The following is a 72,089-nucleotide window of genomic DNA, read 5'->3' as shown; positions in this document are numbered from 1 at the left end:
AAAAAATCCTAAATTATCCTTAAACACGAAAAGTTTAGAACGAAAAAGAAAAGAAAACTCTAATGACGGGTTGCCTCCCGCAAGCGCTTCTTTTTGTGCGAGTCTTGAGCTGGACTCCCAACTTAATAAACTTCCAATAAACTCAATTCCAATCCATCCGTTGCATTGAATATTCTCTTTGGACCAATTTGTAAAATTCGACTTTGTGCTTCAAAAATTGGCCAAACGAGCTTCAATTCATATAACCCAAGAATATTAACAAAGGTTGGAACCGGTTGGATACTAATCAGAAATGGATCGTGCTTCAGAACTTTCTCCAAAGTTGGAGTCGTCACCCCATGCTTTGAAACACAAACTGAAAATACAGGGGGCCATGTCATGGTAATGGTCAAACCACAACTTGGTTCCTGCAATTCAGCTTGTTCTTGTTCTTCGTCTGACCTCTCTGCTAACAACCTTTCCAACTCCTCCAAATCTCTTTGTGGATTAAATTCTTCATCATGTAACTTTAGCTCTTGTGACTCATATTGTTCTTGATCATTAGACAAGATGTTATCTAACCATCTATCAAATTTCTTCAAATCTTCATCCGAGTCATACTCCTCATCTTCTTGCTCAATTTCCTGCACTACTTCCTCAAGAAAAGCATCAAAAGCATCGAGATTTGGAAAATACATAATAAAATTAAAAAAAAATAAAAATAAAAATTAAACTATATAAAAAAATAATCAATAATATAAAAATGATAACAATTAGCAAATAAAATTAACTATTTGAACCGTTCCCCGGCAACGGCGCCAAAAACTTGATGTGTGTAAAACCAACTAGTTTTAATCCTACTAACTTAGACACAAAATAAACACACGAAAGGCAGTGTACCTATCGATTAGTAATATAGTTCAAGCAAGTAGGGTATCGAACACAGGGAACGGTAAAAAATTAAAATAAATGCTAATATTATCTAAATAAAACAAATAACAAAAAGGGGGTTTTCTCTAGTTTTACAAGACTAGAAACTTAATTAGAATAACTAGCAACTAAAACAATTAATTACCAACTAAATTCAATAGTAAAGAGGACTTCTGTTTAGGTACGACTCATTTGTTCCCATGGATGATTTTAATGTATCAGATTAATTCTTCATTGGCTACCGATTAAGATAATTAGGTTCACGTTCGCTATTCCTAATTCTTAGAAAACAAATTAACTCAAGAAATGGCCAGTTGTCTAAATTAACGGGTTTCCTAGATTATTGATTCGGGTTAAGTAAGACTTGTAGTGTTTAACTAAATTGGCCCTTCAATTAACCTCTTGTCGATGTTCATCCAACAAGCTTACACATTAACTTACCTATCTTCTAGTTAATTCTAGTTTCACGTTCGTTATTCCTAGACATATAACTATGTGGTCACAATAAATCATATGAAATTAATAACTAAGAGATGTTCATACAACTTAATTACTGATTTATTAACAAAAGAATAGTTATTGTTAACACATAAGGTTCTTTAACAAGCTTAATAAAACATAATCACCAATTAAAATTAATCCTAATCAAATAATCAATCCATGTTCACAAATTCATCTACCTAAACAGAAGTTATGAGTTTTAGCTCATGATTACAGCAGAAACAAGCTCAAAAACGAAATCAATTGGTAAAAACATAGTTCAAACAAGAGATTAGGTAAAGAGTAAACTTGATTTTGCCTTGATTCTCCTTAAAATTGAATGTAGGGTTGATTCCCTTGCTTCCCACGCTCTAGCAGCACCTTTAGTCGACAATTGGCCTCCTAGGGTTTCTCTCCATACTCTGATATCGATCTGAAAGTCCCTTTATATAGATTTTCACAAAACAGAGGCTACTCGGCGAGTCCAGTGACCTACTCGGCGAGTCCGTCACTTAAAACCCGTGCACGGCAAGCCAGCGCGTCCAGAATCGCGAAACTTCTGACCAACTCGGCGAGTAATCGACCCTACTCGCCGAGTACGTTTCGAATCAGCATTTTCTCAAAACACAAAAGTCGTCCGAAATTGTGTCTACTTTTCAGAACATTTTGAATCTCGTCAATCGGAGTTACGGTTTATGAGATATGGCCAAAACACTGACGAGGGGTCAAGCTGTCCAGCAACGTCCTTCTTTCTTCAAAATCCAAGATCCAAGCGTCCAATCGCTAGTTCCGTTTCCTTTTCCATCTGAGCATGTCATTGTTGCTGAAAATGAAATTATAAACTAATTAAGCACCTTTTGTTCATTAAATGAGATAAAATCAACGTAAAGTATTAAGATAATGCATGAATTTTATAACTAAATATGCCCATATCAAAATACCCCACACTTGACTTTTGCTTGCCCCCAAGCAAAACTGAATTTTAGTACACTAATATTACGTAAGAAAATCCCAATCGAACCCAGCCATTATGCCAAGACCGCAACGCATGCATTTGTGTCTAAAATTTTCCTAATAACCCCCCATACTCCAAATACTCACAATCCTCATAAACATTCGCCCACTTTTTCCGAACAATGCTCATTTTATGCATCCCTCCGAATCCATCCTCAGAAAACCTCTTAACCTTAAGGTATTTTTGGTTGAGCAACCCAAGCATACATAATCTAGAATTACAACTTTTCGATACCACTATGGAGCCCTTTTGAATTCTTCACTTCCTTGATAATTTGATCTTTGATCTCTTTGAATTCACCACCTTTATTGTTTGATTTTTGGTATCTTCAACTTTTTGAATCTTCGGAATTTTGATCTTTTGATCTTCACTTTAATTGCTCCAAAATTCTTACAACTTTTCTTGCAATTCTCTTTTTTTTTACATGTACCTCACTTTTTTTTCACTCAAATCCTACATGCTTAAGCAGGGGCGCTCAAATTCAACCTTTATTGGCTAATGATAACAATTTTCCTGGATACATTTCAGGTTTAGGCTGCTAAACATATTGCATCCCTCAGGCTGAGCGAGGTCGTGTTTTTGTCCCATGATTTCACTGGAATAAGGAAGCCACAAATGCACTAGAACGTATATAGGCTCAACTAAACATTTGGGTCTTCATAGAATCATCAAATATAATACTAGCATGATCCCTAATTGCTTTACCAAAATTTTCTAAATTAATCCTAGCAATTTTAATGCAAAAATTTCAAAATTAACTAAAATTTCAAGATTTTCGAAATTTAACTAAAATTTTAACTAATTTAACCAACCCGCTACCCCACACTTAATTTATGCAATGTCCCCATTGCATATTATGCATGATAAAGAACAATAAAATAAAGAGGGAATTGGAACAAACTCCCCTGGGATAGCAATTGCAAGGTTGAACTTCTTCATTTAAAGCTCCATCTTCAGCTGACTTTAGACATGGGAACAGCTCATCCATGCCTTGGGTGTCATTCGTCTTGTGCGGTACAATCTTTATAAAAGCAACAAATATAAGAAAAAAACTTTTGGAAATACTTGGAAAAGGATCTTCAAAGAATAGAACCAATGCCCATATCAAATGTCATCAAATCTTCAGCTCAAAAGTAAGAAGAATGAGCGACTCGTCGAGTAAGTATGTAGACTCGCCGAGTTGAAGCGTAAATGGCAGAAGAATCGTGAATTTTCACATGGACTCGGCGAGTCCATAAGATGCACTCGGCGAGTAGACCGCTGTGTGACAAAAATTTTATTCTGCCCAAGTCCGTTTCTGATGTATGGGGGTTATATAAACTAATAATTTCCCTCATTTTTCTTCAGCAAATAAACACTCTATAACCCTTCTATCAATTGGACTCATAACTTGACTCAAAACTTCGTTTCCTCTCTTGCCTAGACTCGATTTCTCGCTTCGTCAGCCTTGACTCTAGACCCTCACATGCATCCTTACACTCAAACTGAAAAGATCAAAAACAAAAACCAAGTAATAAAAAAAATTAAAATAAAAAAAATCCTAAATTATCCTTAAACACGAAAAGTTTAGAACGAAAAAGAAAAGAAAACTCTAATGACGGGTTGCCTCCCGCAAGCGCTTCTTTTTGTGCGAGTCTTGAGCTGGACTCCCAACTTAATAAACTTCCAATAAACTCAATTCCAATCCATCCGTTGCATTGAATATTTTCTTTGGACCAATTTGTAAAATTCGACTTTGTGCTTCAAAAATTGGCCAAACGAGCTTCAATTCATATAACCCAAGAATATTAACAAAGGTTGGAACCGGTTGGATACTAATCAGAAATGGATCGTGCTTCAGAACTTTCTCCAAAGTTGGATTCGTCACCCCATGCTTTGAAACACAAACTGAAAATACAGGGGGCCATGTCATGGTAATGGTCAAACCACAACTTGGTTCCTGCAATTCAGCTTGTTCTTGTTCTTCGTCTGACCTCTCTGCTAACAACCTTTCCAACTCCTCCAAATCTCTTTGTGGATTAAATTCTTCATCATGTAACTTTAGCTCTTGTGACTCATATTGTTCTTGATCATTAGACAAGATGTTATCTAACCATCTATCAAATTTCTTCAAATCTTCATCCGAGTCATACTCCTCATCTTCTTGCTCAATTTCCTGCACTACTTCCTCAAGAAAAGCATCAAAAGCATCGAGATTTGGAAAATACATAATAAAATTAAAAAAAAATAAAAATAAAAATTAAACTATATAAAAAAATAATCAATAATATAAAAATGATAACAATTAGCAAATAAAATTAACTATTTGAACCGTTCCCCGGCAACGGCGCCAAAAACTTGATGTGTGTAAAACCAACTAGTTTTAATCCTACTAACTTAGACACAAAATAAACACACGAAAGGCAGTGTACCTATCGATTAGTAATATAGTTCAAGCAAGTAGGGTATCGAACACAGGGAACGGTAAAAAATTAAAATAAATGCTAATATTATCTAAATAAAACAAATAACAAAAAGGGGGTTTTCTCTAGTTTTACAAGACTAGAAACTTAATTAGAATAACTAGCAACTAAAACAATTAATTACCAACTAAATTCAATAGTAAAGAGGACTTCTGTTTAGGTACGACTCATTTGTTCCCATGGATGATTTTAATGTATCAGATTAATTCTTCATTGGCTACCGATTAAGATAATTAGGTTCACGTTCGCTATTCCTAATTCTTAGAAAACAAATTAACTCAAGAAATGGCCAGTTGTCTAAATTAACGGGTTTCCTAGATTATTGATTCGGGTTAAGTAAGACTTGTAGTGTTTAACTAAATTGGCCCTTCAATTAACCTCTTGTCGATGTTCATCCAACAAGCTTACACATTAACTTACCTATCTTCTAGTTAATTCTAGTTTCACGTTCGTTATTCCTAGACATATAACTATGTGGTCACAATAAATCATATGAAATTAATAACTAAGAGATGTTCATACAACTTAATTACTGATTTATTAACAAAAGAATAGTTATTGTTAACACATAAGGTTCTTTAACAAGCTTAATAAAACATAATCACCAATTAAAATTAATCCTAATCAAATAATCAATCCATGTTCACAAATTCATCTACCTAAACAGAAGTTATGAGTTTTAGCTCATGATTACAGCAGAAACAAGCTCAAAAACGAAATCAATTGGTAAAAACATAGTTCAAACAAGAGATTAGGTAAAGAGTAAACTTGATTTTGCCTTGATTCTCCTTAAAATTGAATGTAGGGTTGATTCCCTTGCTTCCCACGCTCTAGCAGCACCTTTAGTCGACAATTGGCCTCCTAGGGTTTCTCTCCATACTCTGATATCGATCTGAAAGTCCCTTTATATAGATTTTCACAAAACAGAGGCTACTCGGCGAGTCCAGTGACCTACTCGGCGAGTCCGTCACTTAAAACCCGTGCACGGCAAGTCAGCGCGTCCAGAATCGCGAAACTTCTGACCAACTCGGCGAGTAATCGACCCTACTCGCCGAGTACGTTTCGAATCAGCATTTTCTCAAAACACGAAAGTCGTCCGAAATTGTGTCTACTTTTCAGAACATTTTGAATCTCGTCAATCGGAGTTACGGTTTATGAGATATGGCCAAAACACTGACGAGGGGTCAAGCTGTCCAGCAACGTCCTTCTTTCTTCAAAATCCAAGATCCAAACGTCCAATCGCTAGTTCCGTTTCCTTTTCCATCTGAGCATGTCACTGTTGCTGAAAATGAAATTATAAACTAATTAAGCACCTTTTGTTCATTAAATGAGATAAAATCAACGTAAAGTATTAAGATAATGCATGAATTTTATAACTAAATATGCCCATATCAAAATACCCCACACTTGACTTTTGCTTGCCCCCAAGCAAAACTGAATTTTAGTACACTAATATTACGTAAGAAAATCCCAATCGAACCCAGCCATTATGCCAAGACCGCAACGCATGCATTTGTGTCTAAAATTTTCCTAATAACCCCCCATACTCCAAATACTCACAATCCTCATAAACATTCGCCCACTTTTTCCGAACAATGCTCATTTTATGCATCCCTCCGAATCCATCCTCAGAAAACCTCTTAACCTCAAGGTATTTTTGGTTGAGCAACCCAAGCATACATAATCTAGAATTACAACTTTTCGATACCACTATGGAGCCCTTTTGAATTCTTCACTTCCTTGATAATTTGATCTTTGATCTCTTTGAATTCACCACCTTTATTGTTTAATTTTTGGTATCTTCAACTTTTTGAATCTTCGGAATTTTTATCTTTTGATCTTCACTTTAATTGCTCCAAAATTCTTACAACTTTTCTTGCAATTCTCTTTTTTTTTTTACATGTACCTCACTTTTTTTCACTCAAATCCTACATGCTTAAGCAGGGGCGCTCAAATTCAACCTTTATTGGCTAATGATAACAATTTTCCTAGATACATTTCAGGTTTAGGCTGCTAAACATATTGCATCCCTCAGGCTGAGCGAGGTCGTGTTTTTGTCCCATGATTTCACTGGAATAAGGAAGCCACAAATGCACTAGAACGTATATAGGCTCAACTAAACATTTGGGTCTTCATAGAATCATCAAATATAATACTAGCATGATCCCTAATTGCTTTACCAAAATTTTCTAAATTAATCCTAGCAATTTTAATGCAAAAATTTCAAAATTAACTAAAATTTCAAGATTTTCGAAATTTAACTAAAATTTTAACTAATTTAACCAACCCGCTACCCCACACTTAATTTATGCAATGTCCCCATTGCATATTATGCATGATAAAGAACAATAAAATAAAGAGGGAATTGGAACAAACTCCCCTGGGATAGCAATTGCAAGGTTGAACTTCTTCATTTAAAGCTCCATCTTCAGCTGACTTTAGACATGGGAACAGCTCATCCATGCCTTGGGTGTCATTCGTCTTGTGCGGTACAATCTTTATAAAAGCAACAAATATAAGAAAAAAACTTTTGGAAATACTTGGAAAAGGATCTTCAAAGAATAGAACCAATGCCCATATCAAATGTCATCAAATCTTCAGCTCAAAAGTAAGAAGAATGAGCGACTCGTCGAGTAAGTATGTAGACTCGCCGAGTTGAAGCGTAAATGGCAGAAGAATCGTGAATTTTCACATGGACTCGGCGAGTCCATAAGATGCACTCGGCGAGTAGACCGCTGTGTGACAAAAATTTTATTCTGCCCAAGTCCGTTTCTGATGTATGGGGGTTATATAAACTAATAATTTCCCTCATTTTTCTTCAGCAAATAAACACTCTATAACCCTTCTATCAATTGGACTCATAACTTGACTCAAAACTTCGTTTCCTCTCTTGCCTAGACTCGATTTCTCGCTTCGTCAGCCTTGACTCTAGACCCTCACATGCATCCTTACACTCAAACTGAAAAGATCAAAAACAAAAACCAAGTAATAAAAAAAATTAAAATAAAAAAAAATCCTAAATTATCCTTAAACACGAAAAGTTTAGAACGAAAAAGAAAAGAAAACTCTAATGACGGGTTGCCTCCCGCAAGCGCTTCTTTTTGTGCGAGTCTTGAGCTGGACTCCCAACTTAATAAACTTCCAATAAACTCAATTCCAATCCATCCGTTGCATTGAATATTTTCTTTGGACCAATTTGTAAAATTCGACTTTGTGCTTCAAAAATTGGCCAAACGAGCTTCAATTCATATAACCCAAGAATATTAACAAAGGTTGGAACCGGTTGGATACTAATCAGAAATGGATCGTGCTTCAGAACTTTCTCCAAAGTTGGAGTCGTCACCCCATGCTTTGAAACACAAACTGAAAATACAGGGGGCCATGTCATGGTAATGGTCAAACCACAACTTGGTTCCTGCAATTCAGCTTGTTCTTGTTCTTCGTCTGACCTCTCTGCTAACAACCTTTCCAACTCCTCCAAATCTCTTTGTGGATTAAATTTTTCATCATGTAACTTTAGCTCTTGTGACTCATATTGTTCTTGATCATTAGACAAGATGTTATCTAACCATCTATCAAATTTCTTCAAATCTTCATCCGAGTCATACTCCTCATCTTCTTGCTCAATTTCCTGCACTACTTCCTCAAGAAAAGCATCAAAAGCATCGAGATTTGGAAAATACATAATAAAATTAAAAAAAAATAAAAATAAAAATTAAACTATATAAAAAAATAATCAATAATATAAAAATGATAACAATTAGCAAATAAAATTAACTATTTGAACCGTTCCCCGGCAACGGCGCCAAAAACTTGATGTGTGTAAAACCAACTAGTTTTAATCCTACTAACTTAGACACAAAATAAACACACGAAAGGCAGTGTACCTATCGATTAGTAATATAGTTCAAGCAAGTAGGGTATCGAACACAGGGAACGGTAAAAAATTAAAATAAATGCTAATATTATCTAAATAAAACAAATAACAAAAAGGGGGTTTCTCTAGTTTTACAAGACTAGAAACTTAATTAGAATAACTAGCAACTAAAACAATTAATTACCAACTAAATTCAATAGTAAAGAGGACTTCTGTTTAGGTACGACTCATTTGTTCCCATGGATGATTTTAATGTATCAGATTAATTCTTCATTGGCTACCGATTAAGATAATTAGGTTCACGTTCGCTATTCCTAATTCTTAGAAAACAAATTAACTCAAGAAATGGCCAGTTGTCTAAATTAACGGGTTTCCTAGATTATTGATTCGGGTTAAGTAAGACTTGTAGTGTTTAACTAAATTGGCCCTTCAATTAACCTCTTGTCGATGTTCATCCAACAAGCTTACACATTAACTTACCTATCTTCTAGTTAATTCTAGTTTCACGTTCGTTATTCCTAGACATATAACTATGTGGTCACAATAAATCATATGAAATTAATAACTAAGAGATGTTCATACAACTTAATTACTGATTTATTAACAAAAGAATAGTTATTGTTAACACATAAGGTTCTTTAACAAGCTTAATAAAACATAATCACCAATTAAAATTAATCCTAATCAAATAATCAATCCATGTTCACAAATTCATCTACCTAAACAGAAGTTATGAGTTTTAGCTCATGATTACAGCAGAAACAAGCTCAAAAACGAAATCAATTGGTAAAAACATAGTTCAAACAAGAGATTAGGTAAAGAGTAAACTTGATTTTGCCTTGATTCTCCTTAAAATTGAATGTAGGGTTGATTCCCTTGCTTCCCACGCTCTAGCAGCACCTTTAGTCGACAATTGGCCTCCTAGGGTTTCTCTCCATACTCTGATATCGATCTGAAAGTCCCTTTATATAGATTTTCACAAAACAGAGGCTACTCGGCGAGTCCAGTGACCTACTCGGCGAGTCCGTCACTTAAAACCCGTGCACGGCAAGTCAGCGCGTCCAGAATCGCGAAACTTCTGACCAACTCGGCGAGTAATCGACCCTACTCGCCGAGTACGTTTCGAATCAGCATTTTCTCAAAACACGAAAGTCGTCCGAAATTGTGTCTACTTTTCAGAACATTTTGAATCTCGTCAATCGGAGTTACGGTTTATGAGATATGGCCAAAACACTGACGAGGGGTCAAGCTGTCCAGCAACGTCCTTCTTTCTTCAAAATCCAAGATCCAAACGTCCAATCGCTAGTTCCGTTTCCTTTTCCATCTGAGCATGTCACTGTTGCTGAAAATGAAATTATAAACTAATTAAGCACCTTTTGTTCATTAAATGAGATAAAATCAACGTAAAGTATTAAGATAATGCATGAATTTTATAACTAAATATGCCCATATCAAAATACCCCACACTTGACTTTTGCTTGCCCCCAAGCAAAACTGAATTTTAGTACACTAATATTACGTAAGAAAATCCCAATCGAACCCAGCCATTATGCCAAGACCGCAACGCATGCATTTGTGTCTAAAATTTTCCTAATAACCCCCCATACTCCAAATACTCACAATCCTCATAAACATTCGCCCACTTTTTCCGAACAATGCTCATTTTATGCATCCCTCCGAATCCATCCTCAGAAAACCTCTTAACCTCAAGGTATTTTTGGTTGAGCAACCCAAGCATACATAATCTAGAATTACAACTTTTCGATACCACTATGGAGCCCTTTTGAATTCTTCACTTCCTTGATAATTTGATCTTTGATCTCTTTGAATTCACCACCTTTATTGTTTAATTTTTGGTATCTTCAACTTTTTGAATCTTCGGAATTTTTATCTTTTGATCTTCACTTTAATTGCTCCAAAATTCTTACAACTTTTCTTGCAATTCTCTTTTTTTTTTTACATGTACCTCACTTTTTTTCACTCAAATCCTACATGCTTAAGCAGGGGCGCTCAAATTCAACCTTTATTGGCTAATGATAACAATTTTCCTAGATACATTTCAGGTTTAGGCTGCTAAACATATTGCATCCCTCAGGCTGAGCGAGGTCGTGTTTTTGTCCCATGATTTCACTAGAATAAGGAAGCCACAAATGCACTAGAACGTATATAGGCTCAACTAAACATTTGGGTCTTCATAGAATCATCAAATATAATACTAGCATGATCCCTAATTGCTTTACCAAAATTTTCTAAATTAATCCTAGCAATTTTAATGCAAAAATTTCAAAATTAACTAAAATTTCAAGATTTTCGAAATTTAACTAAAATTTTAACTAATTTAACCAACCCGCTACCCCACACTTAATTTATGCAATGTCCCCATTGCATATTATGCATGATAAAGAACAATAAAATAAAGAGGGAATTGGAACAAACTCCCCTGGGATAGCAATTGCAAGGTTGAACTTCTTCATTTAAAGCTCCATCTTCAGCTGACTTTAGACATGGGAACAGCTCATCCATGCCTTGGGTGTCATTCGTCTTGTGCGGTACAATCTTTATAAAAGCAACAAATATAAGAAAAAAACTTTTGGAAATACTTGGAAAATGATCTTCAAAGAATAGAACCAATGCCCATATCAAATGTCATCAAATCTTCAGCTCAAAAGTAAGAAGAATGAGCGACTCGTCGAGTAAGTATGTAGACTCGCCGAGTTGAAGCGTAAATGGCAGAAGAATCGTGAATTTTCACATGGACTCGGCGAGTCCATAAGATGCACTCGGCGAGTAGACCGCTGTGTGACAAAAATTTTATTCTGCCCAAGTCCGTTTCTGATGTATGGGGGTTATATAAACTAATAATTTCCCTCATTTTTCTTCAGCAAATAAACACTCTATAACCCTTCTATCAATTGGACTCATAACTTGACTCAAAACTTCGTTTCCTCTCTTGCCTAGACTCGATTTCTCGCTTCGTCAGCCTTGACTCTAGACCCTCACATGCATCCTTACACTCAAACTGAAAAGATCAAAAACAAAAACCAAGTAATAAAAAAAATTAAAATAAAAAAAAATCCTAAATTATCCTTAAACACGAAAAGTTTAGAACGAAAAAGAAAAGAAAACTCTAATGACGGGTTGCCTCCCGCAAGCGCTTCTTTTTGTGCGAGTCTTGAGCTGGACTCCCAACTTAATAAACTTCCAATAAACTCAATTCCAATCCATCCGTTGCATTGAATATTTTCTTTGGACCAATTTGTAAAATTCGACTTTGTGCTTCAAAAATTGGCCAAACGAGCTTCAATTCATATAACCCAAGAATATTAACAAAGGTTGGAACCGGTTGGATACTAATCAGAAATGGATCGTGCTTCAGAACTTTCTCCAAAGTTGGAGTCGTCACCCCATGCTTTGAAACACAAACTGAAAATACAGGGGGCCATGTCATGGTAATGGTCAAACCACAACTTGGTTCCTGCAATTCAGCTTGTTCTTGTTCTTCGTCTGACCTCTCTGCTAACAACCTTTCCAACTCCTCCAAATCTCTTTGTGGATTAAATTCTTCATCATGTAACTTTAGCTCTTGTGACTCATATTGTTCTTGATCATTAGACAAGATGTTATCTAACCATCTATCAAATTTCTTCAAATCTTCATCCGAGTCATACTCCTCATCTTCTTGCTCAATTTCCTGCACTACTTCCTCAAGAAAAGCATCAAAAGCATCGAGATTTGGAAAATACATAATAAAATTAAAAAAAAATAAAAATAAAAATTAAACTATATAAAAAAATAATCAATAATATAAAAATGATAACAATTAGCAAATAAAATTAACTATTTGAACCGTTCCCCGGCAACGGCGCCAAAAACTTGATGTGTGTAAAACCAACTAGTTTTAATCCTACTAACTTAGACACAAAATAAACACACGAAAGGCAGTGTACCTATCGATTAGTAATATAGTTCAAGCAAGTAGGGTATCGAACACAGGGAACGGTAAAAAATTAAAATAAATGCTAATATTATCTAAATAAAACAAATAACAAAAAGGGGGTTTCTCTAGTTTTACAAGACTAGAAACTTAATTAGAATAACTAGCAACTAAAACAATTAATTACCAACTAAATTCAATAGTAAAGAGGACTTCTGTTTAGGTACGACTCATTTGTTCCCATGGATGATTTTAATGTATCAGATTAATTCTTCATTGGCTACCGATTAAGATAATTAGGTTCACGTTCGCTATTCCTAATTCTTAGAAAACAAATTAACTCAAGAAATGGCCAGTTGTCTAAATTAACGGGTTTCCTAGATTATTGATTCGGGTTAAGTAAGACTTGTAGTGTTTAACTAAATTGGCCCTTCAATTAACCTCTTGTCGATGTTCATCCAACAAGCTTACACATTAACTTACCTATCTTCTAGTTAATTCTAGTTTCACGTTCGTTATTCCTAGACATATAACTATGTGGTCACAATAAATCATATGAAATTAATAACTAAGAGATGTTCATACAACTTAATTACTGATTTATTAACAAAAGAATAGTTATTGTTAACACATAAGGTTCTTTAACAAGCTTAATAAAACATAATCACCAATTAAAATTAATCCTAATCAAATAATCAATCCATGTTCACAAATTCATCTACCTAAACAGAAGTTATGAGTTTTAGCTCATGATTACAGCAGAAACAAGCTCAAAAACGAAATCAATTGGTAAAAACATAGTTCAAACAAGAGATTAGGTAAAGAGTAAACTTGATTTTGCCTTGATTCTCCTTAAAATTGAATGTAGGGTTGATTCCCTTGCTTCCCACGCTCTAGCAGCACCTTTAGTCGACAATTGGCCTCCTAGGGTTTCTCTCCATACTCTGATATCGATCTGAAAGTCCCTTTATATAGATTTTCACAAAACAGAGGCTACTCGGCGAGTCCAGTGACCTACTCGGCGAGTCCGTCACTTAAAACCCGTGCACGGCAAGTCAGCGCGTCCAGAATCGCGAAACTTCTGACCAACTCGGCGAGTAATCGACCCTACTCGCCGAGTACGTTTCGAATCAGCATTTTCTCAAAACACGAAAGTCGTCCGAAATTGTGTCTACTTTTCAGAACATTTTGAATCTCGTCAATCGGAGTTACGGTTTATGAGATATGGCCAAAACACTGACGAGGGGTCAAGCTGTCCAGCAACGTCCTTCTTTCTTCAAAATCCAAGATCCAAACGTCCAATCGCTAGTTCCGTTTCCTTTTCCATCTGAGCATGTCACTGTTGCTGAAAATGAAATTATAAACTAATTAAGCACCTTTTGTTCATTAAATGAGATAAAATCAACGTAAAGTATTAAGATAATGCATGAATTTTATAACTAAATATGCCCATATCAAAATACCCCACACTTGACTTTTGCTTGCCCCCAAGCAAAACTGAATTTTAGTACACTAATATTACGTAAGAAAATCCCAATCGAACCCAGCCATTATGCCAAGACCGCAACGCATGCATTTGTGTCTAAAATTTTCCTAATAACCCCCCATACTCCAAATACTCACAATCCTCATAAACATTCGCCCACTTTTTCCGAACAATGCTCATTTTATGCATCCCTCCGAATCCATCCTCAGAAAACCTCTTAACCTCAAGGTATTTTTGGTTGAGCAACCCAAGCATACATAATCTAGAATTACAACTTTTCGATACCACTATGGAGCCCTTTTGAATTCTTCACTTCCTTGATAATTTGATCTTTGATCTCTTTGAATTCACCACCTTTATTGTTTAATTTTTGGTATCTTCAACTTTTTGAATCTTCGGAATTTTTATCTTTTGATCTTCACTTTAATTGCTCCAAAATTCTTACAACTTTTCTTGCAATTCTCTTTTTTTTTTTACATGTACCTCACTTTTTTTCACTCAAATCCTACATGCTTAAGCAGGGGCGCTCAAATTCAACCTTTATTGGCTAATGATAACAATTTTCCTAGATACATTTCAGGTTTAGGCTGCTAAACATATTGCATCCCTCAGGCTGAGCGAGGTCGTGTTTTTGTCCCATGATTTCACTGGAATAAGGAAGCCACAAATGCACTAGAACGTATATAGGCTCAACTAAACATTTGGGTCTTCATAGAATCATCAAATATAATACTAGCATGATCCCTAATTGCTTTACCAAAATTTTCTAAATTAATCCTAGCAATTTTAATGCAAAAATTTCAAAATTAACTAAAATTTCAAGATTTTCGAAATTTAACTAAAATTTTAACTAATTTAACCAACCCGCTACCCCACACTTAATTTATGCAATGTCCCCATTGCATATTATGCATGATAAAGAACAATAAAATAAAGAGGGAATTGGAACAAACTCCCCTGGGATAGCAATTGCAAGGTTGAACTTCTTCATTTAAAGCTCCATCTTCAGCTGACTTTAGACATGGGAACAGCTCATCCATGCCTTGGGTGTCATTCGTCTTGTGCGGTACAATCTTTATAAAAGCAACAAATATAAGAAAAAAACTTTTGGAAATACTTGGAAAATGATCTTCAAAGAATAGAACCAATGCCCATATCAAATGTCATCAAATCTTCAGCTCAAAAGTAAGAAGAATGAGCGACTCGTCGAGTAAGTATGTAGACTCGCCGAGTTGAAGCGTAAATGGCAGAAGAATCGTGAATTTTCACATGGACTCGGCGAGTCCATAAGATGCACTCGGCGAGTAGACCGCTGTGTGACAAAAATTTTATTCTGCCCAAGTCCGTTTCTGATGTATGGGGGTTATATAAACTAATAATTTCCCTCATTTTTCTTCAGCAAATAAACACTCTATAACCCTTCTATCAATTGGACTCATAACTTGACTCAAAACTTCGTTTCCTCTCTTGCCTAGACTCGATTTCTCGCTTCGTCAGCCTTGACTCTAGACCCTCACATGCATCCTTACACTCAAACTGAAAAGATCAAAAACAAAAACCAAGTAATAAAAAAAATTAAAATAAAAAAAAATCCTAAATTATCCTTAAACACGAAAAGTTTAGAACGAAAAAGAAAAGAAAACTCTAATGACGGGTTGCCTCCCGCAAGCGCTTCTTTTTGTGCGAGTCTTGAGCTGGACTCCCAACTTAATAAACTTCCAATAAACTCAATTCCAATCCATCCGTTGCATTGAATATTCTCTTTGGACCAATTTGTAAAATTCGACTTTGTGCTTCAAAAATTGGCCAAACGAGCTTCAATTCATATAACCCAAGAATATTAACAAAGGTTGGAACCGGTTGGATACTAATCAGAAATGGATCGTGCTTCAGAACTTTCTCCAAAGTTGGAGTCGTCACCCCATGCTTTGAAACACAAACTGAAAATACAGGGGGCCATGTCATGGTAATGGTCAAACCACAACTTGGTTCCTGCAATTCAGCTTGTTCTTGTTCTTCGTCTGACCTCTCTGCTAACAACCTTTCCAACTCCTCCAAATCTCTTTGTGGATTAAATTCTTCATCATGTAACTTTAGCTCTTGTGACTCATATTGTTCTTGATCATTAGACAAGATGTTATCTAACCATCTATCAAATTTCTTCAAATCTTCATCCGAGTCATACTCCTCATCTTCTTGCTCAATTTCCTGCACTACTTCCTCAAGAAAAGCATCAAAAGCATCGAGATTTGGAAAATACATAATAAAATTAAAAAAAAATAAAAATAAAAATTAAACTATATAAAAAAATAATCAATAATATAAAAATGATAACAATTAGCAAATAAAATTAACTATTTGAACCGTTCCCCGGCAACGGCGCCAAAAACTTGATGTGTGTAAAACCAACTAGTTTTAATCCTACTAACTTAGACACAAAATAAACACACGAAAGGCAGTGTACCTATCGATTAGTAATATAGTTCAAGCAAGTAGGGTATCGAACACAGGGAACGGTAAAAAATTAAAATAAATGCTAATATTATCTAAATAAAACAAATAACAAAAAGGGGGTTTTCTCTAGTTTTACAAGACTAGAAACTTAATTAGAATAACTAGCAACTAAAACAATTAATTACCAACTAAATTCAATAGTAAAGAGGACTTCTGTTTAGGTACGACTCATTTGTTCCCATGGATGATTTTAATGTATCAGATTAATTCTTCATTGGCTACCGATTAAGATAATTAGGTTCACGTTCGCTATTCCTAATTCTTAGAAAACAAATTAACTCAAGAAATGGCCAGTTGTCTAAATTAACGGGTTTCCTAGATTATTGATTCGGGTTAAGTAAGACTTGTAGTGTTTAACTAAATTGGCCCTTCAATTAACCTCTTGTCGATGTTCATCCAACAAGCTTACACATTAACTTACCTATCTTCTAGTTAATTCTAGTTTCACGTTCGTTATTCCTAGACATATAACTATGTGGTCACAATAAATCATATGAAATTAATAACTAAGAGATGTTCATACAACTTAATTACTGATTTATTAACAAAAGAATAGTTATTGTTAACACATAAGGTTCTTTAACAAGCTTAATAAAACATAATCACCAATTAAAATTAATCCTAATCAAATAATCAATCCATGTTCACAAATTCATCTACCTAAACAGAAGTTATGAGTTTTAGCTCATGATTACAGCAGAAACAAGCTCAAAAACGAAATCAATTGGTAAAAACATAGTTCAAACAAGAGATTAGGTAAAGAGTAAACTTGATTTTGCCTTGATTCTCCTTAAAATTGAATGTAGGGTTGATTCCCTTGCTTCCCACGCTCTAGCAGCACCTTTAGTCGACAATTGGCCTCCTAGGGTTTCTCTCCATACTCTGATATCGATCTGAAAGTCCCTTTATATAGATTTTCACAAAACAGAGGCTACTCGGCGAGTCCAGTGACCTACTCGGCGAGTCCGTCACTTAAAACCCGTGCACGGCAAGCCAGCGCGTCCAGAATCGCGAAACTTCTGACCAACTCGGCGAGTAATCGACCCTACTCGCCGAGTACGTTTCGAATCAGCATTTTCTCAAAACACGAAAGTCGTCCGAAATTGTGTCTACTTTTCAGAACATTTTGAATCTCGTCAATCGGAGTTACGGTTTATGAGATATGGCCAAAACACTGACGAGGGGTCAAGCTGTCCAGCAACGTCCTTCTTTCTTCAAAATCCAAGATCCAAACGTCCAATCGCTAGTTCCGTTTCCTTTTCCATCTGAGCATGTCACTGTTGCTGAAAATGAAATTATAAACTAATTAAGCACCTTTTGTTCATTAAATGAGATAAAATCAACGTAAAGTATTAAGATAATGCATGAATTTTATAACTAAATATGCCCATATCATTGTCCTTCATTGGGAGGGATTGATTGATGGAGTTGTGTTGGCAGATGGTCCATCACCTATACCTGATTAGTATTTGAGTCAGGAGCTGATTTTGTTCACGGTGAGGATTTTTTTTTCGGTAAGGGGTCGGGGCGATATGTTTTGGGTATCTATAAATTTGTTCAGGACAGTTAGGTTTGTGCAGATTGGGATATGAAGTTGAGTCATTATGGAAATGGTTTAGAGTGATTTTGCCTTCCTAGGAGTCAGACACCAATCAGGGTTTCAGTTTCAGACATAGCGGTTGGGCACAAGTTGGTTGAGATCATTGTAGTTGTGATTTACATAAATACTTAAAGTTTTAAATGAAAATTTTGGGTTGAAATTTGAGTCGTTATATATATATATATATATATATATATATATATATATATATATATATATATATATATATATATATATATATGTGTGTGTGTGTGTGTGTGTGTGTGTGTGTGTGTGTGGACAATACTATTCTATGAGAATTACTAAAAGAATAAATTGTTTAGTAATGTGAATACGTTCAACCTCACACAATTATTGTCATTTCCATGCGTTCTCACTAATTCTTATTCATTTTTGTTCTCACGCATCGTTTTTCACTCATTTACATTATTACAAAATACGACTCAATAAACATCCTGACAACATTCTAACAGAATGAGAATAAAAAAAGTCTATAATAACTTTATAGACGATTTAATTGGTGAAAATGTGTGATAATGGAAATAGTTATGTAAGATTGAACATATTCACATTATCAAACAACATATTTTCTTTGTCATTCTCACAGAATAACATTGTCCACACGTCCGCTCAATAGATGTCAATCCACACTTGAACCTAGCTCGCTCTCTCTCTCTCTCTCTCTATATATATATATATATATATATATATATATCCTTGTGTGTTAGGATGCAAGAGTAGTGGTATGTTGGTTAGAGTACTAGTAGGTTGGTTATCGTTTAGTGGAGTGCCCTAGGGGATGTATGTAGTCATGTAAGATAGCCTACGAACTCTTGATCTAGGCTTTCTTGCTTGTTCCTTGTTTGGTTGTGGCTCCAGAGTAGGATCATTTGTTCAGGTGGCTAGCTCACCTCTGGTTACTTATGGCTATGTGTTCTATGGAGATTAGTTGGTAACGGAACAATATGTTGTGAGGGGTCTAGTAGGCGATAGTAATGTAACAACAGCAAAATTCAGGTCAAAATTTAAACTTTTATAAAACCATAATTGATTATACTAAGTGGTAAATATTGTAACAAGGTTTTCATACATATAAAGAACACAAAAATCCGAGTTATAACAAGGAAGTTATAACCATTCTAAAATTCCTGACAAAACCGGCAACACCGATTAAACGAAAAACGCGAAGTTTCAATACAATAGTTTTTAGCCTTAAGTATCTAAATAAAAGTTATAGATAACATCAAACCGTGAGCGTACATAAAAAGAACGTCCAAATCTGACTTCGTATGAGGAAGTTATGATTTTTCCAAGGTTCGGGTATAGCAGTAGACAGCTAAAAACTCGAAATAGAGCTCGAGATACTTTTGACCAAAACAACCTAAATGAGAATCGAAGGTCTCAACATTAGTAGCGCAACGGCGAAAAGTCTGACGAAAACGGACATCGGATGAAGAAGTTATGGAATTTTAACGGACTTTTCGTGTCCCGGCCCGTTAAAAATAAATAATTCAAAATAAATTCAAAATTTGCCAATGAAGTCTAAACGAGAGTTGTAGATCATATTTTTAGCTACGCGTGCATATAAAGAACGTCGAAAACGGAGCTCGTATGCGAAAGTTATGGATTTTACAAGTTCGGGGTCCAAAATCCGAGGCTGTCAGGCCCCACGACGTGGCACAAGCTTGCCGCGACCCGGCAAGTGACTGAGGGCGTCCAATCAATGGAAGAGGATAGGTTTGACTCCCCACGACGTGGCCATCACTTGCCACGACGTGGCACACCCCAAAAATGCCCCTATAAGTAGATTTCAAGGGCTCCGAGTTCCATTGTTCAGTTCTTTTCTTTCTCGCGCCGAAACTCTGCGTTTAAGCTCCCGAAGCCCTCCCGAAGCCCCGGTTTTCACCTTCAAGTCCCGAAGGAAGGTTTTGTATTCCCGAGATTCCCGAGATTTTCCCCGCTTTCAACTCTTCCTGTCGAAGTTCTGCTCGATTCTTCTCTCGACTATTTCAAATCAACCACTTCAATCAAGTGAGTTCATACCCCTATAATCTACACTTTCAAATGTTTTGTAAATGCTTTTATACACTTTTAAGGGGGGGAATATAAGTAAAAACACGACTAAAATCGTGTGAAACATCGATCTTTTGCTATACTTTTCATACTGTTGTTTTAACTATCTTATGAAGTCATTATCATGCAAAATACCTCACAACACAACTTTACCCTCTTGGGATAAAAGATGTTTATAAATAGAAATATGCTTTATTTATACGTATACATACAAATACATTATATCAAGGGTAACCATCTTTGCTAAACCATTTTATGCATTCAAAGAACTTATGATTTATGCTTCGTTGGACATTGTGAAAAAGGATAAACTTTACATACAAAACTACTACTTTAATACAGACTTAGTTGAGAATCCGTGAGACGTGTACATCTTCAAATACTACCTTTTGCTAAAAGGTATCGCTACAAGTCCTGTCTATAACCAGAGTCTCCCGTTCGGAGAACGTGTCAAATGTGTACAGATCTATACGAGAAGTCATGATCCCGCGCCCTGACTGTTAGTTACAGTCCGTCTTTTGGGGTGACAGTTGTCATAACGCTACGACGCCTGAAGAACGTCGCTACAGGCATATTATGTTTAGTATGGTTATAAAACTCACCGGATATACAATTATTATGGTATTATGCTTTTATGAATGAGTAGCTATTAAAACTATTCTTCATCTAACAAGTGCGATCTTCGTATAGCTTTATTATATAAAACTATGCCACAACTTTTAAGCACGTCGGTTGCTTGCGATTTTCGGTCTTAGAGACTGCCAGTTATGTTAGGAAAATAAGGGTTTTTCCTGTATACAAACCAAACAACTATTAGGAAAATAAGGGATTTTCTTGGTTCAACTAGCTACATTTTTCAACACAAATACTCTCATGCATTTCATACTTTTATAAGAAAATAAGGGATTTTCTTGGAAAAATATACACTCATTTTGGAATGACATTCAATGTTTCTAAATCACTTATGAACTCACCAACTTAAATGTTGACACTTTTTCTTTGAAATAACTTGTATTCTCAGGAAACCGCTAGACCAGGTAGCAACTACTTTTGAAGACTAACGCGCTGGCGTTAGTAACATATTTTGGATCACCATATTGTATTTGATTTCTTTTGCAAACATGTAACATATACAATCATGTAAACTTTTCAAATATATTTATATTATGGTGGTGTGTACTTTCTTTACTATTCAATTGTTATGATATTTGACATGACGTCCTCCGCCCCCGAACGTTTCCGCCGTTCTGGTTTGGGGGTGTGACATGAGCTGTATGATTGATCTCTTGTTTGTTTATATGTCGACATATGGTGACGGATGAGGTTGAAGCGGTCCTGATGTGTGTTGTATGCCAAGAGACAGGGTGTGGGTTGGTTGTAAGTTGTAGGCACAGAGGTTTGGGAAGAGCAGTTGGGTTGACGCGGTAGGCCAACATACCCGAGGCAATCCAGTCTGATGATTGTAGACCCAGTATGCATTTGTATATGTTTTGTTGTGTTCGGTATTTTGGGGAAACTCATTAAGCTTCACGCTTACCGAGCTGTTATTGTTTTCAGGTGTCATCGGTTATTGTGGGAAGGCAAAGGCGTGACTATACACATTCATCCGAAACAATGAAGATTTCGCGTTTACTATAATACTTTGATTTTAAACAATGTACCTTGGAACAAATGGTTTTCTTAACTTGTATTCTAAAAATGAGCAATTTTACCTTAATTAAAAATGAAAAATTTTGATGTGAAAATGGGATGTTACACCATGTATGTTGGAATAGAAAGCTAATAGAGTACAGCTGATAGAATAGTCTCTATGTGCTTAAGTGTAAACTGGTAGATTAGAAAGTATAATTGTGCATGTACTAGTAGAATCTAACATGTAGTTTCTATGTGGGTAATTGTTGTAATTAAAGACTTAGTTAGGGGATGGCGGTGGAACGGTTAAAGAGGTTGGGAGCCTATAGTGTTGCGTGTTAACGATATGGCGCGTAGGCCGTAAGTACACATAGATACATGTTAACGAAATAACGCGTAGGTCGTAAGTACACATAGACATTTGTTAACGAAATGGTGTGTTGGTCGTGAGTACACATAGATACATTTTAACGAAATGGTGTAAGTACACATATTATTAGCAGATAGTGAGCTATTTATGTATCGTGGTATATGGTATTTTGGGAAACTCATTAAGCCTCGTGCTTATCCAGTTGATTATAATTATTTTTCAGATACTTCATTGATTTGTAAGAAGGACAAGCTTCAATTACACACACATTCGCAACATGTTTCCGCATAATGTAATTATACACTAATATATATTTAATAAATAAAAATGAAAAACTTAAGTTGAAATTCGGGACGTTACAAGTAGAGATATGTAGATTGAGGTAGTGGGGTAGGTTGAAGGTAACGACACTATGTGAGTAAGTTGTGGCGTTGAAGGTTGAAAGTGGTGGCAATGGTAGGATAAAGCTTGAAGGTTGTACAATATAGGAATCCATAATTATTTTTAGTAGCTTAGAAATGTCTTTTTGTAAAGCCTTTTTACAACTTAAAAATCTTGTGAACTTTCTAAGATTTTGTTCGATTCTTAAAAATCAATGCAAAATAATAGGTTAAATGTGAAAAAGAAAAAAATAAAGTAAAAAGTTTAAAACATCACAAAAAATTAAAAATAAACTTGAAAGAAAATAATTAAATAAGTATATAAACACTATTTTCTTATAGAATGGAAGAAAAAAACTATATACTTTATATTAAAATATGGTTATAATAAAAACAAACCAAATATGATGTTAGAATGTAATTGTTGATTCCATAATTTTTTCTTTTATTTTATTATTTTTTCCTTTACATGCCTTCCTTGCTCGATTATATCCGATCAAACAAGCTTTTTGGTTCATTGGAATTTAAAGAATCAGACGGAATTAGATTTAGTTCAACTTCTGCTAAAAAAAAATTTTTTTTTTTGATTCCTAAGACTGCAAGGTATGGTAAATATATTACCGTCGGTAATATGATTTGACAAGTTTTACCGCTGATAATACCGCCCGCATCTTTTTTTTTTCGCCTGTGGTATTAAGTTATCGATACACTTCTGTCATAGGTAAATTGGAGTTTTATTTCCATTGTAGCCGTTGATTGGTCACTTGCAAATTTAAGGTTTTTTTTTTTTTTTTTTTAATTTAATAATTTTATAGGTAAAAAACTAACACACCCCTATCAGAAATATTATTAAGAAAGAGAAATGTTTACATGTCGTCTATCTAGTACACCTTTATCACCCTTTAGCCTAAATGAAAAAACAAAATCCTTCGAATCCACGGAAACTAAAGTTCATTTGTAACATTCGGATTTCCAGGTATTATGTTTGATCATTTACTTTAAGTAAAAGACAGGGACTCGACGAGTAGGACCGCGTTTGCTGACTGGATTAATGAACGGACTCGCCAAGTCGGCAAGGGTGGACTCGACGAGTCCGCGCTGTGGAGTGAAACCCTAATTCTCGGGGTCTGTGCCCTATTTAAAGGCGTTTATGGCCTCCATTTGCGACTACCAGTCCTGAGAGAGATACCCTAGAGAGCTTGAGCGAGTTGTGAGAGAGATTGAGTTATTTTGATCATTTTTGGTGTGGTTTAGCCAAGAAGAAAGTGTTTCCAGCAAGAGGAGGCCAAGGGGATTGCTATTCTGCGGGTTTCCAGCTTGGATCTGCAACTTTGAGGTAGAAAATCGATCCCTTTTTCTGTTTAGTATGAGATCCTTGAATTTTAGGGTTTTCTATACCCTTTATTGGCTTGATTTGATGCTTGTGTTGTCCCAATGAGTAATAGACTCTGGATCCGGACCTTTTGAGGTCCAGAGAGCCTTAGCCAACCTGCTTTATGTGCTTTCATGGAGGAAATGAACTTAGGTTGCCCTTTTAGTAGTTATTTCACCAAAGGAAGCTTTGGGGTTGTTGCATGTGTACCAAGATTCGACCTTTACGTGATTATTATGCTTGGGAATGTCAGATCTATGGATTAGAGAAACAGATATGACCTCAGAAGGTCATTTGAGTATGATCATGGAGGCAACTCGCCGAGTTCATAAGTGGACTCGACGAGTCGAGTCGGGGTTGCCCTGCAATTCGTAACAGGAGGAACCCGTTGAGTGGAAGGATGACTCGACGAGCCAAGAGAGGCTAGAAGGACTCAGAGGACCCACTTGTACTCTCCGAGTCACGCGAGTGCACTCATCGAGTCGGGTCAAAGGTTGACCGTTGACTTTTGTTGACTTTTAGGGTTTAGTCAGTGTTTTGGACTTATGAGCCATTAGAGGGGTAGAATGGTCTTTTACTCTTCTTGGCGAACTTATAGAGAGGGGTTAGCCTAGCCTATAGAAGTTGTATTAATTAGAGTAATTATTTATGTGATTAGGCGGAGGCTAGTGCAGTATTTCAGAGTTCGAGGTTACCGAGTTACCCGAGGTGAGTCTTCTCACTATACATTACCTAGAGTGGTATATATGTGTAGACCGGAGGGTCTTGTGTGCTATGTGTATGTATGAGATTATGTGCAACTAGGTGAATGCCTGCGCGTTGCGCAGAAACACCTATATAGTTAAAGTCTTTACAAATATATGATTTTTTAAATATAACATTAACGTTGTTGTTAAATTTGATATAATAATTTGTATATACTAAATTGATATAATATATTGATTATTTTGAATTATATGATAATATATACATTTATTATAACTTCATAATCTCAATCGTTTGAATAACGTCTACCCACGAGTTACAAATGAATAAAATTAAATATAATATATGATTTGATGTTATTTATAGTTGTTTTTATTGTTAATTATTTTTTTAAAACTTATTTGCTTAATGTTTTAATTTCTATCATTATAGTTATTTAAAACGTCAAACATTGTTTTTTTATTTTAAAGCTAACAATATAATCATTTATATATAGTTGTTTTTAACTATTGTTATTGTAAGTTATTTTAAGCTACTTATTTGGAAACTTTTAACGATTATAAAAATATATTTAAGAAATACTTTAGTTAAAGTGAAATTACAATTTAGTTTTTGCTTTTATCACTACAATTTATCACTTTTAACTATTTACAAAATATTCTTTAGTTTTTTTAAATGGAACTGAAATTTATATTTGAGTTGACATTGTAATGCGCAGAAACACCTATATAGTTGAAGTCTTTACAAATATATATTTTTTTAAATATAACACTAACGTTGTTGTTAAATTTGATATAATAATTTGTATATCAATTTGATATAATATGTTGATTATTTTGAATTATATGATAATATATAAATCTATTATAACGTTATAATCTCAATCGTTTGAATGACTTCTACTCGCGAGTTACACATCAATAAAATTAAATATTATATATGGTTTAATATTATTTATAGTTGTTATTTTTAACTAATTTTTTAAAATTTATTTGTTTAATGTTTTAATTTCTATTATTATAATTATTTAAAACATCAAACGTTATTTTTTGATTTTAAAGGTAACAATATAATCATTTATATAGAGTTATTTTTAACTATTGTTATTATAAGTTATTTTAAGCTACTTATTTGAAAAGTTTTAACGATTATATAAATATATTTAGGAAATATTTTAGCTAAACTAATATTACAATTTAGTTTTTGCATTTATCACTATAATTTATCACTTTTAACTATTTACAAAATATTATTTGGTTTTTTAGTGGAACTGAACATTATATTTAAGTTGACACTGTAATGTTATATTTAAATTAACAATTTAAGTATTTTGTCTAAATTGTTCAAAAATTGCAGCTTTAAACTAATAATGGTTTACATGCAACAACATTTTAAATCGAATAAATTAAATATAATATGTTAAAATATAAATACATAACTTTATAAATAGAAGTAAAGATATTATTTTAAAATTGAAATTTAGTCTATTTATGATTACACTTTAGGTTTGATATTTATTTAACATTATTAACCAACTTACAATCATTATTAGAAATACACTACAATTTAACACTTTTAACTATTTATAAAATAATCTTTGGGTTGTTTAAGTTAAATAAAATTTATATTTAAGTTGAGCCTATAATATTATATTTTAATTAATAATTTAAGTATTTTATACAAATTGTTCAAAAATTATACCTTTAAAATGATAATGATTTACATCCAACAATATATTAAAACTAATAAATTAAGTATAATATGTTAAAAGTTAAAAAGCATAATTTTATAAGTAGAATTAAAGATATTATTTTAATATTGAAATTTAGTTTATATATGAATACACTTTAGATTTGATATTTATTTAACCTAATTACCAAATTATTATTATTATTATAAAGAAATTGAAAAGTCATGGGAGTTTCAAATGAATGTGGTGAAAGGAAAAAAGAATGGGGGTTTCAAATGCATGAGATTCAAGAAAAAATGTTAGGTTTATAAGTATGTATGATGTGATATATGTATGCTATGTGATTGTATAGACCGGACCGGAGGGTCCAACGATATAGACCAGACCGAAGGCTCCAACGAGCTATGACCGGACCAGAGGGTCCAACGAGCTACGAGACTGGAGGGTCCCGTTGAGACACATCGACCGGAGGGTCGTACTGTAGCTTCGAGTGGCGTTATACTCACTAAGCATTTATGCTTACAGTTGTGGTGTTATGTATTTCAGGTACTAGCGAGGACCGTGGGAAGGCGTCGGCATAATACGTACACACTGAGAGGATTTATGTATTTGAGATCTTGGGATTTGTTTGTTATGATGACATTGGATACCGTTATTGGATATTGTTTTTGATGATTGAAATTATGATTTAAAAATGAAAAATCGTTTTTGAAAATTTACGTAGTTACATCATTCCATCAAAAGATGGACAAAATTAATTCCAATGAATGAGAGAAAATGCAACATTACCATATGTGACATCCCAAAATTCAATGGCATTTTAAAATTTATATTTATGCTTATTTGAAAATCAGGGTATTCATTTTAAAGAATAATATTGCGGAATTTGTTTCCAGAAAACATGATAAATATATTATCAAAGCATTTCAGAAGAAATGTATTTTGTTTATATTAAAACTTTGGGAAGTCATCGTCAATACATAAACATAAGTATAAACAAACCTTACATTCATTTTTTAATCTTACTGTAATGTAGCTTCGTATCGACATCTGTGATACAAGTAAACTGAGTGGGTCAGGTTGGGAAACCTGGTGAATACATAAGGATTTCGATCTCATAATGTGTTATATATATATATATATATATATATATATATATATATTAGAACTCACAATATATACAATTTCTTCATATATAAGCAACTCTTACCCCACCTCGTCGATCCTTACAACGATACTATCCATACTCTGAGACCTTAAAATTTATTTCTTTACTTAATTCATACTCCCGGATCTAATCCATGCTCTCAAATCAATAATTGTGTCCATTCCATACTCTCGGACTAGGAACAATTGTCTATGTCTAAATCCAGACTTCCGGATTAATGACAAATAACTATGTCCTATCCATACTCTCGGACTAAGGACAATTGACTATGTCTTAATCCATGCTCCCAGATTAATAATAAATGATTGTGCCTAATCTATACTCTCAGACTAGGGACGAATGACTATGTCTAATTCATGCTCTTGGATCAATGACATAATTTAAATTTTTATTCTCTGTGTATATCTCGCTCGTACTCATAAGAAGATACTACCCAATATTTCTCATAATTAATTTAGGTTTTTTTATTTATCCTAAATCATCATATATTATCAGATATGCTCTTTAACATGTATTTCAGGCAAAATCAAATATTTCACACATAAACATACATTTAATACTTCAATCAATACTTGTATTAAAATCATGTTCATAAAAGAGACTATGCACTCACACATAAACTCTTTAACAAATATTTAACTCTTTACAAATATTTAATACTTTAATTAATACTTTAATTAATACTTTTATTAAAATAATATTCATGAAAGAGATTATGCACTCACTTGTTAAAGTGATGATTCCAAACTCGGCCAACGTTTCGCTTCAAACAATTCTATTTTCCTTCGACGAAACCTAGTATCATTACCGCTAGATTTTAGTCTAATATTTATAGCGACTATTTACGAGCGACATTGTTTTATAAGTGTTAAACAATATTTTTCAACCACTATGTATAGACAGGGGTCAGATATGAAACACCGTACCGCGAGTAGTTAAAAGATAGTATAATAACACTTTATATTTTATAATACTTAGCATATATATTGTTTATAGGTTCATAATAACAACTTATGACTATAAATATAAGTTACACTGAAGACAAAATAGTGTAGCTTAAGTTACCAGGTTTTTAACGAAAACCAGGAAATTACACAGGCAGAACTCCGACTCTAAAAACTTCTTTCGTCGGCATTTTTGACGACAAGGAGTTTCTCTATCGCACCCTAAAATTAGGAGAAATTGAACAAGAAAGAAAGAAGGATTCTCGAGAGAGTTTAGAGGAATAGTGTAAGAAAATATGAAGAATTCATCCTTTATTTATAGGGGTTTGATCATAGAGTAGGCCCTAAGTTTCGTCCATATCTTCCGCGTACGGGCTCCGTTTTCTACGTTCTTTATATCCACACATTGGTATTTACGAGTACTACAACTTTCATTTAGACTCTGTCGGCTAATTCTAATTCTATCTCAGATTTACAAATCTGTATCGAATTCGCCGCACTCGAAAAGTAGGGACTAAGTTTCATCCATATATTTCGTATACGAGCTCCGTTTTTTACTGACTTTTTATCGTTGAGCTCCTATTAATGAGATCTTTAATTCTCTTTTAGATTGTTTTGGCTAACAATCGACCGATCTAAAATTCGATTTTCGGGTTGTGCACTATTATGCTAAATCTTAGAAAAATCATAACTTCCTCATACGAAGTCAGATTTGGACGTTCTTTTTATTGTTGCTCTCGGTTTAACGTATATTATGACTTTCATTTAGATCGCTAAGGCTAGAAAGTAATTTCTCAAAAATTTACGTTTTACGATACACAAAGCTGTGCCGGTTTATCCGTAAAACTTCAACGAGTCATAACTTATTCGTTATAAGTCAGATTTCAACGTTCTTTATATGTAAGAAATCATTATGACATATACTATAACTTTTGTTAAGATTATTTATCTTAAATAATCTTCTATCAAAAAATCATTTTTAACGTTTATTATCTCTAAATTGACTAGCTCGAATTTGTGTGCGTTACAACATATTACCCTCTACCACCATCACCACCACCAATACCATCGACACCACCACCACAAACACCTTCACCACCGCCACCGCCACCACCACCCACCTTCATCATCACTGCTTCCACCATCGTCACCACCTACCACAAACACCCACCACCGTCACCTCCCACCAACACCACCACCACCGTTACCACCCACCACCACCTCCACCTACCACAACCATCACTGTCACCGACACCATCATCACAATCGCCACTACCATCGCACCACTATGGCCACCGCTACCGCTGCCACCACCCACCCACCACAGCCATCACCACAATCAACACCATTGCCGCCACCACCACCTCCACCTACCACAACCATCGTTGTGACCGGCACCACCCACCACCAACACCATCATCACAGTCGCCACTACCATCGCACCATTATGGTCACCGCTACCGCCACCACCACCCACTACAACCGGCACCATCATCGCCGCCACCACCCACCACAACCATCAACACAACCGGCACCATCGTTGCCACCTCCACCATTACCATATAACTTATAAAACAAAGTAAAATTAAGAAAAAAAAACAACAATTTTGTCATTTTGCATCATTTCAATTCCATTTTCTTCCACCCAAACATAATATGGAAATGGATTTCCCATTCCATTTGACAGATTCCATTTCCTTCATAAACATTTTACAAACCTTCGTAAACATTTTACAAACCTAACGCAACCTAAGTAATTATAAAATTCAAAGGTGTTTCTCTTGCAAAACGATTACCATGAGATATTTAGTTATATCCTACCACAAAAAAGATACAACGACATCCAAAAATGTACAATATCCAACAAAATCCTCCTTAGTAAAGATCAACCACTAAACCAAAACTAATCCTCAAAGGAACAACGGTACAAAACAGTAACATACAAAAAAGAATCAAAGTTACACAAACACTTAACAAAATTTTCCAAAATCATACAAGAAGTGGAGTTGTAGCATTTAAATACGCCGGATTATGATTCCTATTAATCGGCAGATGAACATAAATCTCATGAACTTCCTGCTTACACACCTCCCCTTTATCTCTATCAATCGCATAGCATATATAAACCGTATCTATCACATTATCCAGCACATTCACCAAAAACCCAAGAACCACTATCAACACCAAAAACGCCATTGCAGCTATAAAGTACGAATCTACCCCTAGCCGACTTGCCGCATTTAATATCACACAAACCTACATACCCAGTACACGTTTAAAACCAAAAGAGGGGTAAATCTGTAAAACTGTAAAACTGTAAATAAAACTGTATTAAATGATAAAGATTTCAGATTACTAACCACAATTGCATAGATTGCTGACAGAACAAAGATGATTGCAGCCAACAAACGAGTGGAAATAGTCTGTACGATAACAGCTGAGAGAAGATTGCGTCTTAGAAGTTCATATGTTAACCTAGCAGATGAACAATAAGCTTCACCGGTTATGGCGGAAAAATTTATGGTGAATTTGTTGAGAAATTCGAAGGCTGAAAGTAAGGCGTTGACAAAGCATCGTAGAATTAGGTTAACCATGCCGCTCGCGTCTTCATTTGCTGCAGTATCAACAGCAGCTCGCACGATTCGAACAATACCGATTAATAATCCAGAGAAACATATTGTTCCGAATGATGGGCCAAATGCGTTTCTGAACAAGTATGTAAAGATATAATCAAGTTACGATCTTCACAGAAACTAAGAAAGTTGGAAAATTTTGGGGAAGAAATACCTCAGGGAGCTTCGTATGGGTTTTTTGGCCTTTGAATCGTCTTTTGTGAAGTACCACTGAGCGATGGTTCCGCTGATTACATAAACTTGTGCTTCCACCATTGCAGTTGCAGACCATAACATCGTAAGAATCGCCAATGCAAAGTAAGCTGGAACCCAACTATCTTGTTTCCACACGCAAAAAACCTTCCCTTGTTTTTCCCTAGGAACAATTTCGCCGTTTAACCTTGCAAAGACCAAGAACACTACGATTGGGACATAGTAAACGAGCAACCCAAGGATCAATGCGGGAAGAACGAGGAACAGCCCTAAGTTGTTGGACAAAGCGCCGGATGATACCCTGATTATGTTCACAGTCAACTCGATTCGACTCCAATTGATCACGAAGATCCACACAATCAACCCGATTATTAAAAGAACAAACACCAGCACTAGGATTCTGTAAGCTAATGGGAAATCTTGGCTACAGGTGGGATTAATGGTACAGGTGATAAACCAATAGACGTCTAGGAACACAGGGACTATTACGAAAAAGGGAAGTGAAACGTACACCAACTGTTTGGCGTAATGTTTGAGTGAAAAGAGTACAAACAAAGAGATGGGTATGCTTAAGATCAAAGTAATTACAAGTGTGAGTATCAAATTCTTCAAGATATAATCAGAATCAGACCGGAATAAATTAAGAAACAAATCTCTATCCCCGATAACTGAGCTGCTACGGCGTTTTATGCAAGAATCGGAACTGATATCATAAGAAAAAGCAGAAACGGAGGAAGAATTAGGGTTTTTATTGATTGAAGCAAAGATACCGAAGGCGAAAGTGGAGATGACGAAAAGGAGGAAAAGGATGAGGAAAGTGATGTCTTTGATGGGGCGAGGGGATTGGTGGTTGTAAGTGATATTCGTCGGATAGTGAGATGACGACGATGGGTCCGATTCGGAAGGTGGTGGCGAATGGTGGAGCTGGTTGAATTCATCGATGTAGGAAGATAATAGAGGTTTAGATGGAGGGTCAGTGACTTCGGAGGACTTACCGGTGGCGGCGGAGTCGTCGGAGCTGGCCATGGCATCAATAAAATTAGAATATACAATTTCTCCTAACTGAAAGCTCTGTTGTTGAAGTAGTCACTCTTGATGGACTGAATTCAAAAAGTTTCCAAAACCCAAAAAGCGAATCGAATGTTAATGAAACTGAAACTGATGTTGTTGATTAGGGTTTGTGATGAAGAAAGATATGCTTTGCATGTTGACCACATGGATCACATGTAGATGCGTCCGATTGGATCTTGTTTATATACTCTTGTCCTCTCAATTTCCACGTTGACCCACCAACATACAGATTTGTATCAAATATTTTAAATAATAAATATATTCGAAACCTGATCACATCTGTACGTTTGGTTTTAATTTTGTGGTACCATTTAAAATGTTTACTTAAATAGTTAAATAAAGTCTTTTTTATCAAGCACATGAAAATGGCAAAAACATGAAAAATTCAAAAACGCATGAAAAATAGAAACTAGAAAAATAAAAAATATCAAGCTTTTTCTCAAAGTAAAATACTTACAAATAAATGTATTATCAAACTAGCGAAAATCCCAAAGTATAATACTCAAACTGTAAAATCTAGCTAATTGTATCGATGCTATGATTCAGCTGTTGTGGTTTGTAATGCAACATCCCACTCGGTCTTTGGGATTTCGCCTGAATCCGCAATAACCACCTTTTTTCTTGGTTTCCCACTGTAAGTACCTGCTCCCCCTTCGATCGCATACACTGTATCCATCCCTTCGATAACTTTTCCAAACACCACATGTTCCCCATCCAACCTGTAAATTATAAATTCCACACAGGACATGACATAACATATCAGACTGTATTATGTTTGGGTACATGATGGGACAAATATTTGCATTTTTTGTCTTACTGTTACTATGACTGTGACTGATGTGAATAAGACAGAACTTACCAGTAGGCCTTAACGGTAGTGATGAAGAATTGTGCACCATTGGAATCTGGTCCAGAATTGACCATGGCAATCATACCTGCAAGAATCTTATAGTGTTAGAAGAAAATACTTTAGAAGAAAACCCAAATAATTATGTAATAAAAAACCTGGTTGAGAGTGCTTGATTTTAAAATTTTCATCACGAAAGACTCCACCATAGATAGATTCGTTTCCTCTCCCATTGCCATAAACAGTATCTCCACCTTGGATCATGAACCCGGGTATAATCCGATGAAAAGGTATTCCTTTATAGTGGAGCAGTTTTCCACTTTTACCCTTGCCAAATTCCCCTAATTGCAAAAGATATTTGGATTCAGCAACATGTGAACTGAAATTTCTAGTTTAAATTTTAAACTACTGGGAGCATAAGTTACCTGTGCATAGAGCGCGGAAATTTTCTGCATAAAAGAAAATGAATTAATTATTTCTTTAATTAGATAAAGATCAAGTAATAAATACATTTAGTCCCCTGTTTAATAATAAAAAAAATATTGAAAGCTTACCAACAGTTTTTGGTACAACTTCACCATACAACCCTATGACAATTCTTCCTGTAGTTATGAGGTAAATTGGGTGAGTTGGTGATAAATTTTACATGAAAAAAATTAAATTCATAACATTTGTCAAGAACCTAATGTGCAGTTGACATTTGTATATTAATCACAATGGGAATTATTACCTAATCGTTGCTTATCAATATCAACATCCAAAAATGTTCTGTGGGTGATTTCATGGACCTCTTCCACTGTATCTTCCTCCTAAACACAAATCAGGTTATAACCAACAGATTAGAAGAAAATCAGGTGTTAATCACATTGGATTTTGATAGTATTCATAAACAAGGTAAACAGTTAATCATACTATCCACTAAAGAGTAACAAAACTAAGGACACATTTGTGCATTGCTGCCAAAACCATGATTATCAATCCTCTAAAGTTTAGCAAAAACAGACCTATGAACCCTTTGTTTTATCTACTAAAAAGAAATACAAGATTTACCAATTACCCTAATCACAAATCCCCCAACTCTGTTAATCTCTGCCCTAAATCCTAATTCATATCAGTGGCCAGCATCAATCACATTAGATAGTAAGAAGACCTCACGTATTTAGTTCATAGTTAATACTTAACTCACAAACTGTATCATTACAACTGCACCTAATTGTTTTCTAAGATGCCTATCACAAAATGCTGCTTCATCTAAGTCGAGATGTCAGAATAAACCCTTTGAATCCATTTTAAATTTATTAATAGATCCAAATCCATGTCAATTCTAACAAATGTCAGTGAGCATTACCTGTTGAGAGAACGATGAGAACGCGAGGAAGACGAAAATTAAACCGATCAATAAGATAACAAAGGACCGCGGCCGAAGTAGATTCGAGATCTCTCCACCCATCCCTGATTCAGATTCTTCTTCTTTCTCATACATTCAACCAATCCCCAAAATAAAACGAAATACTAATTAGCGATGTCTAAAAGACTTTTTCGAGAATCACAAAATACCCCACCAACAAACTTCAAAGAAATCAGAAACTACCACCACTGTCAGTGGTATCGACTCGTGTTCGGCTATTGAATTGAAGCGATGTGTTGATTCTTCGGTCCTTAAATCCTCCGATTCATTCGCTGATTACCAGATCTAAGGAATTTGATGTATCTGTTGTCCCTTTCGTGAATTAATTGGTAATAATATTGATCGTATACACAGGAAATTTCACACGCCAGGTGTTTGACGAATTGTCCTAGTTGACTATTTGACACCAAGTCAATCGCGTTATATATATTGAGTTATTATTATTATTATTATTATTATTATTATTATTATTATTACTGGTTTATTTTTGAGTTACAAAATTAATTAAATTTTTATAGTAAAAACTCAAAATTATAAGTAAGTTATTTTAAATAAATTATTAATTAAAAGATTTTTTTAGTTATATAAAATTATAATCATTGATTTGAATAAATATGTGAAATTATATCACTTTACAATTTGTATTAATTTTATTTTAATTTTTATTCTAATGTTATTAATTTAATATAATCAGAGTGAGAAATTTAAATTTTGAAATATAGAATCAGTAGGTTAACAAGTAACATACATTAATTAGAAGACATAATATGGTGACATATGACAATAGAAGAATAAAATAATCATTAATTATGAGGCTTAATAGTATGATACATGTCCAAAGGAGAATAAAATTATTTTTTTATTAGAATACAGAGATTATTATTATTATTATGAGAAAGTGACTTTAAATATCTTTTTACTTTTTTTATAATTACTTTTTTTCTATTTGAAATGATGACAAATGTCCTAAAATATTATTATTATTATTATTATTATATTCTATTAATGAAATTTAATTAAAAAATACTACTAACCCGAAACCCGTAATGAGCCAACCATACAAAAGAATTGTTTTTTTTTCAAATGACAACAAATTATTAAGAAATGAGTAATAAGGACACAAAATATGTGATGCAATTACTACTAAAAACTCACGAAGGATTGATTGTCAATGGATCTTCTCCTATGATATATAAGAATAAAATGCACATTATCATTTGAATGTAATATAGAACATAAGTCATAGAAATAAGAACAAATTATTGAAATTGTCCCTATGGTTTGATCAAAATTACGAGTTTGGTCTCTAACTTTTTTTATGCACCCAGACCGTCCTCAAAGTTTGATTTTATTGCGTTTTTTATTCCTATCCGACATGAAAAGACTATATTGTCATCTCTAATTTATTTTTTACTTATTTTTTATTATTAATTTTATATTTTTCAATAAAAAATATAATGGGCCCATACCTACCCCTTTGTCTTCTTAAGTTCAAGCCTCTTTCAATTTACTGACATTCACCACCACTACTATGCCTTTATTCACCTCCTAAATCATCACCATCTTCGGCGAGACAGAATTCCGGCGAAACTAGAACACCGACGCACACCACACACCACAACCCCCACCATCATCTTTTCCCCCTAAACCGGTAAACCCTCATCGATAACCTAACACTCACCCTCACTATGCTTTTTTTCCCTCTCGTCCCTCCATTGGATTGTCGACGGAGATCTTAAATCGAAAATCGAAGATTTGCAATATAAGATGTTGAACTCAAATCAAAGATTTGCAATGTAATATAAGCTTTGGAACTGAAATTGAATATCTTCACTCAACATGTATCTCAAATCTCCCACCACCATCATCGTCTTATTGAAATTAGAACCATCACCATCATCGGTTACTGAAACAAGTGTTTTCTAAAATAGGAGACACCACCACCATCGCCTTACGTGAGTCAATCCACCACCCTCACCGCTTCTGAAAATCTTCAGTTCTTTGACCAAAGTCATTACACATTTTCATCGCTTCTGAACTGTTGATGAACTCAAACTACACAGATCGATGAATCAGAGGACGAGGTTAGTGTTTTTAGATGTAGGATTACCTTTTCATTGATGGATTAAGCAGTTAGTTGTTCTTGATTTCTGGAACCTCCGACGGCACTTTCGTTCAACCTTTTTCTTGTTTGATTTTGATTTTAGTTACAGGTTACAAGTTTTTTTTGTTGGATTCCAGGTTTTGGTTGTGATTACATGCAGGGCCGGTCCAAACATATATGGGGCCCGGGGCAAAAAGAAAAAAAAAGGCCCCTCAAATACAAATATAATAAAGATTCAGAAAAATATCATTACTCTTCAATATAGACGTTTTCAATTAGAAATAAAAAGCAAACTAAATTGTTTATATTTTGAGCTAAATTGAGTTTCAACCAACTTTAGGCCCTAAAAATCATTTAGATAAGAGTTTTTATATATAAAAACTACATAGCCCATAAATTTTGGGCCCCTAGAGTCGTGGGCCCTGGGCGGTCGCCCGGGTTGCTCACCGTCTGGACCGGCTCTGATTACATGAAGTTTGTTTGTTTGTTTTTTGGGTTCAAATTCAATTAATTTGGTGTGGTGATTGGTGGTGGTTTTCGGATGTGAATGGTGGTGATAATGGGAGGTTAACGGAGGTGCTGCCGGAGGTTACACGATCAGAGGTTGACGAAGGGGAAGTGTGGAGGGGAAGGGGAGGGAAGAGTGTGTTGGTGGGACCATATATTTTTTAATTTGCTTTTTTAATTAATAAATAATAAATAAATAATATAAAAACTGAAAAAGAAAAGAAAAAAGCTAATATAGTCTTTTCAAGTGTGTGATGGACGAAAAACGCAACAGAATTATACTATAAGGATGGTCCGAGTGCAAAAAAAAAAATTAGGGACCAAATTCGTAATTTTAATCAAACCATATGGACGATTTCAATAATTTGTTCTAGATATAAAGAACTTTATGGTATGAGAGAGTAAAATCCAAAACATCATCTTAATGTAATAAAGAGCCTAAGTCATAGAAATTATAAATACATTTAAATAAAAAAAATTAAAAAAAAAAAAAAAAAAAAAAAAAGACTTAAGAATCTAAATTGCAGCTTCTCAAGTTCTCATAACTCCATTACTTAAACTTGCTTTGGTTATTAAGTAATGGATATACAGTTGTTGCCCGTGTATAATTTCTTATGGAGTACAATTAATAGCATATTGAAAATTGACATGTATCGATACTTAGTTAAAGGTAATCATTTGGTACCATAATTGGGTATTTTTTTATAACACATGCTCCCTAGTACCTTTCTAAATACATGTTCCAAATTCAAATTGCTCATCTGATTGGGGGTGATAGAAAACAGAACTTTTTTTAATGAACAACGAGCAATATTATTAGCACAAAACAAAAAGACTCAAGCAAGAAGTTAAGCCAAATACAAAGAGTCAAACCGAATATAAGAGAACATTTGTAAGAGGAGATATACACCAAATCGACCAATTAAGATAACCTAACTTGGATCTAAATTTAATCCAATTAAATGTGCTAATGCAAATATCATCCACCAAAAGCATCGAAGCTCGCCAAACATTCCTATAAACAATATCATTATGTGTTTTCCAAATGACCCATAAGGTGGAATAAATGATCGCCAACTTAACTTTTTGAATTCTTTTGTCAGAAACCATAGAATTCAACATCTCCAGAAGATCCTCACACGAGTGAGGATGGTTCTTGATAACCGCAGTTCACCCCACAAGCCAACTTCATAAAGCCTTCGACACATCATAGCTAAAGAAGACATGATCTAGAGTCTCAACGTTGATATGACAAAAAGGGCACATGGAGGATTGAACATTAACACCATGATTCAACAGGTTTTGAAAGAGATGGGGTCCTATTTTTAAATAATCTCCAAACGACACAGTTAAACTTTAAAGGAATCGAGTTCAACCACTTGAAAAAATTCTCCTCAACACTCTCATGTTTATCAATCAAGGCACGAAGCGCTTTAACAGAGAAATCACTAGCACCATCACCAAATCCAACGCCACCTGTCCATTGCACCAAACTGAAAGTTGTCAAAGCAAAACAATTAAATCTGAAAATTGGATAGCCTTTCATCCTCTCTTAAAATAGTCAACTTATATTGTATGTCTTGAAGAACAATCAAATCTTAACATCCACCTTTGTTGAAAACGGAATGGAGATCCTATTGTTTAACAACTATCACAAACTCTACTAGTTTGTTTGAAGTTTAAACTACAAAATATATATGGTACTGGCGCCATATTTGAACGGTTACTAAAAGGGATTAAATGGTGTGGATGGCATGTGAAGATAGAAATAGAAAAGATGAATATACCCTCTCGTGGAGTGAACGTGAAAGTGCTAAACGACTGAATTCAACTCTTAAATTAGAGATAAAACCCGTTAAAACATTTTAAAATTTACATCAAAATTGCAATAATAAGCTAACTAGGAACAAAGTCGTAATTTTTGGATCAAAATCCCTTATGTTTAAGTGTTTTTCGAATAAAGTCCATTTTTTTTGAAGTTGCGGTCATTATCGAGGACTTTTACAGGCCCTCTATCTTGCATTAAATATTTAAATGGCTATTTTATCCCTACTTAATTTACAATTTACAGAAATGAAATGGTTATGTGGCGTAATGAAAATGACAAGTCTCGTCCAATTTTGTATTTTGTTACATGGACAATCCCTTTGATTTCATTTTGATGCATGATAATCACATGCCGTTAAAACTGGATATTAAGTCATCATAAAATGACAAAAATAGCATTTTTCATCTTAGTATTATTTTGTTTCTTATTATGTTATCATTTGTTACATGATTACTATTGTCATTATTCATTTAAAGGGGTAGTTGAGATTGTCTATTTGAAAGGTTTATCAGCTTGTTGTAGTTTTACATTTAGATGATTTAAAATAAAACGTTATTATTAATAGTTTTTGATTAGTGGTTTACTTTTAATTAATTTTAAACTTCTATTACTTTTTTTATCCCCCTCTTTATATATCCTTTTTTTTCTTCTCATCCTAAAAGATGCAAACCAGGTACCATCTTTATCTGTTTTTCTTCTTCAAAGCCGATTTATAAAAAACCCTTGCGTAACGTCCCCAAATTTCAAATCATATATATATTTTTTTCTATTTAAAATAGATTAACAATTAAAAACATTTTACTTGAATGTGTGGTATAACATCATTTTGTTTGAAAACCATAAGATTAAGAGAGTTGAATTACAAAACAACGGAAAACAATATTTTCGATTATAGTGTACAGTCTCGTCGAGCTCTTCCCAAGAACATCTTACAAAAACATTTAATCCAAAATTGTAAGCATAAAGTTTAGTGAGTTCTCCAGCATATCACATATTCCATCATACATACGCAAAATCATCAGCCTTAGCGTCGATCTACCAACTCTCCTGTCAACATACACACAATAATCATACATATCATCCACTAGCACTCTACCTCCATACTGCTACTGCCTCTCAACCAACTATTGCTACCAACTCTGTCGTTAATCGCTATCGGCTCTTAGCTGCCATGCAATCATCGACTTATATTCATACCATATCCATATCGGGGTCAATGATAATAATGACGATCGACTTGTGAATACATAGTCATATATAGACAGGAATAAGATAGACAGTCACTACTAGAAAAACAACATTTTACGACGCGCAATGTGTGTCGTAAAACGCTCAGACGATGCGCAAATACGTGTCAAGGAAGACCCTGTCATAACGAGAGACGACACGCTTTTGCGCGTCGTCTATTTACGATGCGCATTTACAATGTGCATTTACGACGCGCATTTACGACACACATTTACGATGCGTAGTCACGACACGCAATGCGTATCAAGGAAGGTCTTGTGATAACAGAAGAACTCCTCCCGAGAACTTCGTCCCGAAAACTCCTCCCGGACATCGACTAATGAGCATTTCTCTCTTTTGCACTGTGATAACAGGAGAAGATACTCATACAGATCCCCCCTGCAGTTCCGACTCTATCATCTCCAGCATATCACAACACCAATATGTTTATATATTTATATTTAACTTTTATAAGTGACATTAACCATATAACAAAGTGATGGATTCAAGTGACGATTCATCTTTTTCAAGAAAAAAAAAGCTAAAAGTTTTGTCCCTAATGTTTTACCCATCAATCTTTCGCCATATTAGACGAATGTAATTATCTATGATTCTGAAGGTACTCATAAGTGACAACGAATATTGTTCAACTAATAAAACAAAAAATAGTGTCTACAAAGAGGTCCTTCAAGGATTATAGATATTTATCGATTTTGATGTATCTTCTACACATTTCAATAATACTAATAACTATAAGTTTTTTTAATAATTATTATGCAGTATTTGTAGACATTTATATGTTTTTTTATGTGTTTTCCACATTTAACGCGGGTTATAATCTATTTAATTTTAAACTTCAATTACTTTTTTATCCCCTCCTTATATATCCTTTTTTTTTCTTCTCATCGTTAAATATGCAAACCACAGATACCATCTTTATCTATTTTTCCATCTTTAGAGCCGAACTATACCAATATGAGGCTCGTGAAAAAATAAAAAAATAAGGCCCTTGTGTAGTGCCCCCAAATTTCAAACCATAATTTTTTTCCATTTAAAATAGGTTAACAATTAAAAGCATTTTACTTGAATATGTGGTATAACATCTATTTGTTTAAAACCCATACGATTAACAAAGTTGAGTTACAAAACAACGGAAAACAATATCTTCGATGAGAGTGTACAATACCGTCGAGCTCTTTCCAAGAACATTTTGTTAAACATTTAATCCAAAACTGTAAATATAAAGTTTAGTGAGTTCCCTGGTATACTACATATTCTACCATGCATACAATGCATACAAACTAAGTTATCAGCCTTAGCGTCGATTCACCAACTTTCCTGTAACAACCCAAATTTTCCCATAAAAATTTTCATTTTTAATTAACAAAACTGTTACCAATGAACATAAAATACCAATTACAATTGTTTTCAAAATCTACAGTATAAAACATTTTATTTATATATCAGAGTGTCCCCAAATAAAATCGCCAAAGAGTGCATGCTGCGCAATCAAGTCGGGCCCTTGCCCTTAGGCTCTAAAGTACCTGAAACAACCAACAAATTGTAAGCTAATGCTTAGTGAGATCCCCATATCATACCCCACACATTCCATATAATCACATAATCCATATTAGCTCTATAAGCTACACATATCTTATAAGTCATGCATACAAACATATAAGGATGCCATGGAAACCCTCCAATATCCTATACCGAGTGCCACTGGAACTCCCAAGTGGTCTTAACTACCTGCCATGGGAACCCCCACATGGTCTTTACTAACTGCCACTGGAACCTCCACATGGTCTTGACTACCTGCCATGGGAACCCCGCATGGTCTTCACTTAACCAAATAACTATCATACGAGCTAAACATGTAGGCATACTAGGATGCCTTGGAAACCCTCCTATGACTTATACCAAATGCCATGGGAACCCCCACATGGTCTCAATCTACTGCCACGGGACACCCCCCCCCCCCCCCGCGGTCTTCCATTTAATTGTCATACTGACATATCACATAATCGACTAATCAATTCACATACCATGTAATAGGCCGAACTTGGTACCTTCGACCCGTTGGTATGGTGAGAAGACTCACCTCTCAAGAAATGTTGAACCGATAAGATAAGTCCCAACTTGCAGCTCCAACCCAATTGCCTACAAACATCATGTGACTAACTTTGTCAAAATCCTGAAATACCAAAAATACCCTTAAAGTCAAACTTGGTCAACCATGGTCAAAGTTAAGGTCAATAGTAAAGGTCAACAGTCCAGGTTAACCCCAACTCATCGACTGCATTTAGCAACTCGTCGGTTTCCTTCATAGTCCAGAAAACAAGGAAAAACTCTAGCCAAATCGCCGAGTTTACTCAGCATCTAGAAGACGGGGAAACCCGATCTAACTCGTCGAGTTCCTTCGGCCCTTTTCTCATTCAGACGCTTTTAAGGAAACCAAGGCTCCAAACTATAGATCTAACCTCCTAGGGTGTAGTTACCACGTAAAGTTTCCAACTTTACGTGCATGCAAGGCCTCAAGAGGCTAAAACACCAAAAACTAAGCTTAGGAAGAGGTTTAGATCATGGAGAAGGGCCAAGACTAGATAAAGTCGACAACTTTATGTCCATGGGGCCTAGAGGAGTCCAGATCTGAGACCATGTCCTCATGACAAGCTCAAACCCGAGAGTGACTCCATCTTGCACTAGAAATGACCATATTCTTGCATAAGGGAAGATCTTAGAAATGGAAAGCCAAGGTAAAGACTTTTTACCTCCAAATGGTTGCTAACATAGAGTAGATGTCGGATCTACTACTTCTCCCTTTGCTCCAACCTATTCAAGCTCCAAGTTCCTTCATAACCACACCAAAATCACTCTTTAAGGCTCTCACACACACTCAAGAAGATGTAAAGCTCGAACTAGGGTTTCTCAGGGCTGTAAATACGATGAGGGAGGCCACAAATGAACCATAAGTTCTTTATATATGGAGCAAAACCCGGAAAATTAGGGTTTTCCTTTCTAGCGCCTACTCGTCGAGTTGGGTCTTCCAACTCGTCGAGTAGACCCTTCATCTCGCGTCCATAATGATTCCTACTCGATGAGTTGGAGCTCCCTAACTCATCGAGCCCCAACCTAAAACCCTAAATGTTAGAGAAATAAATGATACCTTAACCAAGCGTTACATTTCCTATTAACATACATACAATAATCATACATATCATCCACTAGCACTCTGCCTCTATACTGCTACTGTCTCTTAGCCAACTATTGCTACCAACTCTCAGTCGTTAACCACTATCGGATCTCATGTGCCATAATGATTCATCTCGCGTCCATAATGATTCCTACTCGATGAGTTGGAGCTCCATAACTCATCGAGCCCCAGCCTAAAACCCTAAATGTTAGAGAAATAAATGATACCTTAACCAAGCGTTACATTTCCTATCAACATACATACAATAATCATACATATCATCCACTAGCACTCTGCCTCTATACTGCTACTGTCTCTTAGCCAACTATTGCTACCAACTCTCAGTCGTTAACCACTATCGGATCTCAGGTGCCATGCAATCATTGGCTTATATTCATATCATATCCATATCGCGGTTAATGCTAATAATGACGATCGACTTGTGAATACATAGTCATATATAGTCAGGAATAAGATAGACGGTTAAACAAATGATCCCAGCCAAAAGCAATAAATCAAACAAGAACCATGTAATAAGGCTTTAAACCAAGAGTTCTCAGGCTATCTAACCCAAACTACATACAACCCTAGGGTAACTGCTCAACAATCAATCAATACTATCATTGCCCAAGCCAAACATGACACCTAAGAGTATCATACAATCCACATGCAAGACCTTACTGGTATAGCATACCATGACACCAAGTGTCCTACACTACACATACATACTAAGGAAATATCCTAGTCAACTAGCATACGTGTACTCCATCAGTACATATATCCTACCAGACAAAGGATATACAATGTTACATGTGGTATAGTGAGAAGACTCACATCAATCACAATACAAGAGAAGCACAACTACACTCTCAACTATTTGCACCGATCAGACTCGTGGACTGACTATCATTAATTAAAGGTTAAACATCAATCTACAACCTGACACCTTCCACTTTGGCCCAAGGTCAAATTGCAAAAAGTCAACGGTCAACAAAGTCAACAACTGTTGTGTCGTGGCAAGTCCTTGGGTGCGTCATGGCCAAGTCCAAATAAAACAAAACGAATCTTGCCGTTGCGTCGTGGCAAACCACCCGCCACATGGTGGTGGTTGTCAAAATCAACTTAATGAGTTAAGCTCTTAACACTTATTCTCCAGAGCAGCAGAGCTCAAATCTTAGATCTGATGACTCTAATGGTCTTAATGGATAAAGTTTCCAACTTTATCCATTATCATGTCTCAGTTGCACCCAAACTCTAACCCTAACTACAAAGTGAACCAAGACACATGCTTAACCTCAAGAGAAAGTGTAACGCCTGTAAATTCGGGCTAAACGTATAAAGTATAATAATAATTATACATTTTATCGAACAATTAAAATCATTGAATAGAGTAATTATTCTTTGCATGCATTACGAGCTAATATATGTTTATCATATACACGTTATGTGGACAAATATTAAGAGTATTTAATATTTGTAGAAAAACTTAATATAAAATTATCGTTAAGTGATAAAATAACATTAAAAATAAAAGATTATTTAAGATCAATAATCTTAACTAAAGTTGTAGTAGTCGTGATCATGAGCCCGTGGGTATAAAGAATGCTTAAATTTGACTTCGTTTGAGAAAGTTATGGTTTTCGAAGTTTCGTGTTCTACTATGCACAACAACATGTGTCACAAAATATGAATCAGAGATAAGTTTCTTATTAGACTAAGTGATCTAAATGAAAGTTGTAGTAATCGTAATTACAAAAGTTTGCATATAAAAAACGCCTAAACCTGACTTCATATGAGGAAGTTATGATATTTTCGAAGTTTCGAGTGATACATAGTACACTATTGTGCCACACAAAAATTGAAATAAAATTCGGTTGATTGTTAGCCGAAAAAATCTAAACTAAAGTTGTAGTACTCTTCAATACAAAACCGACGATATAAAGAACGTCGAAAACGGAGCTCGTATGAAGAAGTTATGAATTTCGCAACATCGTTTATAGTATAAGCATTGTCGTACTGTAAAACAAAAATAAAGTGTGAATTAGCCGATGAAGTCTAAATGAAAGTTGTAGTAATCGTCGATACGAAAGTGAGGATATAAAATCCATCAAAAAAGGCCTTCATATGCGAAAGCTACGATTTTTAAAAGATTTGGAAATCTGAACCAATAGGAGCTCACCGTGTGTCACGATCAGATGTGACCCTTAGTCTCCAAGCTTCGTCGACGTGGACCACTCAGGAGCATCCACATGGCCAAGGCGCGACATGCCTCCTGATATTTGCTATATATATATATATATATATATATGTTTGATTTTTATCACATTTCTTCACAAATCTTCTTCCTTTCTCTCTCAAATTTTCCTAAGGCCCACCTTTAGGAGTCTTAGGTGTTACTAGTTATGCTACGAAGCGTCAAAGATCTCGGTATCTTACGAGAGTGATGTCTAGGCTATACATGTGAGGTGTTTAAAGTGGATTTTCCAAAAAGTGTATCTTTTTTTTCACATCCTCATGCAAAGATCCCTTAACAACACTTGCATAGGAAAACAAAGTCTCGTTATTGAAAATATTGGATTTGATGTGAGAATTAGGATCCTAAATCACACGATCACCATTCTTTAGGAATCTCAAAACTGTAGCAAACATCGTATAATTGCCAAACCAAACATCATTAAGTTCGACAACAATCCTATTGATATCTTGCACATCAATGAAATGAACCAAACTAAATCGTTTCCCCAATCTCGATAACTTAGAAATAATAAACACATCCACGACATGGCCAATTCCTACACACACACCTTCCAAATATCCTTTGGACCAATGGAATCCGGAAAATTCGAAACATAGAATGAATGCGATACCTTATTTAATTTGTCTGAAGAAACATCTGTAACCCTCTGATGAACCCTATTGGAGAACGCTGAGTTTCTACTCCTGGCCCTAGTCCACTCCCTTTCGGAATGTTGAACAATCCCCATTGTCACATCCCGGGCCAAAGCGGCTATACATACCAGTCTATGCGACTTTTTTCATGGATCACATGCAATTGGATAAATAGCACAAGTACAACAATATCAAAAAATTAGTTGTATTCCATCTTGAAGTTTGAATACAAGATTCTTACAGATAATAATAAAGCACATGAATTTCTTTAAGCAACTAGGCAGATATAACAAAAACTATAAAAACTAGGTCGCCCAAAATCTATGACTATTCTGTCGTCTAAAATGCTTGTTTAGTGATTTCCTGATAGACATGTAGTTTTGAGGGTCAACACAAGGTTGGTGAGAGATACAAGTTTTTTGCTAGTCAAGCAATGATACTTTTATAATGGCCAAAGAGTATTGCTATTATATTTAAAACCATGCTTAAAATGTTTTGTAAAGAAAGAAACCAAATATGTGGTTTTGAGAGAGAAAGAGAGAGAAAGAGAGGGAGATTCGGTTAATGTTTATAGTGAGTCCTATAACCAAGCTATGTGACTAGATGTACCCCTTACAAAGCTTCATTGGATGTGGTGGGATTGACCTAAGATAATTATCACCCACTTCGATTGATTCGTCGAGGTTGTAGCTAGCAACCGCAGGTGAGGGTGTCAACATCTATAGATCTATACATATGTATCTCGCGTCGAGGATTAATGTTTATACTCATGTGGGTGTGCTAAGTGTTTATACTTAGGTTATGAATAACGTCTCACTACAAAATCCATTAACTAATGTATGTGAATAAAGTTTCACTATAGAAGCCGAGTATGTTTAATAAGTATATATGTAAAGGTGCATGATACTCGCTTAAATAGGTGGTAAATCTCACAAGTACATGAATAAATTTTAATTTATAATATTTATAACTTTATATATATATATATATATATATATATATATACACACACACACACACACACATGTATGATATAAGTTGAATACTACAAAGGTGATAAACCTTTATAATATTTGATTTCTAACATGCAATTATCACATAAATCATAGTATTTTTTTGTATTAAGTAGCATATGTTCTTTTTGACTAGTTATTTCATTTTAAACAACATAACATATGCATATCTGAAGGGTTTTGAGTAAAACAACATTCATATGGTGTTCATGTAAAACCCTAATGCTTGGATTGAGTTTTTCTAATTGTACATGCATAATTGTCCAATACTTGCATAAACCCTAATCTAGCATATCATAAAACGAAATCAATAACTAAATAAGTTCAGATTATTACCTTTAGATTATGCAAGAATCTTCAAGCTTTAAGAGCCTAGTATCACAAATGTAATACCTTTAATCGATCACAAACACCAAGGCAACACGAATGATATTGAAGAGAGAGGTTGGTGGCTCAAAATCAGCTCTAAGGACTCTAGGGTTCTTCTGGTAGTCGATTTTGGATGCCCTAGGGGTCCTTATATAGCTGAGCTGATAGGGTTTCAGTCAAAACCCTAATTTGATAGCTTAGGCCTTAAGCAACCCCAATAACCTTCTGGAATAAGGCCTTGGACGATTTCAAGGTGGGCCTCCACCCTAATTTCGTCCATCCCACAATCCAAGTGATCCACATCCAAAAATTCAATTATCTTATAATTGCAATTCCAGTCCCCTAAGTTTAATTAATATCTTTTGATCACAAAATTAATTTCTTAATTAATTTTTGACCAATATTAATTAAGTAATATGATTTCTCTTTTAATATATTATTCTTATAATATATTAATAAACCATAATAGCCTCTTTCTCCATAAGTCATCCAGTCAAGTTGCTTTGGTGAAGGCAACCCAAATGAACCATGCTACAACTGGGTCAACTACATACCAAATATAGTTATGGACTTAAACACTAATGCAACAGTCTCCCACTTGGATAAGTCTAATAACTATAAATGCAAGTACAACTTCAAGATTCGATTAGCAATCGTAGCTCTCGCTGTCAAACTCTGACTCGTTCTTTAGATAAGGGATCGTATAGTCCTCCGTTCTTAAGATATCATGCGTACAAATACATGGAACATAGTCATACTTATTCTCCAGCAGTTTGTTTCTCGATCTCTGATTTGTCTCACATAGAACTTAATTGAACACATCAACTTAGTTCTGACCGGGCCTAACACATAAGTCAAATCAAATCATTGAGGGGCCCAAATATTGCTTTTAGCCTCTTAGGATCTTCGACTTATATGTATTTACTATTCACTCATCAAATCATACACAACAATGTGTTTTATAACATCAAGTTACTGATGCATTTACGCATTATCAATGTACAACCAATTTGCAAACAATAAATCATATATCTAGGTTTAAAGACTATATGATATTATCGTCTCACAATCACTCGTGATTAATTCCATGAAGTGATTCAAGTGAGCGCGGTTTTATTCCAAGACTCAAATCTTATTTCATAAGTACTCATGAACATTGCAGCATACTTTTGCTATGTTTAATACACTTTAGACAATCTACAAGCCAATTCATGACAGTCTTCTTTCATACCTACTTCCAAAGTATGAGCGACTGTGGACTGTTCAAATAATCTTATCATTCAGGAAGTCAAAACATGCAAAGTGAAACAATAGGTAAATAATTAACACAAGACAATAACTTTACTTATAAATAATACTCTGTTATTTAATCATCAAATGTTAATTACAATTTATCTATTACACGTTTCGAAGCTATCTAATCTAAACTAATATCGTCCTTCAGCCCAATGCTCCTAGCGTGCTGCAAGTGCTTAACCCTACTCAGTCTCTTTGTAAGGGAATTTGTTGGGTTATCCTCTAATGATACCCTCTTTACTACGATGAGTCCCTCTTCTACCCGATGTCTAAGAAAATGAGAGTTGTTGTCGATATGTTGAGATCTGCCATGATCCCTCGGTTCCTTGGTCAAGGCAACCGCTCATTCATTATCATAGAAAATTTCCATGGGCTCCTTTATGGCTCGTACAACTCCAAGGTCTCCGATGAAGTTCTTCAACCATATTGCCTCCTTTGACACTTCGCTTGCTACTATGTACTCTGATTCGCACATTGAATCAGCTACGGTGTCCTACTTGGAACTTTTCCAAGTCACTGCTCCTCCATTCAGGGTAAAGACCCATCCCGACTGAGAGTGGTAATTGTCCCAATCGGTTTGAAAACTGACATCACTATATCCTCACACCCTTAAGTCATCATTCCCACTGAGGACAAGAAACCCTTCTTTGGTCCTTCGAAGGTACTTAAGAATATTCTTGACTGCGATCCAAACTCTTTGACTTCCTGCGAAGCAAGGATTACTCCTGTGTATATGTCAAACTCTTTGACTTACACACTCTATTAGGGTGCTTCGTATTGAAAAAACCCCCTGGTTGACTCATGAAAACATCCTTAGCCAACTTCCCATTAAGGAAAGCAGTTTTGACATCCATATGCCATATTTCATAATCATGAAATGCATCTATGGCTAGGATAACCCTAATAGACTTTATCTTTGCAACTGGCGAGAAGGTGTCATCATAGTCAACTCTGGGAGTTTAAGTAAATCCCTTCGCAACCAATCGCACCATATAAGTGTTTATTGCTGTTGAAATTGGTGATCAAATGAGGAGGTCATGGTCTCTATTTATAGCCTAATCAAGCCTCACAATACCATGCAATCCCCATGACTCTTTGGATAGTCAAACACACTAAATCACCATATTTGTACCTTGAAAGTGAAAGGATAAGGTGGTGATTGGGGGGGGGGGGGTTCATGGACATGGGAAAGAAGAAAGAAAGAGAATATGGATAATTTTTTTCATACATGCAAGGTGACAAAAGTGGGTGATGTCATCAACCTCAAAAAGTCCCTAGAACTCTTTTAGATTTGTATACCAAGATCCCGACGTCTAGTATTTTTTACGAAAATGGGGAATGGTTGAGCCGAGTACACTAATTCCAGAAGCTAGAACAGATTAATTTTTTGAGTTGTAGAACTTCAGGAAATTGCGTTTAAAGATTCGTGTTTGATTGATCCGAAACGTCTGATTTTTCGACTGTTACAAATATTTTTACTAAAAATATTTTGAGTATGGAATCAAATAATAGACCATTGTCTGAGTCCAAAACGTTCTTGTAATATCCATCTGAGGTGCGCAGGTGCTTTAATGGATCGAAACGATTTATGCAATTTAAAAAAATTCAGTATTATATTGGTTTGTTTTCTTATAACAGTTGAATCTTTTGCATACGAACTCCGTTTTGGATGTTCTTTATATTTCAGACTTTGGTGAACATGTACTACGAGAATAGAGTGTTTGCTTTGCTCACAACGGCTTAATATGAAATTTCAGTTTTTCTGACGTTTTAACTAGGGTTATAGTTGGTGCTTCATGATTCGTTTGAGATTTTCCAGAATCGAAACTAAGATGTCGTATCATATCTTATTTTAATGACACTATTTATATTTCAAAATATGCACTAAAGCTCATTAAGTCAGGTTAAAAAGAGGTTCAATGTGAATTGATTGTCTATAGTTTTAGACCTACATTCTCAGATGTCACACTCATGCAAGAGAATGAAGATGAAACAGTACCTCCAAACGAATCCCTGACTTGACACCAGACAAAAAAAAGGAGAGAGACCATGCAAACGTTTGATCCTGTCACACCCCAAAACCAAGAACGGCGGAAATGTTCCGAGGTGGAGGACGTCATGTACAGTATCACAACAGTGTAAAGTAGTAAATAAGCAACAACAATCCACTGCATTATAAGTAAAGTTTTAATACATGTGTGTTCTTTCATTGTAATAAGACACCAAAAATATACAATCAAAATAAAAGACGAGACTTGTCTGTGCTCCGTCTTCTCAATACCTGGCCATCGTACCTGTCTACTGGTGACCTGAGAATACAAGTTATTTTGAAAGCGAGTATCAGCTTAAAGCTGGTGAATTCATAAGTATTTAAATGTCCTTGTCTTGTTTTTGAAAAGCTGTTATGAATGCCATGTAAATCTTTAAGTGAAAAATTGACATAAGTATGAAAAACCCTAGGAAATCCCTTATTTCCTATTAGTATGAGATGTAGTTTTCTACCAAGACCCGAATGTTTTGTTATAAAAATGATAGTTTTTCCTTCTTTTTGAATATTACAAATAGTAATTAGTCTAACACATCGTTTATGTGAATATACCACAAAGTAAAGTAAATAGAGAAAAAAAGTACTAATGTAAGTGTTATCACTGGGTACTAGGACTAACACAACATCGCAATAAGCGAAATGAATAACCTAATGAACATCCGAAGATTGTCCAATTGTCCTCTATAGCAGCAACAGGTTGGAGGAAGGGTTAGTCCCGTAACTGACTCCTAATATAAGTAGTAACCGTAGGCATACGTAGATGTTCATCACCCACTGGTGCTAACAGCTGGGTTCCGGAATGGTTAGTCTCGTCTAGACATCTCATCGAACAGGGATAGGCAGGAAAATTTACACAGAAGGTACGAATAAATCTTCCTCGTAACTCTAGGTACAAGTATCCAGGTAAGTGAATACAAGATAATGTATCTATGTAACAGTACTCATGTATGGTATTCATGTAAGCGTATTCAGATAAATGTATCTATGTAAACGTACTCATGTATCATGTAATCCTAGGTAAATGTACTCATGTATCATGTAAGCATATGTAAGTGTACTGGTATAGACTCATGAATGAACTGACTCTTGTGTGATTCCTTGTAATATGAATAATGTTTTGTAACTTCTAACTATCCCTATGATAGTTAACTGAAAGGTAATTGGTTGTTCAAGTAGGTTCATACACCCTTGCTACCTAAGAGTGTGGGAAACTAAATGAAGGATGAAAAACTATAATCTCAAACATATATATGAACATAAGTGTATAAGTATAGTTTTGTTCAAGAAGGTAAAAGTAATGGTTTTGTAAGATATCTAAGAGTTTTGAACAATAATAAAAAGTGACTTGATGCCATTTTAAATAAACATTTCAAAAGTAATACATTTGATAACAACGTATTTTTAAGATAGAAACCCATTTCATGCATCACATTTTGTAGTATGTGAAATCTGCTGGATGAAAACACAGTTATAAAATACATATGAGTGATTTAATAACATGTTGTCTTCTACTTGTATTCCCCCCCCCCACCCATTAAAGCATTTAAAGTCATTTAAAACATTGATTAAGGGGTATGAACTCACCTGTAGATGGTGGTTTGGATGAACTGAACGGTGTAGGATTGTTAGGTGTCAAGTGAGGACTTGTACACACACTACGATCCTAATGAACATATAATCACACATATATGCACTCAATTAGTCTTAAATTACTAATTGATAATGTTAAGACATCCTAGAACATAATAAACACTTTATATAAGTGTTATAAGCCCTAAGGATTGCATCTAAGTTGTTGTGGGACAAGGCACTTGGGTTTAGGGTTCCAAAGGACCCCTTATTTGAGTTTACTCTCCATAAAACCCCACACAAGGAGTTTACGGTCGTAAACTCTTGAGTTTACGGCCGTGAACTCCTAGGCTTAATGTCCTTTGTTGTTTTGAGGTTCTAAATGATTCCTAGAAGCATTCCAACTTGGTGGATCAATTCATGGAAGGGTTTAGGGCACTAATACACTCCTTTGAGGAGTTTACGGCCCAAAGGCCATTTCCTTTTGAGTTTACTTCCGTAAACTCATATGGAAGTGGATATTTTTGTGCTTTCAAGTCCCAAACTCATGTAGGATGGGTGCTAAACATTTATCTAAGGCTAATGAAGGCCTTAGGCACACATTGGTGCCCTTCATTCATGTTTACGGCCCAAGAACCATATTAGGGCCGTAATCTCTCTTTGAGAGAGGTTTTTGATGTTTTAAAGTCCCTCAAATAGCTAGGAGTAATTCTAGGTAATTGTCCAAAGCTTTAGGAGTGCCAAAAGCACTCTTTGGTCCATGTTTTTGGAGTTCACGGTCCAAGATCTTCTTGGGCCGTGAACACCCAAACTTTGGTGTTTCTTTGTTGTGTTCTTGTCCCAAATACACCTATATACAAGCCTAAGATAGTAACATATCGCGGGGGAAAGGCTAGGCATTGTTTCGGGAGTTTACCGCCCAAGAACACCTTGGGGAGTAAACTCCTAAATCTAGTTGTTTAGCTATGATATCTATGTTATAAACACATTATAAGTTATATAACACTACTAGAGAGAGGTACTCACAATTTGGGATGAAAACCCGAAGATCCGTGAGGGAGAAAATGACTTTTCTCTAGTTGGAAATGTAAATAATGAATGAAATTGTTTCAGAATTCTATTTATAGTCCTGAGATTTTTGGCAGAAAATATTTTATTACCAGAATGATCTCTAATATTATAGAGTGTTGGAATAACAGAGTTGCACAAAACCCTAGTGCATCCACTCTCCTGATATCTCCTGAAGTGTAAACCCTGAATTACTCAACTTATACGGAAAAGTCTGAAAATTTACTGTGACTGTTATAACTTCTATTGAAGTGATATTGTTTGTACAGAATAGAATTTCGGGTTGTCACATCATCCCCCCCGTTAGAAGGAATTTCGTGCTGAAATTAGAATTTAAGCAAATAAGAAATTACACATAACTAAGTGAAAAGATGAGGGTATTTCAGTTTCATCTGATCCTCTCGTTCCCAAGTGAATTCAGGTCCATGCTTTGCGTTCCAGCGAACCTTCACTATCGGGATACGGCTCTGCTTTGTTTGCTTGACCTCTCGGTCCATGATCTCTACTGGTTCCTCCACGAAGTTGAGGCTCTCTTTGATCTCGATCTCGTCGAGTGGAATAACAAGAGTCTCGTCGGACAGACACTTTTTCAAGTTCGAAACGTGGAAGGTAGGATGTACGTTACTGAGTTCCTGGGGTAGGTTAAGTTTGTAAGCTACAGGGCCGATTCTTGCGAGAATATCGAAAGGCCCTATGTATCTTGGATTGAGCTTCCCACGCTTTCCAAAGCATATCAAGCCCTTCCAGGGTGAGACCTTCAGTAGAACTCGGTCGCCCACCTGGAATTCCAACGGTTTCCTTTGCTTGTCAGCGTAGCTTTTCTGTTGGTCTCGAGAGGCTTTCAATCGTTCACGAATTTGAACGATCTTCTCTGTCGTTTCCCGAATGATCTCCGGACCCGTGAGAGTGCTTTCGGGAACTCGTCCCTTAGCTAACTGGGTATCACCCACCTCAGCCCAGCACAGAGGGGATCTGCACTTTCGGCCATAGAGGGCCTCGAATGGAGCTGCCTTTATGCTCGTGTGATAATTGTTGTTGTAGGAAAATTCGACGAGGGGTAAATGGTTATCCCAAGCTTTTCCAAAGTCAATCACACAGGCACGCAACATATCTTCTAAGGTTTGGATAGTTCTCTCACTTTTCCCGTTGGTCTGTGGATGGTAGGCTATACTCATGTCCAGCCTAGTTCCTAGAGAACTTTGTAACGACTGCCAGAACCTCGAAGTGAATCTACTATCTCTATCTGAGATAATGGATATAGGAACACCGTGTAGTCTTACAATTTCCCTAATGTAAGTTCTTGTAAGTTTCTCCATCTTGTCTGTTTCTTTGATCGGCAGGAAGTGTGCAGACTTGGTCAGTCTATCGACGATGACCCATATGGAATCAAGTCCACCCGTCGTCTTGGGCAACTTGGTTATGAAGTCCATAGTGATCCGCTCCCACTTCCATTCTGGTATCTCCGGTTGCTGTAGGAGACCGGAGGGTTTCTGGTATTCGACCTTCACCTTCGCGCAAGTAAGGCATTTACTTACGAAGGTAGCAATATCTGCTTTCATGTTAGGCCACCAGTATAACTTCTTAAGATCCAGATACATCTTATCTGAACCCGGGTGGACGGAATACCGAGTGTTGTGAGCTTCGGTCATGACCAAGTCTCTGAAGCCACCGTGTTTCGGTGTCCAGATCCGATCCATGAGGTATAAGGCTCCGCCACCCTTGACTTCCAAGTTCTTATCCATCCCTCTAAGGGATTCACCCGCCACGTTTTCAGGTTTCAAAGCTTCGAGCTGATCCTCCTTAATTTGCGTGGACAAGTGTGAATGGATTGTTAGAGTCAAAGATTTGAATCTACGACCAACATATTCTTTCCGACTTAGGGCGTCGGCTACTATATTGGCTTTACCCGGATGATAAATGATGGGATTAAAACAACTTTTAATCTAAGAAGATCGATTAGATCTTGAACAAGTATATGAATTTAAAACAGTAAAAACGCAATAATAAGAACAAACAGCTTGAATCAAACGTGTCGAATGATTAAATAAAATCCTTAGAAGAGCTCGATTAAGAACATCAACTGTAAAGGATTGGAAGATTACAAGAACGATTACTGGAAAATATTATACTCTTGATAAATCGCTATATCGATAATCTCTAGAATCTTATGAATCTTAACCTAATATACATGCAAGCATTAACTTAAATACTATACATAAAAGGCTCTCGGTTGGACAGGCCCAAACCGGAGAATAAAAGGCTAATCTAACGAGCCCAAAAGACGCAACATCAAAACTCTTTTCAGCTCAACAATCTCCCCCTTTGCGTCAATTTGGAGCGAGACCTTCACTTCCTACTTGAGCCGGCGGCTGAAGCTGGTACCTTCTTCTTCACGGTACTAAACAGACACTTGGTTATGGAAAGGATGGTCTGTCTAAACCGGATGTACCAATTGATCATATCATTGAAGTACTTGATATCATCAGCCGAATTGTCTTTACACTGCTTGATGATGAATAAGATGTGCTCCAAGCAAGTTGTAGTGTAAAGATGTTTGTCAGCTAAAGCGAAGAGACATTTCTGTCCTTCGGCTCTAGTGAACATCACAGAGTTTCGCCTCGAATCTATCTTGCCCATTTGCATCTGATTCAGATCACTGGCCGATCCCACAGGTTTGACTTTCGGTTTCTTCTTAAAAACTGTGGCAACCTCCTGATCCATTAGGGCCACCTCCATGATATAGCATGCCAGCATCCTTTTGACATGGTCTAAGATGGGACCATATTCGGCTTCATTTGTCAGCAGGATATTGTACAAGACTATCCAATCATGAGGGTTCAGATTGGGCAGATCCGCCAGAGAGATCATGTGAGCAGTTCTTGCAGATCCTCGGATAAGCTTGAACTTGACGTTTGTGAATCTCCCCACGGCAAAAGGCTTCATCACCCGAACATTGACAATCTTCTGGGCGCTCCATGTAAGGAATTGAGGGCGAGCGGCCTCCAGGTAGAAGTCAATGAGCTCCCTGTCAAGCTCATCGTTCGGATGCGGGACTTCAGAAATATTAGAGAAGGCGTGGAAGATGAACGCCTTTCGAGTCAGTGGCATATCGAACTGCGAATCGATGGTGTTGTTGCAGTCGAACGATATCACCGGCTCGACCCATAGTATGCTTGGAGTCTCTATGGCCTCTTTTATCAAACGATCCCTGGTCCAGGCAGGGAAGAGCAACTTTCGGCTCTCAAGGAGATCGTGGGCTTCTTTTTGCTTTCGTTCGGCTTCTTCAGCCTCACGCGCCACACGACTGGCATCACCTTCAGCATTGCGACTGTTCTTTCGTTTTAACATGTCCGCAATGGTCTCCTTGTCTTCATCTTCATCTTCATCTCCATCCTCTGCTATGTGTTTGCCCTTGTTCTTCACACCCGAACCCGAGGCATGACCAGTTGGGGGTGGTTCGGTTGTGTGAGTAGCTTTGGAGGACGGAGGTGGTTTCGATCCTTTCTTCTCATCTCCCCCTTGTTTCGGAATGGACACGAAACTCGGAAGGCCTTCAATTTTGCTTAAGAGGGCCATGGCCGGGGAGAGCTTTTCAGCGAGGGAGCGCCTCACCGAATGATTAAGGATGGGGTCGTGTGCTTCCAGGATGTTGGATAGAGCGGCGTGGACATCCGAAACACACGTCTTTATGACTTCCCTCTCGGATCGAAGAGCTTCCAATTGATCTTGAGAGTTGGAAAGTTGCATGCTCTTGACCTTTAGGGCAGTTGTTTTACTCGCCAGGACGTCCATCAGAGAGTTCTCTGCCGCAAGATCCTCTTGTAGTTTTGCCAGACGGGCATCGATGGAGGCACGGAGTGCCGAGTTGTCGTCGCTGAGATTTTGTCGTAGAGTAGCGAACGAAGTCAACTCCGTCGAGACGAACTTGGCCAATTGCTGAACAATCGGTTCAAGAGTCGTCTTTGTGGCATTGGCGCTTTCCTGCAGAGACTGTAGCAGGGCAGAAGCGTCGGAGAATAGTTTATCGACTTTTTTGGTCGCTGCCTCACAGGCTCGGGTGGAGGCGTCTATCGCAGCAGTTGCTGAGGCCACTGAGTCTAGTTGAGCCCTGGAGAAGGCATCAACTATCTTTTGAAGGGCAGCTTCAGATAAGGTGGACTGCTGGTTTGAAGAGGAGGCGAGAAGTTGATCAACCTTCTCGTTAAGCTCGCGGAGATGCTTCTTTGTCACTGGAGCATCATCCTCCTCATCACTTTGAACTTGAAACGGACTATAATAGACCGAATCAAAGTTCATGTGATCACCACCAAGGAATTGATCATCGCCATCGGAGGCGTCTTCTGGAGATTGAGGTGGTGGTGAAGCAGGGGGTGTTGTGGGTTTGGTTGGTTCAGGTTGAGTGGGTGGGGGGTTAGTTTCGGGTGGTGGTGGTATATGGGTTTCGGTTTGTGGAGGTTCGGTTACGGGAGGGGTTTCGGTTACAGGTGGTGTTTCGGTTGATGTGGTGAATATGGGTGGAGGTATAGGGAATGAGGTTGGTGGTATAGTAGGGGTTATGGTGGGAATGGAAATAGGTATTGTGGGTGGAGGGGAAGGAACTGGGGATTGGTGAAGTTCCATCTCCGGGGTTGGGGACCGAGGGGGTGTGTTACCTCGCTGAGGAGATTCGTCTCCTTGTGAGCCCTCAGAGTCCGAACTCCCACCTTCGGATTCGCTTGAAGAGGAGGGTATGAGGAGCTTGCGCTTTGGTTGGGTCTTCCTCCTTTTCGGTTGTGGGGATGAAGCAGGTTTCTGTTGTTTACGCTTCTTTGGAGAAGGTTTTGGGGCTTTGGATGGTTTCTTCCCCTTGTCTGCCTTCTTACCCCTGGCCACCGGTTTGTCGGCATCATGAATCGAGCGCAGCATGTCCGGTGTCAGTTCCCTCGGACCAGATGGCCCTAACTCCTTGATCGCCTTGATCATACTGCTGTCTGAAGGCACACTTCCATACATGGTCTCCGGGATGGAGCCAATGAAGGAGAATTTTGATGCATCCGAGACGATGATCTTCTTGGTATGAAAGGTACCAATAGAAGACATCGGTGCACCGTCAGCAGTTGGGACATCAAACCTGTCCATAGCCCATCTTGTGATCAAGATCCAGAACCGGGCCAGCGACACCTCGGAGTGTCGAGAAGTAGAAGAGAGGCTCTGAAGCAGCTGTTACCAGAGGACAAACCCATAATCCAGGTTTATCCCATTGTACACTCCGTACATGATAGAAAGAAAGAGACGACTTGCACCGTCAGATCCTGAGCTCCTCTCTGACAGTCCCTTGAAGAGAACTGTAAATAACCCATTCCACTGGGGCGGTAGGCATGACTTCTTGAACCTGGCGACGGAGGTGAGAACTTCCGTGTAGCCCATGTTGTAGAACATGCTGTAGAGCATTCCAACCGGAATCGTCTCCGGGTTAACACGCGATGGGTCAGCAGCAAACCCTAACAACGTGCAGAAACGGGGGCGAGAAATGGAAGTCTTGTGATCTCCCACTTCAAAGAATACCCGGTCGACGCCCTTGTCGTAGTAGGCCGTCGCATAGACCTGAGATAGAGCGACTAGTGGCACTGTTTCAATTCTGGACAATGCCGGAGCAAGCTGGGAGTACTTGAGGCATTCGATAACCGGCGACATGTAGGGATCATAGGCCAGTGGATTCAGATCAATGACGAGGCATTGTTGAGGTCTGATGGGAAGAATCTGAGAAGTGGCATGAACAGATGAAGATTCCGCCATTGTTGCAGGTGTGGAGAAGAAGAAGAACGGGAGAGTGTTTTGGGAGTAATTTTGCTTTGGGAATTATGGGGGCAGTAAAGAGGTAAAAGGTGGTGTTGATGGGTTTTTATAGTAGGTGATAGGAGAGAGAAAGATCGATTCAAATCTCTTATGGAAATACGAAACGGGTTTTTGGAGTGACTGATTGGTGACAGTTGGGACGTGCGATGATCACGTAGGAGAGAGAGTGTCAGATTCCTAGGATCAGGCCGCCCAATAAGCTCCGGTTTAGAGAAAGAAATCGTTTCCATTTCCACACGCGCCTGTAACTTCAGAGATATGACGCTTTGACATTGCACACGCGTCCTCAAGTGTCAGAAAAAGCGCGGCCGTTTCAAATTCACGCGCCCTCCTTTTTACCGTCGTTTGAATTTCTATCCTTTGAACTCCCGCCGCGTCAGCAACCTTTTGTCTTATCCCCTTTTAAGCGGCTGTTTCCAATTAATGATCCACGTGGCTAATTTTTGACCACAACTTCATTTGTAACCATCCAGTAAATATCCAGCCTATAAAATAATTAGTAACGGAATTTTGGAAAATCTTGGATTTTCGTGCAAAGAGTGTAAAAAAATAAAGAAGTAAAGCAACTCTTTTAGGATAATCTGTGATGTCAATAATGACACGAAACTGATGATCCCGGGCACGAATCTCTTCCTTCAAGGTCAAGAAAGACCTCAAAGTGTTAGTGTGGAATCCCGTTGAATTACGATCAAACATTTATTAAGAAATGTTGAAAGGCTTCTTTTAATTAGGCTAAGGTGGTTTCGCTTTGATTCAACAGTGCAATTCTTGATATAAGAACGAATGTGAACAAAGTACTTGTGAGACCGGTGTAGTCTGTTGAACAAGTAGGTTTGAGTTGATTTTGTAGTGGCTTGGATTAATATGAAATCTCAGATAAAAATTTAAAACTGGATCCCTTGGGAAGAAATGTCATGGTGTATAACAATTTCATTGGAACCACGCAAAAAGAAAGAAATTGAGATTTCATGAAGGTACATTCGTCAATTCATTGGTGAATACTTGATCAAGTTAATTGGTCACCGTCAATTCGTTGGTGTTGAATTTTGGGTTTCACTCAGCTCGTAGTGGCACGAAGCTAAGATCATAAACACAGATGTTGTGTAACCATAAACCTCAGTGGTAGTTTCTGAGAGTCTCAAGGGTTACAGTGATGAAACGAATGTTATGGAGAAGTGTAATGGGGATGGTGAAAGAAGACATAGTACCTCTGCTGCGAACAAATGGACCAAGCAGGAGACTCTGAACTCATGTGAGAAAAGAGTGAGGTAGCTCTCGATTAGAATAAATGAGTTAGCCTTATTGGGAAGACAAGGTTTGTGTATACCAGGTCATGAAGGCTATTATTCAAAATCTTATGAGGCTTGGGACACATACAGCAGCATGCTTCTAGGGACACTTAAGTAAGGCATCGAATATATTCCCATAAACAAATGAGCACACACAAAAAAACATTTTTGGATTGTTGATATTATTAAAAATATAAAATATTGAAAAAAAGAAAAAAAAATAATATGAAAAAAAAACTTTCGAAAAAAAAATGAAAAACCGAACCCGAACGTTCGGTTGGTTTCGGTTGGAAAAAGTTGAAAAACCGAACCCGAACCTTCGGTTGGTTTCGGTTCAGGAAAATTTTTGAAAAACCGAACCCGAACGTTCGGTTGGTTTCGGTTCAGGAAAATTTTGAAAAACCGAACCTGAACCTTCAGTTGGTTTCGGTTCTTGAAAATTTTGAAAAACCGAACCCGAACCTTCAGTTGGTTTCGGTTTTGGAAAATTTTTAAGAAACCAAGGAGTTTAGATATGCAATATGAAGAAAAAAACTTTTTACACAAAGAAAAACAGATTTTGCACAAGAAATATACAACTCAGAAAAACTACCTTTGAAGTAATGAGCGAGTGAAATGGTTGAACCGAACCCGAACGTTCGGTTGGTTTCGCTTCTTACGTTTGAGATTGAGAGGTAGTGTGAGGGACTGACTCTGATTCCATCATTCCTAGCCCTTGCAATATTTTATTGAACGATGCTTCTGGAAGAGCTTTGGTAAAGACGTCAGCCAGTTGATCAGTGGTTCTTACGAAGTGAACTTCGACATTTCCATCTTCCACATGATCTTTGATGAAGTGATACCTCAGTGCTATGTGTTTGGTTTTAGAGTGTTGCACCGGGTTATGACAGATCCTAATTGCACTTTCAGAGTCACAATATAGAGGGATCTTCTTCATATTGAGTCCATAGTCTCGAAGTTGACTCTGGATCCAAATCACTTGTGATGTGCAGGATGCAGCGGCAATGTATTCCGCTTCAGCAGTAGACAGCGACACACATGTTTGTTTCTTGGATTGCCAGCTGACCAACTTCCCATCAAGAAATTGACAGCCACCAGTTGTGCTTTTGCGGTCGAGTCCACATCCTCCAAGGTCAGCATCAGAATAGGCTTGAACGAAGAAGCCTGAATTGGATGGATACCATAGACCTAAGGAGGCGGTTCGCTTGAGATAGCGTAGGATGTTCTTCACTGCCAGCATGTGAGGTTCGCGTGGGTTAGCCTGAAATCGAGCACAATAAGATATAGAAAACATGATATCAGGCCTGCTAGCAGTTAGATACATCAGTGAGCCTATCATTTGACGATAGAGTGTGATGTCGACAGCCGGTTTGTCTAGAGAAGGGGTAAGCTTGGTGCCGAATGCCCATTGGGACTTTGACTTTTGAGTCTCCCATCATGCCAAACTTTGCTAGGAGAGTCTTCGTGTAAGCTTCCTGATTGATAAAGATGCCTTCAGGTCCCTGTCTTATATTTAAACCAAGGAAAAAAATAATAGGACCCATTGAGCTCATTTCAAACTTAGTCTCCATCAACTTTCTGAATTCAGCTGTTAAGCTGGGATTCGTAGAGCCAAAGATGATGTCATCGACATAAATTTGAACTATCATAAGGTGGTTACCTTCCTTTTTGCGAAAGAAGGTTGGGTCAACCGAACCTTGTTTGAATTTGGACATCTTTAAAAATTTTGTAAGCGTTTCATACCAGGCTCTCGGAGCTTGTTTGAGGCCGTACACAGCTTTATCCAGAATATAGCAATGATTTGGATACTTTTCGTTGACGAACCCAGGAGGTTGCTCCACATACACAGTTTCTTCAAGTTCTCCATTGAGAAATGCACACTTGACGTCCATTTGGAAGACCTCAAAGTTTTTGTGAGCAGCATAGACCAGAAATATTCTAACCGATTCTAGCCTAGCTACTGGAGCGAACGTCTCTTCGTAATCTATCCCTTCCTCCTGACAGTATCCTTTGACAACCAGACGAGCCTTGTTCCTTATGACATTACCTTCCTTGTCCATTTTGTTTCTAAAAACCCATTTAAGACCAACAACTGAAGCATCCGGAGGAGTTGGAATGAGGCGCCAGACTTTGTTCCTTTCGAACTCATTCAGTTCGTCTTGCATTGCTTGAACCCAATCAGAGTGATCGAGGGCAGTGTTCACTGTCTTCGGTTCAACTTTTGATACGAATGAGTTAAACATACAAAACTCTACCTTTGAGAATAAGGATGTCTGTTTTGCCTTCAGTTGAGATCGGGTCAGAACCTTTTCAGATACATCACCAACTACCTGAGAGATAGGATGATCTCTGGTCCATTTTGTAAGAGGAGGGTAATTCGGGTCGAAGGTTGGATCTAGTTCAGCATTGATCATCTCTTCGGGCTCAGATTGACTATAAAAATCAAGCAACATATCATCATGCTCCCCCTCAATTGATGAGTCTTGAGAAACATGAGGTTCAGGGGTTTCTTGCGGTGCTGGACTTTCAGGCATTGAAGCACCTTCGTTTGGAGGGGCACCTTCGGTTGGAGAGGTACCTTCGGTTGGTGAAGGACCTTCGGGTGAAGTGGCAGAGCTTTGCTCCCCCTCGACAGAAGCATTGTTGGTTGGAGAGTCATCAGTGGGCGATTCTCCTTCATGCATTCTTCTTGCAGCATCTTCGACAATCTGCTTCATATGATCTATTTTGTTGTCAGCTGCATCTGCTTCGGAGAGAGAAGCTTTTTCCGGTTCATCAAAGAGTTCCAGAAACTTCTCGTACAAATTGGCGATTGAGACTGTGACTTGGCCAGTTTGTGGAAATATTTCCCTGGCAGTGTCATCTATGGCCTGTAGCTTCTTGACGTAGTTATCGTCGAAGGTCACATAGTATGTCTCTTCAATCCTTCTTGATCGTTTGTTTAGGACCCTGTACGCCTTGGATGTGAGAGAGTAACCCAGAAAAATTCCCTCGTCGGCTTTGACATCAAACTTGTTGCGGTGTTCTTTAGAGTTAAAGATGAAACACCTTGAGCCAAAAACGTGGAAAAATTTCACATTGGGCTTCCTGTTGTTTAATATCTCATATGGTGTGAGCGTGAATCGCTTGTTGAGATAGGACCTGTTTTGTGTATAACAAGCAGCAGAAATAGCGTCAGCCCAAAAATAAAGAGGTAAGGAAGCGAAACTTAACATAGTTCGGGCAGCTTCACACAGAGATCGGTTTCGTCTTTCGACTATCCCGTTCTGCTGTGGTGTGTAGGGAGCTGAGAAATTATGGCTAATTCCCTTTTCTGCAAGAAACTCTTCAAACTCCCTGTTCTTGAATTCGAGACCATTGTCGCTCCTGATGTTGCGAACGACCTTCTTGAGCTGGACTTCAATTTGCTTGATAAACACTTTCAGCTTTTGAGTCGCTTCAGATTTGAGCTTTAGAAAGAACACCCATGTAAATCGAGAGAAGTCATCAACGATAACAAGAATGTACTTGCTACCACCGATGCTTTCAATAGATGAAGGACCACACAAATCGATATGAAGCAATTCGAGTGGTTCAACAACTTTTGTATTAATTACGGATGGGTGACTTTGACGACTCTGCTTTCCCATTTCGCATGCAGCACATAAATGCTCTCTGTCAAACTTGAGCAATGGAAGACCCCTAGCATGACCTCCAGTGACAAGTCGGTTGATATCTTTGAAATTGAGATGAGAGAGTCTTCTGTGCCACAACCAGCTTTCGTCGGATTGAGCTTTTGATAGCAGACATATGGCTGGGTTTCCTTTGATGGGTTTCATGTTCAGAGGAAACATTTCACCCTTTCGCTCTGACTTCAGAATCACTTTCTTTGTCTTTTTCTCTATGATTTCAGAACCTTCATCATCGAATGAAATTTTGAGACCTGTACCTCCGACAAGCTGAGATACACTGATGAGGTTGTGTTGAAGTCCTTCCACATAGGCCACTTTCCTTATGGTAAAATCACCATTCGTTATCATCCCATATCCCTTTATGGTGCCGAATGAGTTATTTCCAAACTTAACGTTGCCACCATTTGCAAGAGATCTATATTCCCTGAGCTCCTCTTTCCTCCCTGTCATGTGACGCGAGCAGCCACTGTCGATGTACCATTCTTCGTCAAACTGCTCGTCACTTATAACCTGCAAAAATTAAGCAGATTTAGGAACCCAAAGTTTCTTGGGTCCATGTGAGCTTTTCATGGGAACTGAAATAGTAAGAGAGATGTCAACTAGATATGTTCTTTTAATTAGAGTTGTTTCATCTTTCTTTTTAATGGTAAAAACTTTTATTTTATTGACATTAGGGATGTTCGTTTTGGACTCAGGTTTGGATTCATCGACCTTCTGCTTTCCCTTCTTTTCAGCAGATGAATGAGGTTTTTGAGAACCAACGGAATTAGCGTTAGAGCAAGATGGAGATGAATGGTTGGAAGCAGAAGAACGAGAAGAATTAGGAAGAGAGGATTTGGATTTGGATGGAGATGTCTTCATTGCTGATGACTCTAGGTGACCCTTTTGCTTTTGATCGTTGGTGGGGTCAACCTTTGAGTCTTTTTCTCTTTTGACTTCAGAAACGAACTTCTGCGTTCGGTTGGAGCTGTTCTTGGAACCGAACCTTTGGTTTCGGTTGAAATCCTTTTCAGAACCGAACCTTGACTTTCGGTTGGTACCTTCTTGCGAACCGAACCTTGGCTTTCGGTTGGAGGAACTTTCAGGCTTTCATACAGGATTGTTTTCATACTTCAGATTCTTGTCCTTGTGTGTATAGTATGTGTTCTGTGAGTGCCAGAATTGTTTCCTTTCAGAAAGATTTTTCCTGTATCTTTGGTTCCTCTCTATCTTCTTATCCCTCATCTGCTTAGGTTGATGATGAACGTTCGCTCTTGTTTTTGCTGTCACTTTGACTGATTCCTTTTGAACTTCAGGAGTTTTTCTTTGAGCAGAGGGAACAGATGGAATATCTGAAGAAGATTCAGTTTGCCCTGAGGAAGTGGAAGGAGTATCTGATGAAGTTTCGCTTCGAGCTGTAGGTGTTGAAGGAATGTCTTCTTTTGCTAAACGATCATCCTCTTGAGGAATTTCTTTGGTACCACTGGTGCTTGGTTCACTGAAATTATCGGGCTTGTTCAAGGGTTCAGGTATGTACCTCCCTTTCTTCATCCAGGAGGTTCTTTCAGACAGGCCGACGGTTTCGTTTCCATTATCAATAGGAGCTTCCCAAAAATACTCATCACAGCCATCAGCATTGTCTTCGTTAACAATAGCTGTGAGTTCAGCTGTTTGATGTTCGGTTACTCCAGTTACCTTGTATACCTGATTTGGAGTGGTCCTGACCTTTTGATACACAATAGCCTTTTCTACTAATTTTGGGGACTTTTGTTGGGACAATCTAGCGAATTCCACAGAATTTTCAGAAATAAGATTTTTGTGGTTTTCAGTTTCGCTTTTAACAAATTCTGAGCAGTCAACCGTATCCTCTACAAAAATTTCACTCATGTTATCGTCCTCGTTAAGCTCAGATGCATTTTCAACATCGATTTTATTTTCTGAGCTTACCTTGGCGTTTAGAGAGTCAAACTTTTGTATGGTTTCGGTTCTCAGTTTAAGTCTGTCATTTTCATCTAAAAGATTTTTGAGCATGTTCTTGTGGTCTTTGGATTTAATGAAGGACTCAATTTTGTCCAGTCCAATTTTATAAGTTGGGTTGACATCATCAGACGATATCACACTCTCACAGTTGTAAGCTTCGGCATCGATTCCATCCTCCTTAAATTCTAGAAAGGGCAAAATCATGCGATGGATCTTTTGGCCTATCTCACAGTCCAAGTGAAGTTGAGTAATATTGGAATATAAACGTTTAGCTATTAAACAAAAAACATTTCGTTGTTTTAACAATTTCAAATTGTCTCTCTGCAAATAAATGTTTTCGTCTTTAACTTTAACTAATTCCGACTCTTTCAACTCAATCCACATACGCCGCTCCTCACTCTTTGACGCCACCCTGCTTAATTGATCAGTCAGGTTAGAATTGGTGACTCGAGTTTGAGTTAAGCTACTATCTAAATGAGAAATTCTTGTGTTAACGTTTTTTAGTTCTTTCTCGTAAGAGGATGATGGTACTTTAGATGAAATAAAAGCAGATTGTACCTTCTTTATCAGTTCATCAAGCTCATTGAACTGTTGGCTGAGTGGTTTGGCCGTAAAGCACATATCTTCCTGCACGTTCGGTCCATTGCTTCCTCCATCGGTATTGTATCCCCTCATTTGAGATACACCAGACACCATGAAGCATTTTCCACCACTGCTTTCCTCCTTAGCCATATAAGCCTTTCCATGAGTAGGCTTCCTCACTTCTTTGTCTTCTGAGTCAGTAGACCAAACTTCAGTGCTACCGAACTCATCGTCATTAACCGAACCCTGCACAATAAGAGCATTAATAGAAGGGTTAGCGGTAGACTTTTTCTTTCTCAACTCATCCAATCTCTTCTGCAGCACGGCTTCCTCGTCCTTTCCATCGTCCTTTTCAGCCATCTTCTTAAGAACACAGTCCTTAGCGTAGTGATTCTTGCCACCACAGTAGAAGCAGCTTACTCCGGAATCGCCATCTGCCTTCGGTTCCTTCTTGGGCTCCTCAGCTTTCGGTTCATTGTTTGCTTTTTCTGAGCTGTAACTCCCCTGCCAGTTTCGGTTTTTGTTGTTGGGGAATCTCTTCTTTATGAACCTCTTAGGATTTGATACCATCATGGCATAATCCTCAGTTGAGAGATCATATTCTTCCAAGTTGAGCTCTTCATCCTCCATCACGGCTTTACTTTTGGATAGGAGGGCCAACGAACCAAGACTTGAGACAACATTCTTCTCTTGAACCACAATCTTCTCTTGGGACTTTAGAATACCCACCAGTTTCGCCAAAGAATATGATTTAAACTGTTCATGGGCTTTGACTGTGGAAACAACTGCTCTCCATTCAGATCGTAGTCCGTTCAAGAAAGTAACCTTTTGTTCGATGAGCTTCCTTTCAATGTCGTGTTTGATCATCTTGCTGAGAAGATGATTGAAGCGATCAAACGTCTGGGTCACAGTTTCTTCGGCCCCTTGCCTGAATTCACCAAATTCAGATAGAAGCAAGGTTTGGATGGAATGTTCAAGATCTTCGTCTGTGGAATACAGTTCGCGAAGTCTATCCCACACTTCCTTCGCCGTAGTGCATGAGCTGACCAGCCTGAATGTGTCGGACTGAAGGGCGAATCTGATCAACCTAAGTGCCTTAATATTGCACTGAAATTTATCTTTTTCATCTTGCGCAATATTCGTCACGTCCTTAAGCAGATCGTTGTACTCTTTTTGCGTCTTAATAACTCTGGATGTCGCGGAATGAGAAAACGGTCCGTTGATGATAGCTTCCCATATGAGAAAACCATTGTCTTCCGATCCAATCACATAGTCTTCAAAATGATGTGCCCATACTTCATAGTCATGGGTGTACAAGATTGGAATCTTTGTCGTCGAACCGATGCTGTTGGAAATATTAATAGGGTTTGATTGCGTTGCGTCCATAATGATCGTAAAAACCTGTTCAAAGATCAGACTTGTAATAAAGCAGATTAGGGCAAAACAATAAATACTAAGATACGTCAATTAAGATGACGGCTCAATAAATATCGATGATTGCGGAAAACCCTAATGGAAATCTTTTTCACATAAAAGATGTGTATCGATTACACAACCTCCTGCTCTGATACCAATTGATGGGATTAAAACAACTTTTAATCTAAGAAGATCGATTAGATCTTGAACAAGTATATGAATTTAAAACAGTAAAAACGCAATAATAAGAACAAACAGCTTGAATCAAACGTGTCGAATGATTAAATAAAATCCTTAGAAGAGCTCGATTAAGAACATCAACTGTAAAGGATTGGAAGATTACAAGAACGATTACTGGAAAATATTATACTCTTGATAAATCGCTATATCGATAATCTCTAGAATCTTATGAATCTTAACCTAATATACATGCAAGCATTAACTTAAATACTACACATAAAAGGCTCTCGGTTGGACAGGCCCAAACCGGAGAATAAAAGGCTAATCTAACGAGCCCAAAAGACGCAACATCAAAACTCTTTTCAGCTCAACAATAAAGAATATCGCACTCGTAATCACTGAGTAGCTCGACCCACCGTCGTTGTCTCATGTTGAGCTCCTTCTGGTCGAAAATGTGTTGTAGACTCTTGTGGTCTGTAAAGATCGTGCTTTTTGTACCATACAGGTAGTGTCTCCAGATCTTCAAAGCGAACGCAACTGCTCCTAGTTCAAGATCGTGGGTGGTGTAGTTAACCTCATGTGTCTTTAGCTGTCTCGAGGCATAGGCTATGACTTTACCTCGCTGCATCAAAACACATCTGAGTCCTTGATTTGATGCATCGTAATAGACAACGAAGTCTTCTATCCCTTCGGGGAGGGATAGTATTGGTGCGGTGCACAAGGCTCGCTTGAGCGTTTGGAACACTCTTTCTTGTTTCTCCTCCCAGTCAAAGGCTACGCCCTTCTGGGTCAGTGTTGTAAGAGGTTTCGCTATGCGGGAGAAGTTCTGAATGAACCTGCGATAGTAGCCAGCTAGACCTAGAAATTGACGAATTTCTATAGGTGTCTTCGGTGCTGACCCATTCTCAATGGCCTTGATTTTGGAAGGGTCCACGTGTATTCCCTCTTCGCTAACAACATGGCCCAAAAATTTGACTAATCGGATCCAAAATTCGCACTTGGAGAACTTCGCATAAAGCTTCTCCGACCGCAATGTTTCTAAGACCCTACGGAGATGTTGACTATGTTCCTCCTTACTTCGAGAGTAGATAAGTATGTCATCTATGAAGACAATGACAAACTGATCCAAGTAAGGACGACACACCCTATTCATCAGATCCATGAATACTGCGGGCGTGTTGGTTAATCCGAACGGCATCACTACAAACTCGTAGTGCCCATAACGAGTTCGGAAGGCTGTCTTGGGAACATCCTCCTCTAACACTCGTAGTTGGTGGTATCCGGATCGTAGATCTATCTTCGAGAAGTAGTTGGCTCCTTGAAGTTGATCAAATAAATCGTCAATGCGGGGCAAAGGATAACGATTTTTAATGGTAAGTTTGTTGAGTTGTCTATAGTCGATGCACATGCGAAACGATCCATCTTTCTTCTTGACGAACAAGACCGGTGCTCCCCAAGGTGAGAAGCTTGGTCTAATGAATCCCTTCTTGAGAAGTTCGTTAAGTTGACTGGAAAGTTCCTGCATCTCGGCCGGTGCCAGACGATAAGGGGATTTGGCTACGGGGGTAGCTCCTGGCACTAAGTCGATTCTGAACTCGACTTGACGTTGTTGTGGTAAACTGGGAAGTTCTTCTGGGAAGATGTCGGGAAAGTCGCGTACTTCTGGGATGTTCTGGATGTCTTTCATTTCTTGACTTGTATCGACGACGTGTGCGAGGAATGCATGATATTCCTTTCGCAAGCACTTCTGGGCTTGAATGCATGAAATGATGCAGAGGCTCGTACTAGGTTTGTCGCCGTAGATAACTAAGGTTTAGTTGTTAGGAAGCTTAAGACGAACTGCTTTTTCAAAGCACATGATGTCGGCGCGAAGAAGACTCAACCAATCCATGCCGATGATAACATCAAAACATTTAATTGGGACTGGCATGAGATCTATCTTGAAAGTATGGCCATCTAAAGTTAAAGTACAACCTATGTATATGCAATTAGTACTCTCCGTTTTCCCGTTAGCCATTTCTATCGTGAATGAATTATCTAATGCACGTGGTTTTTGTTTAAGCAGGTGTGCAAATTTATGACTTACGAAACTTTTCTCTGCTCCACTGTCGAAAAGTATGCAAGCATATGAGTTATCGAGGAGAAACGTACCAGTAACTATCGTAGGATCAGCTACCGCTTCCTCGTGGCCTAGGGCCATAACTGTTCCTACTCCTCCAGCCATCCCCGCTTTAGGGCAGTTCCTCTTGTAGTGGCCCACTTCGCCACAATCGCAGCAAGTTTGGCCCATACCGGCGTTAGGAACCTGGGCGGCCTGAGCTGTTGGAGTTTTGCAAAAACGGAATGTGTGCCCCACCCTGTTGCAGTTAGAGCACTGCATCTCCTTTCAAGGTCTGTGGTGGTGGAAATTACACTTGGTTCACTTCGGGAGAGTTCCAGCATATGTTTTTGCTGGTAAGGGGTTCGCAGGGACAACGGGAGTCACTGTGGCAGCATTGATTGCCACAAGTTGTTGTTTCTTGGAGGATTCTTGCGAAGCCCATCTTTTCCTCTTAGCCCACCCCTTCCTGTTGTTGTCGGGGTTGGACTTTTGTGGTACGAGTGTAGGGATTGTTGGGTTCTGAGGTTTCCTGTGATCTATGAGAGATTGTGCCAATTCCTTGGCGCCATCGAAAGTGATAGGCATGGAAGCTAACACAGAACCTATTTGTGTAGGTTGTGATGTCGGATCCAACCATTTGTAGACCCCAAAGTTCCTGCTCAAGTTTTTGTACTTCGCCTCGAGGACAGTACTCTTTCATCAGCATGCCCTTTAATTTCTCCCAGCTGATGGAATACACCACCACCAAAGTCAGATACTTAACATGGCCGTTCCACCATGTTAGTGCTCTGTCAGAGAAGGTACAAGCTGCAAACTTGACCTTGTTGCCCTCCTGGCAAGCACAAATTTCAAAGATGGATTCCATCTTTTCAATCATTGTCTCAACACCATAACACCCCCAGTTCCATTGAAGCTGTGGGGTTTGGCATTCGTGAAGTCCTTGTAGGTGCATTCCCGAGGGTGTCCATGGCTTTCGCCGTGGTTCGAGGGAGGTGCACCTGTTCCCGATCCACTAAGGACAGGAGCGTTGATTGCTGACACAGCAGCTGCAACTGCTACTGTGAAAGTTGCCTGGAACATATTGGCATCGAAAGGAGTAGGTGGTTGAAGAGGTTGAGGTGGTGGTATCGGTGCTTCGTTGTTTGGGTTACGCCTGGGATTTCTGCGACGCGGCATCTTTAGCT

The 72,089-nt window shown here is 37.3% G+C and overlaps 2 protein-coding genes across 3 annotated transcripts; both read right to left on the bottom strand.

The window, feature by feature from the left end:
• Positions 1–30,403: 30,403 nt before the first annotated feature.
• Positions 30,404–32,700, bottom strand: LOC145092452 (Plasma-membrane choline transporter family protein). Its single transcript, XM_079030388.1, has 3 exons — positions 31,399–32,700; positions 30,972–31,317; positions 30,404–30,867 (listed from the first exon to the last, which is right to left on the bottom strand). Exons 1-3 carry the CDS (start codon positions 32,460–32,462, stop codon positions 30,601–30,603), a joined length of 1,677 nt encoding a protein of 558 aa, XP_078886514.1. The 5' UTR covers positions 32,463–32,700; the 3' UTR covers positions 30,404–30,600.
• Positions 32,701–32,925: 225 nt separating this feature from the next.
• Positions 32,926–35,143, bottom strand: LOC145092453 (peptidyl-prolyl cis-trans isomerase CYP21-1-like). 2 transcript variants are annotated; one of them, XM_079030390.1, is made up of 8 exons: positions 34,946–35,143; positions 34,703–34,824; positions 34,085–34,163; positions 33,909–33,956; positions 33,780–33,803; positions 33,513–33,695; positions 33,367–33,442; positions 32,926–33,226 (listed from the first exon to the last, which is right to left on the bottom strand). In XM_079030390.1, the coding sequence occupies exons 2-8, from the start codon at positions 34,802–34,804 to the stop codon at positions 33,043–33,045; spliced, it is 696 nt and encodes a 231-aa protein (XP_078886516.1). In that variant the 5' UTR covers positions 34,805–34,824; positions 34,946–35,143; the 3' UTR covers positions 32,926–33,042. The 2 variants fall into 2 exon arrangements, with proteins under 2 accessions (XP_078886516.1, XP_078886515.1); XM_079030389.1 differs by having other exon boundaries at positions 34,703–35,142.
• Between the last annotated feature and the right edge of the window lie 36,946 nt (positions 35,144–72,089).

The sequence above is a fragment of the Lactuca serriola genome, chromosome 3, assembly GCF_051521515.1.
Source record: "Lactuca serriola cultivar US96UC23 chromosome 3, Lser_US96UC23_V15, whole genome shotgun sequence".
NCBI lineage: Eukaryota > Viridiplantae > Streptophyta > Magnoliopsida > Asterales > Asteraceae > Lactuca > Lactuca serriola.
Note: the sequence above shows the minus strand (reverse complement) of the source record. Positions and strands in the feature narration are given on the sequence as shown.

Bases quoted from the DNA above. Each gene is read 5' to 3' on its own strand.
- LOC145092452 (XM_079030388.1), bottom strand. From the start codon at position 32,462: ATGGCCAGCTCCGACGACTCCGCCGCCACCGGTAAGTCCTCCGAAGTC. The intron at 31,318-31,398 runs GTATTTCTTCCC...ATACTTGTTCAG, and splicing joins CCCATACGAAGCTCCCTGAG to AAACGCATTTGGCCCATCAT. The intron at 30,868-30,971 runs GTTAGTAATCTG...CTGGGTATGTAG, and splicing joins CAGCAATCTATGCAATTGTG to GTTTGTGTGATATTAAATGC.
- LOC145092453 (XM_079030389.1), bottom strand. From the start codon at position 34,837: ATGTATGAGAAAGAAGAAGAATCTGAATCAGGGATGGGTGGAGAGATC. The intron at 33,804-33,908 runs GTAAGCTTTCAA...TCTTTTATGCAG, and splicing joins AGTTGTACCAAAAACTGTTG to AAAATTTCCGCGCTCTATGC. The intron at 33,696-33,779 runs GTAACTTATGCT...TTTTGCAATTAG, and splicing joins TTTCCGCGCTCTATGCACAG to GGGAATTTGGCAAGGGTAAA.